General features: G+C 37.4%; 2 protein-coding genes across 2 annotated transcripts; both read left to right on the plus strand.

Moving 5' to 3' along the window:
* Window positions 1–33,199: 33,199 nt before the first annotated feature.
* LOC120365389 (syncytin-1-like) lies at window positions 33,200–41,689 on the plus strand. Its single transcript, XM_074387188.1, has 2 exons — window positions 33,200–33,703; window positions 39,368–41,689. Exon 2 carries the CDS (start codon window positions 39,373–39,375, stop codon window positions 41,098–41,100), a length of 1,728 nt encoding a protein of 575 aa, XP_074243289.1. The 5' UTR covers window positions 33,200–33,703; window positions 39,368–39,372; the 3' UTR covers window positions 41,101–41,689.
* Window positions 41,690–42,982: 1,293 nt separating this feature from the next.
* LOC141581504 (syncytin-1-like) lies at window positions 42,983–50,806 on the plus strand. The gene is made up of 2 exons (XM_074387180.1): window positions 42,983–43,217; window positions 48,899–50,806. Exon 2 carries the CDS (start codon window positions 48,904–48,906, stop codon window positions 50,629–50,631), a length of 1,728 nt encoding a protein of 575 aa, XP_074243281.1. The 5' UTR covers window positions 42,983–43,217; window positions 48,899–48,903; the 3' UTR covers window positions 50,632–50,806.
* The last annotated feature ends 21,283 nt before the right edge of the window (window positions 50,807–72,089 follow it).

Genomic DNA, 72,089 nt, shown 5'->3' on the forward strand with positions numbered 1-72,089 from the left:
AAATATTTATAACTTTAATGTAAACACAGGCATTGAACATATTCATAGGTTTCACTGTAAAATAAAATTGCTTTAATTCTTAACTATGTCACTTAATGACATCACATATCAGACTTCTATAGAAGGAAAATGCGCTTGTGAATGACTAATCATGATAAAATGGTAAAAACATATTCAATTAAATTCCTCTTTGTTTATATTGTATATTTTTTATTATAAAAAAATATTAACTTTTAATACAAGGAAGAAATGTATAACTGCGAGAAAAATATCCAACTCATGACAGTACTCACAGTTTTTACTTTCTGTTTTTATCATAGGTGGGGAACTAATGGCAGTATTACCTTAACTTGATTAGTTCCAGTATGTTTTACACATTTTCTAATTTCAACCCTTCTTTTCTTTCCAGCTTTATCATTATATACTTTTATTTTAGTCTTATGGTCCATTTGCCTTCTCTAACACTCATTAAAGTTTTGCTAAAATTTCTTTAGTATTCTTAACATGTGTCTTCACCTTCATCTTAATTTTTGGTGATTTGAACATCTTTGTTAATAATCCTTCAAATAGGAAGTAATCTGAAGTTCTTGGTCATTTCTTTTGTGATAAATCTGTTTTTCATATTTCACTGCCCAATCACAATCAATTAGTCTCACTATAGATAACTATAACTGCTGTATTACCTCAATATTAATTATTACACAAGCTATCACTTCTTATGCTTCATATCATGCATCCAATATTCCAAAATCATTTAACTTCTTCAGAACAGGATTGTCAGATGCAGAAAAAATAAGCAAAAGAACAACTTATCCAAAAACAAAATAATGAGATAAATTTGAATTTCAAATATATATCATATATATTTTTAGTATAAATATACCCTGTGCGATATTTGAGGCATATTTGTTTTAAATGCCATTGTTTATCTTAAATTCAAATTTAAAGTCACTCCATATTTTATCTGGCAATTTTACTCCAGAATCAAGAATCCCATTAATTCACCATTTTCTTACAGTCCAAACTACTGCTGTATCTCCCTATTAATAAATTAACTTCCATGGCCTGTCATATACTCAGTCTCTGAAAAACATTTAGTTCAAGATAAAATTTGGATTCAGTAACACTATCCTCAAGTGAGCCCTGGATGCTTCACAGAGATCATACATTTCTCTTATCTAATCATGTTTACATTTTCAACATCTTCTCCCATCTTCATTATCAACTAGAGATAAATTGCCTCTTTTCTCGAGAAAACAAGAGAAATCAGAAGGAAATTTCTACAAAGTTATCTCGTTTAATATACTTACCTACCTGCACCTGTGCCTATACACTCCTCTTCTTTCATTGTTGGTCGGCTGTCCAGAGTTCCATAGCCAGTTTCTCCACATTTACTCCGTAACTCCTCTCTTCCTGTGCAGAGAGTATATTGCTGTAGGAGTTGTGTTTTCTCTCTTGATCATCTCCCACCCCCTTGTCTATTGAATCATTTCTGTCAGTACACAACATGGTTTCATTTGTTTGATCAAAAATAAACACTACAAAACTTTCCTTCTTCTTCCCCACACCACATTTCCCACTATGTTTATTTGCCCCATCTTTTAGAGCAAAAGTCCTATAAATGTTGTTTATATTTGTTGTCTTCACTGTTTCCCTTTCTCTTTCCTTAAAACTCATTTCAGGCTAGCTTCTTTTCAAATCATTACTCTGCAACAGCGTTTTTCAAAGTCACTAATGACACTCACTTTGCTAATCCAATAATCAATTACCAATACTTATCATTTTTGATCACTGAGCATCATTTAATAAAGCTGATTATTCCCTGATCCTTAAACAAACTTTCTTTATTTGCTTTCTAGGACACTATCCTTACCTGGCTTACCCTGTACCTCACAACGTATTTCTCCTCTGATTATTTCCAAGGTTCTCGTCCTCTTTCTGGGATGTTAACAATGGACAATGTTTTGGCTCATTCTTGTCTCTCTTTTTAAACTCTATATTTGGTTATTCCCTTGGCAGTGTCATTCAAGTCATTGTTGAGAACTCTTAAATTAAAATATGTGGTGTATCCCATCAAGTCCAGATGAGTTTACCCAACTGCTTAAGTGACACTGCCACTTGAATATGTATGTATTTCATACTTAACATGGCTAAAATCAAAATCTTACTGTTCCTTCCATTACCCACTACCCAGACCTTTGCTTTCTATTATCTTTATCATCTCAGTTATTTTCAACTTAATCATCATAGTTGCTTAGGATAAAATATTTAGAACTACCTTGTATCGAAATAATCAGCAACCTGTCTTGGTTGTAGCATCAAAACATATTTTCAGTCTATAGTCTGATTATTTCACTATCTCTGGTACTACCATTCTAGAAAATAACACAAACACCTCTATAACCAATTTACTCCAATAGCATCCCAACTGGTTTCCCTGTGCCTATCCTTGCCGGTGAAACTAATGCTACCTTGCTAAAACAAAAGGCAGAGCATAATCATAGCTGTTAGCCCAAAACCGTAAATGGCTTTTCCTCTTTATCAGAGCAAAAGGTAATGGCATTACAATAGCCTATAGGATGAAAAAAAAATACGTCTACTTGACTCTAGCATCGTACTATTGCTTATATTCACTTTATTTTAATCATTTCTGATTATTATTTTTTAAGATTATTACCTATTACCCCTCCTCAAAAGTCGGCACTAGCTAGAATGATGATCTTCTTACAGATGTTTCCTTGTTTTCTTTAAAAATCATCTTAGTATGGCCTTCCCTAACCACCCTATTTAAAATTGCACCCCATTTTTCTTGGCACATTTATTTTTCTTTATATAGAACTAACCAACAACCACACAACCCAACTGATGATAGTCATTCTAGTTTATTTCTTTTAAATCACCAAATGATGTTACTTTCTAGAGGGAAAAAAAGGAGTGGGCAATTCTTAAATAACAATGCTTCAGATATTTTAATACAAATGTTAATCTTCTTCATTTATTCCCATCCCCTGACAAAAATAAGTACTTTTCTTATTTGGATAGGGCAGAAAAAGTTTATTTTTCCCCAACTTTTTATTATTTTCTCATATACATTCTGTTTTTTCACAACTACATTATTTTAAACAAATGGGAAATAATAAAAATTGAAAACATTATAAGTCAATTATTTGCTCAGTAACATATAAGGGACCATATACATCCAGAAAATATTGTGTGTTATCAAAGAATATAAAACATCTTTGATAATACAGATATTTGTAGATATTAAGAATGCTTCATTCCAGCATTTCTAGGTATTTCAGGACCATCAGATAAAAACAGCATAGTAAATCATTTTTGAAAACTACAAAGACCTTTGTAAGTAAAGACAAATTGTGCGTAGATTGTTCCACATTAGTCCTAAATGAGATTGCTAATCTTGAGATCAGTACAAAACAGCTATTTAAATTAGCATTTTTATTCATTTTTCCAGGTATGTTATGCCTATTAACAGCATATTTCATTAAGGTTTTAATGTTACCACAATGTCAAATAGCCAGGAAAGATTTTATAAGATCAAAATTTCATACAAATAAAGATTCACCTATTAATGTTGTACATCCATTAACCCAGTGACTCACTTTATAAAATGGAGAGTCTTAAATGAGAAGTGTGTAATTCTTGTCCATTTCAAATACCTCAAAAAGGGGAAGCTGAAGATAGGCTCATAAATTAATGGAAGTAAAACCACCTTTCTTCACTAAGAAAGACAAACTTTTTAAATTTTGAAAGGTTTAATTTCTCAGACTCTATTTTCCAAATATCCTTTATGTGTAACTATAGCACAGATTTAAAACTTTGGAGAAACTATTCATGTAGAGTTGTCATGTTCTATTAATTATGTCTATGTTCTATGTCATTTATACAAGTACCAAGTTTTAAAGACATAAAATTGGCCAAACATAATAAATGTGAGAAGAAAATTCATCTCTTTATATTTATAAAGATATAAATATAAAGATAAAATAAAGATATAAAATACTTCTAAATACAATGCTGAATTACGTATTCCAGTCCAGACTAATGCAGACCACAGTGAGCCAGACTCCATAATGACTTTTCTACTCCGGAGACTTTCTTTATGAGTGCTTTTGTCCAGAAAGCAAATGCATTAGCAGCTGAAAACAAAAATTTTCCCCAGGTTACTGTGAAAGTGTAAATATGGAGATTGCTAGAAGCAGCTTTGTCCTACTCACACATTATTGAGGCATTAGTGTGAAAAAAATACTTAAAAGTATACTTAATTTTATGCAGAAAAGAATTTATTTAGCAATATGAACAATATATAGTGATTTTTCTCTTTTCGTCTTACTGTCTCCCTCTCTTGCTCTCCCTCTTATGCAACTTTTTGTTATTTCATGTAGAGATACCTATAAAAATCTGATGGAAGCCCTGATTCTACTCAGAAATAAAGATATAAAATATGTAATTGTTTTAGGAGATTAATAAGTATATCAAATACAAATTTAATACCTATTGATTGATTCCTAGAACTCTCATGGTCAAAACTTAGAACCTGAAGTTATGTATTGAATGTTACCCAGTTAACAAATTATAATCAATTAATAGGCAATCAATGAATAATAAGGAGAATAAAGTATATACTTTTAGAAAACAAGCACAGTGTAGAAGAATAGTCATCATAACTTTTCAGAATTCAAAAGTATATTCTGCTCTGTAAAATGTGGAAATTTCCCCATTTTGTGTAAATACATACACACAATACATTTTGTGTAAATACATACACACAAACACATACACACACATTAGCAGCTACCTGACATAGCTGCTAATGAAGTCAACGATGAGAGGTTAAAGTTATCTTGTTAATATATGAATACCGTATTTCTACATATCATTTTTATCACTCCAAATTTGCTTGAAAACTTAAATCAAAAAAAATCTTTATAACCAATATATGTCCATTTCTTGATTGAGATATCTTTATTTCTACATTCATAATTGAGACAAATATAAGGTTTTAGAATCTAAAAATTATGTTTCTGAATAATGTAATTTAACACAAATGTATTTAAAAAATGGAGATAATTCAATTAAAATATTTAAAATCATATGTTGAAAAAGCATGTTTGTAATAATATTCTTGGAATTTTTAATATGCTAAAACTTGATTACCTAAAAAAATTCTCTCATATTAAAATTATAAAAAAAGACGTTATATTACATTTACCAAAAATATATTATTCTATCTATTAAATGGAAGCCTAGGATATTTCAAGACAAATTAAGATGATTAAAAAAATGGGAATGTTCTAAAATTAGAAAAGTCTTGGCTTTCCATGTTGCTTATGAAAGTATGTTCGGATGTGACATTTGTCCAATGTATTTATCCTAAAGAATAGATTGTGTTGATTTGGATCTTTATTCTTGAATTTGGAAATAATAAAGCAGGTGAACTAGCAAATAAGTCATAATTTCTAGTTAAGGGGACTAGATGGTTCAGCCAAAGTGATTTCTGTTTTTTAAAACAATAATTTTTATGTTTAAATAATAACTTATTCTTGAAGTATAGCTAAACATCTTCAAGAAGTAGCCCAATACCCCATTCAATGAAAATGTATATCCAATGACTTCTACTACTATGCTAAAAAATGCCAGTGGTGCTATAAATTTGGGAAAACTTACAGAAAATTGCATTAGATTAATAGAAGGGTATGGCAATATTGAAAAGGATTTTAGACTTCAATGAAAGATTTTGGTTGTGAAATAGTGAAAGCCATATATGAAACAAAATAAATAAAATAATTGTGGCAATAATTAAATTCAGAAATAAGACCAAAAAGTTGTAATGGAAAAGAAATATAAACACTGCATGGTTTAAATGACAATATAGTTTATATAATTCTAAACTTTCAAATATTTAATAATTAAATAGCTAACTGTAATCCGTACCTCTATTTATTCAGCTATCTACCTATTAATAAAGACAGAATTGTATAATATATAATCAGCTAAGAAAACTGATTATATGAAGTAGCGATTTGTGTAAGATCTACATCCTAAATTTTTTAGCCAATATATAGTACAAATTTGATGTTTGTATAGAAATACTCATATATTCACATTATTTAAAGTATAGTTTTTTTATAATATACATGTTTGTTTATATATTTATACATTTTAATATATCTAGTATCATAAACTCTGATAATTTGAAGGATGGGGGATAGAGAGTACAGTTTTAATGGTATATCTATGAAATTACTTGATTTGTAAGTGAATAAAATGATCATGATACAAGTAGTATTGAAAAAAATTAAAATTTTTGTAAAGGAAAATTGAATAATTAAAACTACAGGTTTTTAAGTGAAATAATGCTCACCTCTATAAATATCAGGTAATTTTGTCACATATTTGTTTTTATCCTTGATTTCTTATAGTGATTTTCAGTCTATAGCAGTATTATCTATACAGTAAAATTTGTAAAAGGAGCCAAATAAAATACAAAATGTTATAAAACAAATTTTTACAGAGGCTCAGAGTCAGCTATATAGAAGTATTGCAATCCTCTATAAAACAGCATCAGGAGTTATAAAACAATTGTCTATGGGTACAGAGACAGTAACAATACACAAAAAAAGGATAAATTTTCTTTGAAAAGAAAAACAAATCATATTTATGAATAAAACCCAAAGAGCCTAAAAACAAACAAGCAGAAAGCAGAATCCTATAGCAGCCAAAATGGATGCAAACCAGAGGGGAAATCACAGAGGCAGAGCCGCCCTGGCGAGACGGGCACCAAGGTCCAGAGCACATCACCTCCAGGCATAGCCCAGCTGTCAGAAACCAATATGAGACCGCAACTACCTGGGGAAAGTGGAACTTAAATAACAAATTCGCTTGAAAAGGAAAAAGTTATCCAAATAAAGTGGTGAATATGTACACATAGAAACACAAATGCAGCAGGAGCAGCGAATACTAAAACACAGAGAACATAAAAATATAATACACCAAATTTGAATGCAAAAGAAAATTGCCACAGAGATAAGGACCAGCCATAGTAGGAAATCTGTAGAAGACAATTGAAAAATAATATTACCTTTCCATATCTTTCACAACCTTTATCAGACAAGAATGAAACCCAATATAGACAAATTTAGAAGTTCTTAGGGCATATAATATATATTACTGGACAGGCTGAGTATATTTTTTAAAAATATGTCTGGAAAATATATGTTTAAATTTATCAACTCTAGCTAAACTCTTTCATATATTAATCTCCAAATTGATTTAAAGATCCATGTTGACTATAATTTGTAAGTTTACAGAATAATATTCACCAAGGTATCAGCAACACTTTGGCACGTAATGGTATATATTAAGCATCATATGTTTCCTATAAGAGTTATTTCTTTATCACCACATGGATCCATGACAAGCAGTATACTATACCACTATATATTAGATGTATCTAAGAGGAAAGTCAGCCAGTGTGATAGCTCACATCTCTAATCCCAGGACTTTGGGAGGCCAAGGCGGGTGGATAGCTTGAGCGCAGAAGTTTGAGACCAGCCTAGACACAATGGCAAGACCTCTCCACTAAAAATACAAAAGTATTAGCCAAGTGTGGTGGCACATGTCTGTACTCCCAGCTACTCTGGGAAGCTGAGTTGGGAGGATTGCTTGAGCTGGGGAGGCAGAGGTTACAGTGAGCCAAGTTACTGCCACTACACTCCAACCTGAGTGACACAGTGAGACCCTGCCTCAAAAAAAAAAAAAAAAAAAAAAAAAAACAAGTCAGATGAGGATAAGAGCAAGGTTCTTTGGTATTAAGTAAATTAATTACAAACTCTTTTTTTTTATTGTACTTTAGGTTCTAGGGTACATGTGCAGATCATGCAGGATTGTTGCATAGGTACACACATGGCAATGTGGTTTGCTGCCTCCATCCTCCTGTTACCTACATCTGGCATTTCTCCCCATGTTATCCCTCCCCGACCTCCCTGCCCCACCACTGTCCCTCCCTTGGCCCCTGCCAACAGACCCCAGTGTGTGATGCTCCCCTCCCTGTGTCCATGTGTTCTCATTGTTCAACACCTGCCTATGAGTGAGAACATGTGGTATTTGATTTTCTGCTATTGTGTCAGTTTGTTGAGAATGATGGTTTCCAGATTCATCCATGTCTCTATGAAGGACACAAACTCATTGATTTTTATGGCTGCATAGTATTCCATGGTGTATGTGTGCCACGTTTTCCTTGTGCAGGCTATCATGAATGGGCATTTGGGTTGGTTCCAGGTCTTTGCTATTGTAAACAGTGCCACTATGAACATACATGTGCATGTGTCTTTGTAATAGAGGAATGATTTATAATTCTTTGAGTATTTATCCAGTAATGGGATTGCTGGGTCAAATGGACTTCTATTTCTAGGTCCTTGAGGATACTGTCTTCCACAATGGTTGAACTAGTTTACACTCCTATCAACAGTGTAAAAGTGTTCCTTTTCCTCCACATCCTCTCCAGCATGTTGTCTCCAGATTTTTTAATTTTCACCATTCTAACTGGTGTGAAGTGGTATCTCAATGTGATTTTGATTTGCATTTCTCTAATGACCAGTGATGATGAACATTTTTTCATGCCTTTGTTAGCCTCATAGATGACTTGTTTTCTGAAGTGTCTATTCATATCCTTCTCCCACTTTTGGATGGGTTTGTTTGTTTTGTTTTTTTTTTTTCTGGTAATTCCGTTTTAGCTCTTTGTAGATTCTGGATATTAGCCCTTTGTCAGATGGGTAGATAGCAAAAATTTTTTTCCATTCTATTGGTTGCTGATTCACTGTAATGATTGTTTCTTTTGCTGTACAGAAGCTCTGGAGTTTAATTAGGTCCAGTTTGATCTATTTTGGCTTTTGTTGCTAGTGCTTTTGGTGTTTTAGTCATGAAGTCCTTGCCTATGCCTATGTCCTGAATGGTTTTGCCTAGATTTTCTTCTAGAGTTTTTATGGTGTTAGGTCTTATGTTTAAGTTTTTAATCCATCTGGAGTTAATATTCTCTAGCTAGTCACTTGAACCACAACTGGCCATTTATTTTCTATGTGGGCCATTTGCTGTAGATAGAGTCAGGGTTGTATTCTGTTAAACACATTACAACACAGGAGATGTGACTGTGAGCAGAATTTCCAGACACTTGGACATAATAGATACTGTGTCCACTGCATTAAAGGTCAGTGTTTTGATTGACTGTTGCACTACATGTTTGTTGAAAATGTCATTCTTTTAAATGATAAAGTTACGTGAAGCTAACATTGAGAAGGGAGACAGGAGAAACTAAATAAAGTATATAATAAAAGCAATAAATTATTAAGATTAAAAATAAAATAAATCAATTTAATGAGCTCAGCAAACTAAAGAAAATGATCCAATAGTTGAAAACATATAATATGTTTAAAAAAGTTGAAATTAAAAAAAAAGATACACAAATGCTTTTAAATAACATGATCTTCTACATAGGAACTGTAAAAGAATCAAGATGGTAAGATCTAAAATATGCAGAACTATACTACAGTCAATTCTGGAACTACTTCATATTCAGACCCCAAATTCATCTATAAATTAGATACAATCCAAATTTTAAGGTAGTTGAAATCTTCTACTAAAGCAAGAATATATGAAAGAATAAAGAGCCCCAAATAGTTAAGCTGTATATAAAAAGGTGAATGAATCAAGAAAATGTACTCTTTGAAGTATTAAAATACAGTCCTTTAGTAGAAAGACAAAAATGCCACAGTAGAGAAAAATAGAAAGCTCAGAAATAGATCCATGTGTATATGATAGAAATGACTTTACAAATCAATGAGCAGAGGACTCTTTGCTAAATAAATTAGATTTTTAAAAAGTGGCTCTGAATATGGAGAAAATTCACTATAGATTCATTTCCATTATTAGGCGGCTAAGAGGATGTCAGGGAGGCTGCCAGATGAATTTAAAGCCTATTTAAGATTAAAAAAAAAAAAAGCTGGCAAGGCACAGTGGCTAAGATCTATATAATCCCAGCACTTTTGGAGGCCTAGGCAGGAAGATCACAAGGTCAGGAGTTCGAGACCAGCCTGGCCAACATAGAGAAACCCCATCTCTACTAAAAATACAAAAATTAGCTGGGCATGGTGGCATGCACCTGTAGTCCCAGCTGCTTGGGAGGCTAAGACAGCAGAGTCTCTTCAACCGGGAGGCCCACGTTGCAGTGAGCCAAGATTGTGCCACTGCACTTCAGCCTGGGCGATAGAGCCAGACTCTGTCTCAAATAAATAAATGAAATCTAATGGGGGGACAAAGTAGAAAAAATACATTGTGGCCTTTTGGTGATAATGACTTCTTTAAGTAATGCTGGCCAGCATTACTTCTCTATGTTGGCCAGGCTGGTCTCGAACTCCTGACCTTGTGATCTTCCTGCCTAGGCCTCCCAAAGTGCTGGGATTATATAGATAGCCACTGTGCCTTGCCAGCCTTTTTTTTTTTTTATCTTAAATAGGCTTTAAATTCATCTGGCAGCCTCCCTGACATCCTCTTAGGACCAAGATTATAAGCAAAGTAATGCCACAAATTACAACTCTTTTGAATTAATAGAAAAATTACATACTTGAAGCAGAGATTTGTAAAATCAAAAACTAAGAAGGACTTAATGAATAATGCAGATGAGAAATGTAACCAAATCAATAAGAAAAATAATGAAGTACAAGGAAAAAGCATAGAAAAAGCAAAGCATAGAATGGACTAAACAGAGAACTCAAAAAGCAACATGTGTAGGAGAGGCTTTAGACTTACTTGTAGTTAAATGAGACCATAGCAAAACAAAATAATGATATTGTTTGCTACTATCAGATTGGAGAAATAAAAATTAAAACTAGATAAAGTGTTGATGTACATGTTGGGATTTGGTGATTCTAATTTTATGTTAATGGATATAAATATATATATACATGTTATGACACAGTAATTTTACTTCTGAAGCTATATCATTTTCCAGAATGGTAACACAGAGCTATACTCCTGTGCACAGGAACAATTCCCTTAGTGTCTGTCTAGCCATCAATTGGATTCAATATGAGACCAAGCACACCCGTAGTCCCAGTTGTTAGGGAGGCTGAGACAGGTTGATTGCTTAAGCCCAAGAGCCTAAGTCCAGCCTGGCAACACAGAGAAATCCCTTTTCAAAAATAATAAATTTTTAAATACTGACAAAAACTAGGAGAAAAAACAGGCAAAACACCATGGATCATTCTGTTGGTATGGTGTCCATCAGAAAGAAACAAATGTCTATAGCTATACAATTATGAAAAGATTTTACAAACATACAGCTCAGGGAAGATTATATGACCTAGAATGAGATCTTTGTGACAAAGAGATCTCATTCTAGGTCATGTAATTTTTTTTTTTTTCTAAGACAGGCTGGAGGGTAGTGGTGCAGTCTCAGCTCACCGCAATCTTCACCTCATGGGTTCATGCGATTCTCCTGCCTCAGCTTCCCGAGTAGCTGGGACTACAGGTGCACACCACCACCTCCATCTCTACTAAAAATACAAAATGTTTTTGTATTATATATATATATATATATATATATATATATATATATATATCTCCAAAGGCATATGCTCCAAACACTAATAATAAATGCATTTTTATTGGAACAAGAGGTACAGTAAGGTCTTGTCATGATTGCAGTTTGAGAAATTAATGACAATGAAAGTTTGATAAATAAAATATGTTTGTCATACAGTCAAGCCTATGTTTACAATAAGTTTATAGGCGTATTTGTTAGAAAATTCCACTTTTGGCCAGGTATGGGGGCTTACACCTGTAATCCCAGCACTTTGAGAGGTCCAAGTAGGAGCATCATTTGAGCCCAGGAATTTGAAATCAGCCTGGACAACCAAAGGAGATAGTATCTCTACAAGAAAATGTTAAAAATTACCCAAGCATGGTGGCATGCACCTGTGGTCCTAGCTACTCGGGCGGCTGAGGTAGGAGGATTGATTGAGCCTGGAATTTCAAGGCTGCAGTGACCTATGGCCTCACCACTGCACACCAGCATGGGTGACATAGCAAGATCTTGTCTGGAAAGAATGAGAATAGGAAGGAAGGATTCCACATATTAAAGATATAGAGAAAAACAAAACTCAGAAAAGCAAGTAAATTTTAACTGTGGTATTCAAAATGGAGAATCTACAAGTGGGAAATGGAAGCAGATAGGAAAGCTCATGTCCAGAATACTGCATTCTTTTTTCCAGTAGTGTGAGGAAAAAATTATACTGTGTTGCTTAATGAGTTTTCTTACAAGCTTGGCAGAATTTTACTACTGAAGAACTTCTTTAAACAGTATTATGCTAAAGAAATGTAGAATGTCCCATAAAATACATATTTTTTTAATTTTCAAATATACATGTTCATAGACTTTTTTTTTTTGCTCTTATTTTAAAAGTTATATAACAGAACATAGTTCCTTGAGTTATGCTTTGACAAATTATGGTCTACAAAAATATGTTTGAATGAATTTTGTTGGTAACTATAGACTTTATAACTTGATATTTTAATAATTTGCAAGACAAAAATTAGTAACTCCAGAAGGATCTTATTTATCAAAATAACATAAATGCGAAAATGTTCATGGCTACCTTCAACATTTGCTGACTCCTTTTTTAATGATCCTGTACACCAGTCACTACACATACTAATTTTTCAGCTTACTCATTTTTTCCATATATGCATCATTCAAATACCTGCAGAGTGATTTTCACTTTTACAGATTATATCTCACATTATATCATATTATCCTTGCATACTTCTCTTTATGATGGAAGTTAAACTTCTTCCTTCATTGCCTTTCTTAACATATTGCTAGCAAAATTAATAAACCTTTGAACTTAATTTAAATAAATATATAAACATATATACAGAAATTCATAATTTAATAAAAGCAGTAATAAATAGCTTTTTATGTGATCATGTTTTTTTCACTTCATCAACATGGGATGTTTCTTTTTTTCAACCTGCCTACATTCATTTTTTCTTCTTATGAGTACCAAAAATTATTCCCACTTTAATGACATTTAAAAAAAAAAATTTTTATTGTACTTGGGCTCTGGAGTGCATGTGCACATCCTGCATTCTGCAGGATTGTTGCCTAGGTACATTTTTAAAATGTGCAAAAATTTCTGTTTCTTTTTCTGAGGGAGCCATTTTTCAAAAACAGGTTATCTGAAAAGTTAATTTAATCTCTAATGATAGTGATAAAATGACAATATTTTTATATGGTTACATATGAATATTACATTTTAAACAATATTTTTATATTAATGATGCTTATAGACTCTCAATGACTTAGAAACTCTTGAATATTCAGTTGTTAATCACTTCCCAAAAAGAAAGGAGTTGTTGAAATTTCTATGTTTTAACTAGTAACAAAATTACCTTTACATTTCAAAAGCTTCAGTTATTTCTGTAGCAAAAGAGAGTATATTTAGCAACATAATCCCAAACAGTGATTATTGTTCAATTATTACCACTTGTGGGATGGGAAGGTGGCCACAGCAGGGTTTCCTCTGTATGTATATGCTCAGCTTTGCAGCCTGACTGGCTGTGATTTATGACACAGGTGAGAGCTTTGCCACCTGTGAGCTGTAGGTGTTCGATAATCACTTACCCTCTATGAGTTTCCTTAGCAGTAAATGGGTAAAAGAGTAATGCAGATAGCGTAGGACAGTATGAAGATTAAAAGAAACCATGAAAAGGCAGCACTTACCAGAGATTGGCTTCATGGAAGGTTTGCTATTTACAAGCTGTAAAAATGGTCATCTACTAATCTACACTTACAAAGCCAAGATAATCTATTCATCAAGTATAACTTTTATACCAGATGATAACTTTATGATACCTAACAATACACCTTTAGATAAAGGGAAAATAGTAAAATAAGAAAAGGCTTGGAAAATAATTATTTCATTAAAACTTACTTAGGTCAGGCATGGAGGCTCATGTCTGCAATCTGTTTTGGAAGGCTAAGGCAGGAGGATTGCTTTAAGGCAGAAGTTGGAGATGAGCCTGGGCAACATAGTGACACCCCATCTCTACAAATACTGTTTTTAAAAATTAGCCAGGCATGGTGGTGTGAGTCTGTAATTCTAGCTACTTGGGAGGCAGAAGCAGTAGGATCACTTAAGCCCAAGTGTTTGAAGCAGCAGTGAGCTATGGTCATACCATTGCACTCTAGCACAGAGGGAGACCCTGTCTCTAAAGATAAAAGAAAAATAAATTTTAAAAAACATATTTTAATTCAGACAGTTAAAAATGTATTTGAGACCAAGTCTAGTCAGTTTTTTCACCAGCATCTTAGGAACTGCCATTTCTCATCATAAACGACTGTCAGACGGCAATTTGTCATACGAAACATGGGAAGAGAAGTTAAGAGTCAACAGAAGATATTTCTAAATTAATGCACATCAAAACCATCACCAAACACAATTATAATTATAGGTTATTCATCTTTGTCAAGTGCTTCACAATATATATTAAGGTTCTTTAAAGAAATAGAACTAATAGAATATATAGAGAGAGATTCATTATGGAAATTGGCTCAACAATTGAGGGCTGAGAAGTCCTACGATTTGCTTTCTGCAAGCTGGAGAAGCAGCTAAGCCAGTGCTGCAATTCAGTTTTCATTCAAAACCCTGAGAACCAGGAGAGTCAATGATATACGTCTCAGTTTGAGGTTGGACTTCTGAGAAGCTGGGGGTCACAAGTGTAAGCCCTGGCGTCCTAAAGTCTGAGGACTAGGAGCTCTGATGTCCAAGGGCAGGAGAAGATGGATGTTCCAGCTCAAGGAGAAATAATTCACCCTTCTTCCTCTTATTTCCTACCAGACACTCAAGAGATTGGATGATTCCTGTCTACATTGGTTGGGGTTATCTTCTCTACTCAGTCTACTGCTTCAAATTCCAGTGTCTTCTGGAAACACCTCCACAGACAGACCAGAAAATAATGTTTTACCAGCTATCTGGACATCCTTTAGCCCAGACAAGTTGCCAATAAAATTAACCATCACGCAATATGTATAATAATACATTTAATTCTTCTTTTAAAAGTTACAAGGAAGATACTGAATTTTTGTAATATAAAAAAAGGGTAAATATTTGAGAAAATGATTATGCTAATTGCACTGATCTGATCATTACACATTATATTTTTGAAACATCACTATGTATCCCATAAATATGTATAATTGTTATATGTCAATTAAAAGCATAACATAAAAAGTTGTTAAGACGAGCTGAGTTTAGGAATCCATGTTACATTCAGTTGTCCCTGTCTTCACCCAGAGAAAGCTATGAAGAAACTGTTAACACTCACGAGCAAATTCAGACTGTTTTGAAACCAGAATTAGTGTTTTTTTTTTTCTTACCAGTTATTCACATAATACCCTTAACAAAGATGACTTTATCAAAGGTAACAGTCTCTTTTTTACTTAACCAGTTATTCACATAATGCCTTTAACAAAGGTGACCAGTTATTCACATAATACCTTTAACAAAGATGTTTATTGAATAACTTGTTATTAATCAGTCTCCTAATATAATCTATCGAGATTATTTTTAAGGCACTGGAACACAAGTGATGAAAACTTGAACAGTTCAAGATGAACCTTTTATAAGAAAAAATCAGTGGAATGAACATAAAAAGTGGAAAAGTTGGGAAATGACATAATTAAAGGGTGGTTAAACCGAAAAGATTTTATATATCAGGTGTCAGGGTTTCTGGTCTTTTAAGGAGAGGATCTGTCCTGTAGAGAGAATAAAGATAGGTATAACAGGCAAACACATGAACTAGTAAAGTAGGGGCTCACCTTTGAGCTTGTGGAACACAGTGTAGACCTAATAGGAAGAGATTTTGACCCTAAAACTTAGATTAGTGGATACTAAAGAGTGTAGACCTAATAGGAAGAGATTTTGACTCTAAAACTTAGATTAGTGGGTGCTAAAGAGTAACTTTATTATGTAACAATAAAAATGGCAGGAGTATATAAATCAGGCTTTGTAACACGTATTCTGTAAAGGCTGAGTAGTTATTCCATGGTTATAAAATGTTTCAAAATAACTTTTATATGTTCTTTACATTATTTAAATATCTTTTATTTTACATTTTGCACACAAAAAGTAGTGCTTATTCATAGCACTCTACATTATCCTTTAGACCAGTGATTGGCAAACTTCTTTGTAAAGTGGCAGATAGAAAATATTTTAGATTTTGGGAAACGTGCATTCTTTCTTACAACTACCCAGCTCTCTCATTGCAATGTAAAAGTAACTATAGGCAACATGAGAGTAGACGGATGTGACTGTTTCAATAAAACTTTATGTACAGAAGAATTTGACACAGAGGCCACAGTTTGCTAATCCCTGCTTTACACACTTAAGATACATGTAACATAAATTTCCTGACCCCAGTATTTACATGTCTCTCATTTTTATTTCAATTGCAATAATATGGATGACACTTCATTACTTTCTAAGGTTTATGTAATTTAGATGATTGTTATTTCTGTCATGGAAATTGATTAAGATGCCTTTATATTTTTCTTTCTCTTCTCTCGTGTTGCTATTTGAGTAAAACTGGTATGATATGTGGAAAACACCATGAAATGGAATCCTTATTACTATCTCTATCCATATATCCATGAAAAGTTAGGACTTAAAAAGGAGGAATATTGAAGACATGCCTGAGTCAATATTTGCAACATGTATTCTGAGTAAGTGAGATGATGGTGCAGTAAGGGTGGTAAAAGATCTTAGAAATCAGTAGGTAAAATACAAGAACATCAAAATGAGTAAAGACAGATAACCCCCACCCCTGCCAAAAAAAGAAAGGAAGATACTTAAAAATCTCATTATTAATAATAGAATAGTGAATTCAATCCACAGTGAGATGCTATATTAGTCAGGATTCTCCAGAGGGATGGAAATAATAGATACATATAGGAGTTTATTAAAGAGAACTGACTCACATGATCACAAGGTGAATTTCCATGAGAGACCATCTCCAAGCTAAGAAGCAAGAAAGCTAGCAGTGGCTCAGCCCAAGTCCCAAAACCTCAAAAGTAGGAAATCTGATTGTGCAGTCTTCAGTCTGTGGCCAAAGGCTCAAGATCCTCTGGCAAACCACTGGTGTAAGTCCAATAGTTCAAAAGCTAAGAACCTGGAGTCTGATGTTCAAAGGCAGGAAGCATCCAGCACCAGAGAAAGATGAAAGCCAGAAGACTCAGCAAGCCAGCTTATCCCACCTTCCTCCTCCTGCTTCTTCTAGCTGCACCATCAACCAGTGTGATGGTGCCAACCCACACTGAGAGTGGGTCTGCCTCTCTCAGTCCACTGACTCAAATGTTAATCTCTTCTGGCAACACCCTCACAGACATACCCAGGCACAACATGTTGCATCCTTGCATCCTTCAATCCAGTCAAGTTGATACATAATGTTGACCATTACAGATACATTTACATATTCACCTAACTAGCAAACACATTTTTCTTTGAAGGGCCACCACACCCACATGCTGGCTGTTAACATTCAAAGTCCCAAAGGTCAAGGATAAAGGATCATAAAAGAAGCAGGAGAAAATAAACAAATAACATACAATGGAGTTCCACTACTTCTGGTGGCAGATTTCTTAGTGGAAATCTTACAGGCCATCAGAGACTGGCATGATATATTTAAAGTGCCGAAGGCAAAAAATAGTTTACCCAGAATAGTATACCCTATAAAAATATTCTTCAAACATAAAGGATACTTTCCAAGACAAACAAAAGCTGAGGGATTTCATCAAAATTATACCTGTCCTATAAGACATGCTAAAGTGAGTACTTAAAGAAAAGGACATTAGTAAGCAATAAGCAATCACTGAAGGTACAAAACTAATTGGTAATAGTAAGTACACAGAAAAACACAGAGTATTGTAACACTATAACTGTCATGTGTAAATACTCTGATCCTAGGTAGATAGAATCAATGACGAACCAATAAAAAATAATAGCAACTTTCAAGACATAGATATTATAATAAGATATAAATAGAAACAACAAAAAGCTAAAAAAAATCGGGGGGTGAAATTAAGGCATAGAATTATTATTAGTTTTTCCTTTGCATGTTTGTTTGGTTACATAATAGCGTTAAGGTGTTATCACATCAAAATAATGTCTTATAAGATAGTATTTGCAAGCTTCATGAAAACTTCAAGTCAAAATACATTCAATGGATATGCAAAAACAAAAAGAAAAGTGAAATTGTATCACCAGAGAAAAATCGCCTTCACTAAAGGCATTGTAAAGTGATTTGTTCAGCTAGTTTTGGGGCAAGGTGAAATTGTTTAATTTTTCCAATTTTTGGTGGAAAAATTGATGTGACTGGTGGCTTGGTCAGGCAGTAATGTCATAACTCGCAGGTCTGCTTGATCATTGCCATAAGCCAGTGGGGCAAGTAGCAAGCTGTGGACTCAAATATATGTAGTGAAAACAGGATGTGTTCATTGATCTAGCAATTTCTGGAGTCCAAGAAAAAGTGCATACAGGGTGGGCTCCAGAGTGGACTTAACGAGGGCTATTTCAAGGTTCTGTGATAAATAAACAGAGTAAGCAGAGTCACTAACAATATTGATGGACTGAGCAGAAAAAGTTTCCAGGGCTAATATTAAGTCTCCAAGCTTGGCTCTTTGAGTGCTAGTAAATCTAGAATGAGTGCAGGAGTTATGTGGTTCCCACCAAATAGCTGCTTTTCCATTTTTTACCAGAGCCATCAGTGAAACACGTTAAAGCGTTAGGCATGGGGGACTGCACTACGTTTGTAGGCATAACTACAGGAATATGAGATAAGAACTGAAATAGTTTGTCAGCAGGAAGGGTATGTTTTATATGGCCCGTGTAATTAGAGAATGTTATCTGAAGGTCTAGAGATAGGGGCAGGACTGCTTCGAATTGTTTTATACTTAAGGGTATTCTTTTGACATCAGGGTCATAACCTTACAATTGACTGCATCATTTGCGACCCACATAGATGACTTTGCTAACCAGCTGGACATAGGGAGATAGTATTTCACTCCCTGCATATGAGAAAAAAAAAAAAAAAAAAACCTATTTTAGGAAGCGCAGCCCTGGGTCCATCTGTCCTATTAATCCTGTTGGGTAATGTTTAGTAGGAAATACAGATAATTGGACTGAATATCATGGGTCTATGTGATCTAGCTGCCTATGAGAAATAGCTTGCTTTATTTCCTCAATTTCCTTTTTCTGCAGCTGGGGTTAAATACTTGGGGGAGTCTAGGGTTGCATTGCCCTTTAGGACAGAGAATAGGTCCTGAAATTTGTCAGTAGTTATGCCCAAGGTGGGCCAAGCCAGTTAATATCACACAGTAATGTATGATCATCATTTAAGGTATGTAAGTTTTCAGTATTCAATTTAAGCTTTTGAGGTCTTACTGACCAGGAAGTTAGTATGTATCTAAGATATTTCCAAGGAGAGGACATCTGTACCTTTTCAGGTGCTGTGATTAAGCATCTTCACTGTGTATTCCTTTTGACAGAGACATATAAACTCAAAAGTATTGGTTCCATTGGGGCTGCCAGTATGATGTCATCCATGGAATAGATGATCTTGTAGTTAGGAAATTCTTTTCAACTGGGAAGCAAAGCCTGATTTACATGATATTGACACATGGTAGGACTATTTAGCATTCTTTTTTTTTAAATTGTACTTTAGGTTTTGGGGTACATGTAAAGAACATGCAAGATTGTTGCATAGGTACACATGTGGCAGTGTGATTAGCTGCCTTCCTCCCCTTCACCCATATCTGGCATTTCTCCCCTTGCTGTCTCTCCCCAACTCCCCACCCCCTGCTGTCCCTTCCCTATTTCCCCCCAACAGACCCCAGTGTGTAGCGCTCCCCTCCCTGTGTCCATGTGTTCTCATTGTTCAACACCCACCTATGAGTGAGAACATGCGGTGTTTGATTTTCTGCTCTTGTGTCAGTTTGCTGAGAATGATGGTTTCCAGGTTCATCCATGTCCCTACAAAGGACACGAACTCATTGTTTTTGATGGCTGTGTAATATTCCATGGTGTATATGTGCCACATTTTCCCTGTCCAGTCTATCATCAAAGGGCATTTGGTTTGGTTCCAGGTCTTTGCTATTATAAACAGTGCTGCAGTGAACATTTGTGTGCGTGTGTCCTTATAGTAGAACGATTTATAATCCTTTGGATATATACCCAGTACTGGGATAGCATTCTTTGAGTAAGTACTTTCTAATGAAATCCAGGAACTGGCCTTTCATTATTGATAGCTGGTATTGTAAATGCAAATTTTTCTCCATCTTGTTTTGAAAGGGGAATGATATAAAAGCAGTCTTTTAAGTCAATAATGACTATAGGCCAATTTGCAGGAATCACCAAGGGGGAAAAGAGCCCCTGTTGAAGGGGGCCCCCGTAGGTTCCAATTTAGCATTGATAGCAAGTAAGTGATACAAAAGTCTCCATTTACCAGACTTTTTGGGAATGATGAAAATGGGCAAATTCCAAGGGCTATTTGATGGTTCTGTATGGCCAGCTTTTAATTTTTCCTCAACTAATTCATGGGCTCATTGTAATTTCTCTCCCTTTAAAGTCCACTGGTTTACCCAAATAGGATTTTGAGAGAGCTAGATCAGGAGTGGGGTGGGAATGACAACAGTGGTCATTATTGGAAAGGGGTCTGCTGTTAACATAATTCACCAAATTCTGCTCTCCAGAGGAGGTATTGACCAGTCTCTAAAGTTGCTTTAGCTAGCACTGAACAGTCCCATGGGGTCATATGTAAGTTATCTGCTATGGCTTCAATTCATCCTTTTGTAAATGGGCTAGCAGCTCTGTTTTCTCTAATGCCTTTTCTTACTTGTTTCTAAGTGTTTAAAGTAATTTGTTCATATACCTGATTGCATTGTTGGGCAGGCCAAGAGCTCCCCTTCTAATGCCGCTTGCCTAAGACAGGATCACATAACTGTAGTGTATCCCTTATCTTTTTTCCAATTTGTTGGGCTAGGGGGCTCAGGGAAAATCTCTGTCTCCTCTGTGACACGTTTACCTGATAATGGCAGTGCTGAGGGAAGAGGAGGAAGTGGTAAGGTAGGTGACAGTTCCTCTTCCCTTCCCTTTTTGGCCTCTTCTGTATAGAGCAGGGCTCAAGCAGCCCTGACTAAGGCCCATAACATTAATGATGTTAGTCGGACCTGTTGCCCTTGAGCATGATGTTGTTTAAGACTTTCCACTCACTCCCAGAGCTCTAGATCTAACATACCTTCTTCTGGGAAGCATGGGTTATTAGAAACAACAGTTCGCATTAGGTCCCTTAACTGGGCCTCCAAAACCAAGGCTCTGCTAGCTTTAAGCAGTTGTTTCAATACTTTTATATACTGTTTCTGTTGGGAGGATACCTGTTGTCCCATGATGAAACAGTAACTCTAAAATTCCCTTGAACTTGGATATCACAAGTGGGCACCAATTACTTACTGATTGCACAGTTTCTTCACCTTTGTTTTTGAGGGTTGCATTGGAATTCATTGCAGCAGCCCTCACGTGGGCATCAGCGGCCGGGTCCATCCTGCAGGCCCTGGCTGAGCAACAGATGAAAGGCATACTCAGACACAGGTATGCAGTGTAAGTGCAGCCAGAGGGCTGCTGGCACTAGCGGCCAAAGAAGACAGTGGCCTGGAACAGCTGGAGCTGCTTTCTTTTATTCAGTGCAGACATAATGCTGAAAGTCTGGAGCCAGCACAATCTGTGTGTAATTAGCATTATGTTCCCCCTTTCAGGGAGCAGTCACAGAAGATCAAGGTTCAGTTTACAAGTAAACAACCTATTTAAGATAAATTCCCTTATACACCCTTGTACCTACCCCTTGCCCTCTGCCTCAGTGTAAGAGAACAGCTGCCTTCAGCTGATTCTCCTCCAAAGCTACGCAGAGACTTCCAACCTTTCAGAAGACCTGCTCCTTTCCCTACAGTTTCTCCGACCACTCTGAGAGATCTCCTACACCATGTTTGCTGTAACACTGTTTATTATAATCAAGATTTGAAAGGAAGTGTCCATCAACAGATGAATGGATAAAGAAAATGTGATACATATACACAATGGAGTACAGTTTAGCCATTAAAAAATGAAATCCTGTCATTTGCAATAATGTGGATAGCACTGGGAGACCATTATGTTAAGTGAAATAAGCCAGACACAGACAGATAAACATCACATGTTCTCACTTATTTGTGTAATCTAAAAATCAAAACAGCTGAATTCATGGAGATAGCTAGTAGAAGGATAGTCACCAGAGGCGAGGAAGTGTAGTGGGGGTCTGTGGTGGTGTTAGGTAGGATGATTAATGAATAAAAGATAATAGAAAGAATGACCTATTATTTGACAGCATCACAGGGTGACTATAGTCAATAATAATTTAATTGTGACTTTTAAAATAACTGTAAGAGTGTAATTGAATTCTTTGTAACATAAAAGATAAATTGTGCTTGAGGAGATGGACACCTCTGCCCCTGAAAGACAATTCAAGATGATTTTTCAAAGCTTAATTCCATTTGAAAATCTTTTGATGGAATTTATCCACTCATTAGGATATGTTTATGCATTAGTTTATGCATATGTATATGTTTATATATAGAAGCATTTGTATATACATTTTAGTTTTTTTATTGTATGATGTAATGTATAGCTTATAAATGCAAAATCATATATTTATAGAAGATGATGAATAGTTTTAAATGTAATACTTAAACACACTTAAATATTGTTTTTTGAAATAAAGCATAGTACAGTCAGTACATGGTGATAGAACAAAAAATATTAAGAATCCAAGATACTTATCCATACAATATATATCATGAGATCACCCCGCAAATCAAATCATGCAAACCATACTATACTTTTCTAAGTACAACATCAATAACTTCTACAGGGGGTGTTTTGTTTGCATTTCCGTTACCTCAAAAGTTTACAGTGAATAATAAATATATAATGCTTGGATAAAATAAGTTATGATTTTCTCTATTAGAGAAAAGTATTCACTTGTAAGTAAGGTCACAATCAAAATTCTTCATATGCTTTGGAAAACTAATACAACCATTTGTTCAAGCTTGAACTATAAGGAATAATTAAGCTTCTTATTAAGTGAAAATCACATCAGCTCTTTTTTTCTGTCTTCTAATGTCATTTCTGCATAGTTAGTAATGCCTGAATTCCCGAGAGCTATTCTAAAAATAGCTAGCAAGGTGCTTTATATGTACTTCAAATCAGAAGAAATTTAACTCTTTATGCATGCTAGCCTACTATACTTATTTATTATATATATATATATTTATATTATCTCTTATAATCTAAATTTATGAATAATTATTTTGCTCCAATAAATTTGCCATTTTGAACTAATTAAATATTTATTTATTGTACCATTAAATAACTGTTTGAATCTCTGTCATAATATATCAATATAAAACCATGTTATTTTGTCAAATATTCAAATACTTTCAAATCTTTATTTCTATAACAATGAATATTTGACACTTACTAAAATTCCAGCTTGCTTTAGGTATCCAAATACCAGACACACTTCAAATTATGCTACAGGTATTGTCTTTGTTTTATAAGTTGCTTCAGATGTGTTATTAAAATCTGATCTTTCTGATCTTCTTTCATGAATATTATAAAATATCCAATACAATAATAAGATAATGTGATAATCAATTTATGTATTTTATTTAATCATGCACAAATAGACTAACATAGAGGTAAATATAACTTTCCATAACTTTTCTAAACATTTGACCACAACTCCAGACTTTGTACCTCACAGTATGTGGTCACTCTCCATACATGAATACAGTATTGAATCCATTGTACATTGATAATAAATATTGATATATTATTTCAGATGCTTTTTCCAAGACTTCATGATAAACAGAACCCAATATACCATATCCTAAGCTTTGAATTTTACATTTTAGGTAAGCCAGAAAGATATTTTTATTTGACATATTGAAATATTTATCAGTTATCAAATTTATGTCCTCTAAGTTATTTTCTCATTTAGTAGATGTATATTTTGCCACAAATTTTATCATAAGTCTATGACCATAGAAATAGTTTTTCTTATAGTATCTTCTTGGTAGTTAAATTACATATTGAATATTTTCAAAATTCTTGATTGCTTTTTAACTCATCAGCAGAGACTATTAGAATCCTGTTAGAACTTTTAAATATGCTTCATTTTATATCAATGATCTTTAAATATTTTTGAATTATTTAATTATAAATATTTATTGTATAAAATGATTCAGAATGTTCTTTAACTGAAGAGTACAAATTGTCTTTATTTGTATCTTGCTCTTATTATACCATGACTGCTTTTCTTATGAGGCTAGGAAAAATTTCCTTAAGATTGGAGAGGGAGCATGGCCATGCTGAGTCCCTAATCTGGGACTTCCAGTCTCCAGAACCAAAAGCCAATTAATGTCTGTTCTTCATGTCCTTCAGATTATGTTATTTTATGACAGCAGCTCTAAAAAGCTAAAATTTCAAAATTAAGTATAAATGTTACCCTTTAGTCATAAAAAATAATTTGGACATTTTTCTTAATTCTGTATGCTCTGGAATAATTTATTGAATATTAAGCCTATGTGGTTTTTGAACATTAAACTAACCACGATAATTGCTTTCATGCAGTATAATCTGTTAATAATGACTTCTCATCATCTACAGAAATTGATATATTTCAAGTGTTAGTCCTTATGGCCTCAAATTTGATACATTATATACTTCTATTTGTTTTTTATTTTCAATTTATTTACATAAATATTGCAAAATCTCTTATTTGCTAACATAATTTGTTGTAATAGTTATTTCTTTTTGTCATACCTTAATTTTTCTAGACTTGTACTTTATTAGGTTAGATAGTAGTTTGGTTATTTATTTAATCAAAAAGAGGACTTATAATTATTAATTACAGCTCTCTGTTTTAAATCTCATAAATTCTGATTTTATATCTATAATTTCTATCCTTGTACTTTTTTGTTGGGTTGAGATTGGATTTGATATTTTTAAATATTCTTCAGGCATAAAATATGTGTTTCACTGTTTTAAATATACTACATATGTAGTAATATGGTGTGTACTATAATTTTTAATTACATATTTTTATGTATCAATTCTAAACAAGTTATTAAATATAATATTTTTATTTAATTTTCAGTTAAAATGGCCTTTGGTTTTGCAATTTCTGTCAGATATCTGGGTTTAATGTATTATTTTTAGAAACTTTAAAAAGTATTTCTACTCTATGGCGTATATTGCTGTTCTCTTCATAACATTTAAAAGATAAATGTTCTAAGTGCATGAAAAGAAGGTATATATTCTCTATTATTAGGGTACATAGTTTGATATCGTATTTACCAATGACTTCATTCATGATGCAGTTAGGTCTTGCACATTGTCAGTTTTATCAGTATTGTCCTGAAGTGGTGGCTTTTTATTTATTTAAATTAGTTTATTTCTATCTATGGTTCCTTGAATCCACTATTGTTTCTATTTTATAAAGTCTTACCTGGTGTTTGTGTATACTGGTTTTATATCTTTACTGTGACTCATTATTTAACATTGAAACGTGTCTTTCCTTGGCTCCTCCAGTTATTTTGACATGCATTTTAAGCCATTTATTATTAAGAACACAAACTCTGCTTTCTTTTTATTTTCATTTATCTGATATTCTTTTGTCAATCTCTTTATTTTTAGACACTTGAATTATCTTGTGTTAGATGCATTGTGTCTTATATGCAGTAAACAGATATTCGTAAGTTGAATTGAAAATAAAAATATTCATATTTTTGTTCTAGTGGTTACCTTTGTGCTTACATGTTTTCAGAATGCTTACTCTCCTGTTTTCTTATTTACCCTTTTGTTATCCCTGTGTTGGTGGCAATGATCTTTTTGATTCCATCTACTGCCTCTTCCATTAATGTTCTGTTTCTCTTTCCCACATTGTTTCACTCCCATGGTTTTAGTTGCATTATTTCTTTTGTGACAGTATGTTAAATATTTACACCTTAGTTTTCACCCTTTTTCCTGTTTTATTGGAATCTTAGATCTAGAATGAAGTGAATTTAAGTTTCACTGTATTCCCTTGGCTCAAGTCTTACTTCTCAGGATCCTGTGCTCTCCTTTTCTGTTTCTTTTTTCCTTTGCCACCTGCTTTCAAAATTCAACTCAAGCTTCCCTTTCGCCTGCTTCTCCTTCAGAAGCATCTTCTTCCCCAGACTACCTCGCTTGTGTCTGTGCACACTCTATGCCTTCAGTGTCACCTTCTCTCTTCCATACGTTTTGTTTTTGATTTTGTTGCTGTGTTGTTTTCCTTGTTTGCTTCTTTTGTTTCAGTGCTTTGTTTTGATCTTCTTGCTCCCCACAAAGACTTGCAGCATGATCTCAACTGTTTTCTCTGCTAGAAATAGATTTTTATTTTTCAATTCACTGGTACATTAAAGTATATAAGGTTCCATTCCTTGAAGTTTTCTTGAAACCATGACCTTTGGTATAGTTTAATATGATCTTCAAAATGTGTCAAAAGACTTGACAAGATTCATGGAGATCTTCACAATGAGGTGACTACCACTAATTTGGATATCCAAAAATATGATTGGTTTTATAATTTTTGAAATATTTTATATTAATGCATATGAATGATACTCTTTAATATTTCAAGTTAAAATTTCTAATAATAACAGCATCTCATAAGTGTAGCAAATGTTTTATGCCAGATGCATTATTTAAACAAGTTAATATTTTTTTGTTGTTTTGCACTGTGTAATATTTTGGCAGCTTCTCCAAAACCAACTCTTCTCTTTCATTCCTTGAAACAGAACCCTGATTTACTCAAATATCCACTCTTTCCTCATGCACTACATGAGTTGTAGGATTACATAGTTCCACATTCATTTAATGACTAAGGTATTATGAAACTGGAACAATTTCAGAAACATCCCTATAAATTTTATAAAATTAATCAGGAAAAAAGAGAGGGGAGAAATGAAAATAAACCAAGCTTGCAACACATTAAGGATTAATCATTGAGTAATATTCCTCTCTGATATGTTTTGGCTCTGTGTCCCCACTCAAATCTCATCTTGAATTGTAATCCCCACATGACAGGAGAGGGACCTGATAGGAAGTGATTGGATCATGGTGGAGCCCATTCCCCATGCTGTTATCAGTCATAACAGTAAGTGAGTTCTTGTGAGATCTGATGGCTTACAGGTATGTGGCAGTTCCCTCCTTGTTCTCCCTCTCCTGCTCTGCTGTAAGATATACTTGCCTCCCCTTGCCTTCTTCCATGATTGTAAGTTTCCTGAGGCCTCTTAGACATGCTTTCTGTACAGCCTATAGAACTGAGTCAATTAAATCTCTTTCTTCATAAATTGCCCAGTCTCAGATAGAGTTTTTATAGCAGTGTGAGAATAGACTAATACATTCTCTGACTTACTCCCTCTTAGTTGCTTATTGCCTCAAAATCACGTAGACCTTGTTACAAGATTATAATTCCTCTTAACTGCTCTATAGATAACAACTTGAACTTGAAGAAATCTTTAACTTTTCCTTTTGAGATGTTCTTTCAGGCTCTGCATACCAATGAAACTACTCATGCTAGCTGGTCTGAAAGATCCTACAAATAGCTGACTCACCAAAGAATGCAGTTTTCACATCCCAATAGCCATACCAATCAATGACCCCAGATTTCCACTTCCTTGCCCTCCATGATCTCCTCAAAAACCCGAAACCAGATGACGAGATGGATTTGAAGGTCTTTTCCCATGTCCTCACTCAGTGCCCTGTGATCATTAAACACTTTCTCTGCCACAATTTCTGCTGTCTCAGTGTAGTGATCTGTTTGTATGCAGCAGTCCTACAGATGTGCTGGTCTTAGTTTCATAACTCTTGCCGCATTTTTCTGCTGGGAAAGACTGCTGTCCATTCAGGCCAGTGATATATAAAGATAGGCATATTTGCATCTTTTGGGGAAGAAGTTTCCTTATTATTACTTTTCTTTGGAAGAACATCAGGAAGCATCATTAAAATCTGGCTGGACTTTTATGGGGAAACATATTGGGTTGAATATCACTATGATATTCCCACTCCTGGCAGGACACCAACCATAGTAAGAAACCATCTCTTAATACTATGAAGTAGAATCAGAAAGGCCCTTTGGCCACTTTTCAATCTTTCTAATATCTATTTTATATTAAAAAAAATTCATTTAATGAAACAATCAATTATCCTTGCAACAATTTGAGTTGACTTATTTGTTCCACAATTCTAAACTAGTTAAATCACACTTTATTATATTTTGAATACAAATTATATATATACTACCTAGTGAGAAGTCATTAGCATAGGCATAAAATCACAAAATTATATCTTCAAATGAGAGTTTAGACATTTTTAGGACTCATTTCCCCAACAGCACAAGTCAATAAGAATTTAAGCTCTTTATGAGTACTCCAACAATTATGAGCTTTCTAGTTTATAAAGTATGTCTTCCATTCTCACATAGTTTTTAACTTGTCATAATATATCTGACAGATGTGAAGCACAGATGTTTTATATATTGCAACATCTCCAACTGTAAAAAAAATTAAGAATCTTATCCTCATGACAAAAAGTTTTATCTATTTTTTCAATTATTTTAGAATAGATTTTTCTTACCAAAATAGAACTCTTCATATTCATTTTTGCATGCCATCTTCAGAATAATGATAACCATAGATTATATATAATAAGTTTGCTCTATCAAAAATGCCAAAGAACTTTATAAATTTTTTATTTTCTCTTTATTGGATGACTTACCTTTTAAACATAGGCTATAAACATGTCTAATCCTACAATGTTTTAATTATTCTAAATGCCACATGAATCTTGAGTCTGCTGTTTTAAAATTATTTGTACAAATATGAATCATATATTTCAGTTTATATTATTTAACAAGTTGATCTTACATATATTTATTTTCATAACTTGATTTGCTTTCTGATGTAGTTTGGATGTGTGTCCCTACCAAAACCCCGTACTGAATTGTAATCCATGTAGTAGAGATGGCCCTGGTGGGAGATCATTGGTTCATGGGGTTGGATTTCTCATGAATGGTTTAGCACCATCACCTTGATACTATCCTCATGATAGTGAGTGAATTCTCATGAGATCTGGTTATTTAAAAGGATGGGGCACCTTGTTCTGTCTCTCTTGCTCCTGCTCTCTTTATGTGACACCTCTCTGTTCCCCTTTCACCTTCTGTCATGACTATAAACTTCCTGAAGCCTCCCCAGAAGCAAAGGAAATGCTGAAACTATGCTTCCTCTAAGGTCTGCAGAACTGTAAGCCAATTAAACCTCTTTTCTTTATAAATTACCCAGTCTCAGGTATTCTTTTACAGCAATGCGAGGACGGCCTGATATGCTTTCTTTGATACATACTTCATTGCCTATTTATAAAATATCCTTTCAACAGTGACACAGTTTCATCCTTGCATCTCTTAGTTACTTTATGGGTAAGGGAAAGAATCCAGGATAGATTTTTTTAACATCCTTTTCACCCAAGATGTTACCTTTTTTATTGATTTGGTTTTATGTTCCTAGAATATTTTATAAGTAAAATAGAAAGTTCTCAGTGTTTATTTGAAAAGTTTAAATGATTATTTATTATAGATGTCTATCCACTTAATTTTGTTCAGAGTGAGAATTTTCCTAAACTTACTTTTATTAGAAACGGTAATAAAATAATCATGATATTCATAAGTTATTATTATAAAATAGAAATATTAAGCTGCATTATGACCTGTTATGTTCACATGATGACTTTGACTTGAATATTATATATGTCTTTATTTTATATTGCAGATACTGGGGCTTAGAGATATTAATTAACAGTCAATGCAAGGCAGAATTAAGACCAGAATTTAGGAGTATTTTCTCTTCAATCATAAATTCTAAACCAATATTTTATTCTGTCTCAGAATAAAAGAGAGTTTTCTAAAAATTTGTTTACATGCTTTTATAAATCAAATGAAAAATTATGAAGTTTTTTACTTGAAAATTATTCTTTCTCTTTCTCTATCTCCAAAGAAAAAAGGAATTAATCTCAGGTAGATTTATTTAACTGAGTTTGTAAATAGAAATGTCAAAAAAAAAGCAAATATGATTTTTTAAACAAAATGGAACTGTGGTGACATGCCCAAAGAGATGTCATAACATCTGAATATACAGAGATTTGTGTGTATATAATATTTTTAAAAAGTCTAAAATAGCTGTATTGGTACATAGCCAATGGATGACAATTATCACCTCCATAGAAAGAAGTAGAATTTGTTTAGCATCAAACAAAATTTTATTTTCACTTATTTTGATTTTTTTAAAATGATTACATCATATTATTTGTTATGCCATAAAGACTGGAATATTTCAGAAAAAAAAATATACCTTGGTACAGAGAAAGGTTTTTGAACAATGTCTGTCCCATACAAACATTTAATGCATTTTGGCTATGATTACTTACTATTAATTTTAATACGCAACTCTGAGCAGATAGATGCTTTACAATTCAACTTGACCTGTCAGTAAGTGTTACTCCTTAGAATCCAAAGACACTGTTAATGCTTCCACTGTGTGGCCATATTTCTTTAACTTATATTTTGAAACTTAAAACCATCAGTGTAATTCTTTTGTATATTTAATTCTATAAAATAAATTCTGAAATTTCTTTTACAATTTTGAAAAAGGAAAATAGAAAATTTTATCTATGTAAATAGAATTGCTACTGCAGTGAATTTTTTTCTGGAAGAAAACAGACACAAGTTAAAATATTTGATATTAAGAAGAAGTATACTGAGGTTTAGAAAAAATAGTTTGGTTTATCTGCACCTCATGAAGAGGCTATTTCTATCTGTAGAAGGTCATTCTGATCTGCCTCAGGAAAATTTAGACTTCAGAATGATTAATAGAGTTACTCATATACATGTGGACCTCCCACAGCCTAACTGTGCACTGATATCCACAAATTGCTGAGAACTCTCATAAAGGGTGGTGTGTGTTGTGAGAAGATGATTTGATCAAATGTTGCCTCTTTGTTCATGTCTTTTTCACATTCCTGCCTTTTCTTTTAATTGCCAATCGTAATATCTTCTCAACAATCACTCTCCTTACACATTTTATATCTATGAATTACAATCTATATGAGAAATTGAGTCAAGTATTTTATGTACTTGCCATTGATAATTAAAATACTTCATTATAATTTCAACTAACTCATAACACTTTAACAATTTTAATAAATTTTCTGAGTAATCTCACTTCCTACCTTCAAAATTTAAGAAAAATTTGGCCATGATCTTTTATTTTTATTGTTGTTTTTATATTTTTGAGACAGGATCTCACTGTTGTACTCTCAGGCTGAAGTACAGTGATGTAATCACAGCTTACTGCTGCCTCAAACTCCCAGGCTCAAGTGATCCTCCCACCTCAGCCTCCTGAGTAGCTGGAGCAATAGGTGTGAATCAAGAAGCCTGACTACATTTTTGTATCTTTTGTACAGATGGGGTTTCATCGCATGTTGCCCAGACTGGTCTCCAACTCCTGGGCTCAAGCATCTGCCTGTGTTGGCCACCCAACATGTTCTTATTATTCATGTAAAGTAGCTCTTGACACATGGATTCTGATTGTGATCTATGTAGTCGTAGTCGAAAAAAAATATAAAATGGCCTCTTTTTCTAAGCTCCAGCCTCTCATGTTGCCACTGGCACTCAGGAATCCAGTGGATGTAGTTGTCTTTTGCTGATTTTTTTTTTTTAAGTTAACACATTGAACTATGCTTGCAACTAAAACCAAAATAGTCATTATGTTAATAACTATTAAAGTGAGGGATCATTTTGCATTGTAAATTTTATTAATAAACTACAAAGTAAAACTTACTACTATTGTATCATTATTGGTTTAATGGAACTCATCCAGGGATACCGCTTCACTTCTTTCCCATATTTCTGCCTTCCTGCATTATTTAAATCTCTCAAGAAAATTGTAGAAGTCACATTCCAGGCATTGTCCCAGAGTTATCTCTCCAGAAGTAGAATCCAAGTTTATATGGTATATAATGGTATTAAATTCTGTCAGTATGGTGGTAGGAATTGGCCTGATTCTCTCACAACACTATACACAGAAATACACACACATACATAGAGACATGCACCACCCCTGCACCATCCCCCCACCCACACACATGAGAGCAGAGGAGGCGAGAAAGAGATAGAGAAAAATGCTTGATCAGATAAAACCAAATCAGGAACAAATGCCTTTCTGTATTGATAGATTACAGTCATTAGGAATTAACAGGATTCTAAACTTTATTCTCTGACTGATAATCAGTCACAATCTAAGGAGAAAACAGCATAGTCAGATTAAGACACTGTGAGATTTTACTAAACAGGCAGATTTTATACATATATAGGAAGGAGACTGGGAAATCACATGAGAAGGGGGTGATTCTTGGGCTATGAGATGGGCTGATAGTAACCCTATGCCCAATGGACAGAAGAAAGGCTGTGCTATCTGAACTAGAAATACAGAGGGCTGTGGGGAGGCCCACCTTATAGGAGCTGAGCTACTCTGCCGCAGATGCAACCAGCAGGAGGTAGGTGACCAAGCAGAGAGAACCCCAGGCTCCGACCAACCACACTGACCTCCCTTCTACCTCCTTTCAGTGTCTTGATAGGGCTTCCTGTTGCCCAGACACAAAAAGGAGACAGAAGGTGAGGAAGAGCCCAGATGGCATCCAAACAGGTTTATTTTTGAAGTCCAGAGAGCAGGGCAGAGAAGTGGGAAGAGTTTCTCATCAGAGGTGTGAGGCAAAAAGTAAAGATGATGAGGAAAATTAGCCTTAGCTTTTGAAAGATAGAAGTTTTGAAAGAAGTGATCCTTTTTCTTAAAGAGGACTAGAAAACACTATTTCTGACATAGGGAAGTACCCAGAAAGTTTACTTCTCTGTTACTCAAAGCACTGGGTTGGGATGTTGGGAACCCAGGCTAAGCTGATGCAATTGAAACAAGAAGTTGCATCAGCCCTCCCCGCCAAAGGCAAGTTGCATCAGCCCTCCCCGCCAAAAGTATGCCCCGGGCGTGGTGGCGGGCCACCAATAAAGGACCTGATCACGCACAGAACATGCATGGCTGCACCAATGGGGTAGCTGATCATGAGCTAAACACTCGTCTCCTAGCCTATCAGAACTACTTCCCCTTTCCCCTCTCTACCCTCTCCCCTCCCTATATAAGGAACCCATTTTGAAATAAACTTTGCAGCTTGATCAGAACTTTTGTCTTGCTGCCATTCTTCGCGCCTCTTGTCCCTTCTTTTCTCATCCACGATAGGCTCGCCCGGGTTCCTGTCTGTTGCTCTGCGGGACAGAGCAAGTGGCGCCCAGACGTGGGGCTCGATGCCGGCCTCCGTGGACCGCCGTCCCCATTAACCGGTTCCCCGCACGGAGCACCGCGGACCGCCCGACCGCGAGCCGACTCCTGGAGTTCGTCCCTCGTTTCGACGGCGGCATTACTCAGGTAAGACCCAATCATGGGACAAGCATCTTCACACAGTGAAAATGATCTCTTTATAAGTCAGTTAAAGGAATCTCTCAAGGTGCGCAGAATTCGGGTTCGCAAGAAAGACCTTGTCTCCTTTTTTAGTTTCATTTTTAAAACATGTCCATGGTTCCCCCAGGAAGGGTCTATTGACTCCCGTGTTTGGGGACGTGTTGGTGATTGTCTGAACGACTATTACCGTGTCTTTGGTCCTGAGACTATTCCGATCACCACTTTTAATTATTATAATTTAATAAGGGACGTCCTTACTAATCAGGGCGACTCCCCTGACATTCAACGCCTCTGCAAGGAGGGTCAGAAAATTCTTATTAGCCACTCCCGACCTCCATCTAGACAGACCCCTGTAACAATTACCACCTCTGAAAAGGCCCCCTCTCGCCCTCCCTCTAGGGCCCCTTCTACCTGCCCCTCGGTTGCAATTGACATTGGTTCAGATGATACAGGGCAGTCTTCACTGTACCCCAACCTTGCAACCCTTACGGACCCCCCCATTCAAAGTCCTCATTCTCGGGCGCATACTCCGCCCCAACATTTGCCCTTGCTTGCTAATTCTAAAACCTTGCATAACTCGGGTAGTCAGGATGATCAACTAAATCCCGCCGATCAAGCAGATCTGGAAGAGGCAGCTGCCCAATATAACAACCCTGATTGGCCCCAACTAACTAACACCCCGGCATTGCCACCTTTCCGGCCGCCGCCCTATGTTCCTACAGCAGTGCCCCCAGTGGCAGTCGCGGCTCCGGTCTTGCATGCCCCCACACCAGATGCTTTCGCCCCCTCCACAGCTCAAAATCTATCCAATAAAACCTCCATTCAAGAAGCTGTAGTCATCCTCAGAGAAATTAAAACCCTAGCTTCAGTATTGTCCGATTTGGCCCTTCTACCTCCCGCGGGAGTTATGGCTTTTCCCGTTACCAGAAGTCAGGGACAGGTTAGTTCCAATACCATGGGCCGAGGGTCTCCTCACCCTGACACGCACACCATCCCTGAGGAGGAGGAAGCAGACTCCGGAGAATCTAACTCAGAGGATGAGGAGGAGAAAAGCTCAGAGTCCACCGAGCCTACATACACCCATACCTATAAGCGGCTAAATTTAAAGACAATAGAAAAAATTAAAACTGCTGTTGCTAATTATGGTCCTACCGCCCCATTTACCGTGGCCCTAGTAGAAAATCTCAGTGAAAGATGGCTTACTCCTAGCGATTGGTTTTTCCTGTCCCGTGCTGCGCTAAGCGGAGGTGATTTCATCCTTTGGAAGTCTGAATATGAGGAAACCGCAAAACACTTTGCAGAGCGTAACGCGCGCAAAGCCTCCTCCAAAGGATGGACCCTTAAAAAAATTCCTAGGCACCAGCCCTTACCAAAGCAATGACAAACAGGCCCAATTCCCCCCAGGGCTTTTAACCCAGATTCAGTCCGCAGGCCTAAAAGCCTGGAAGCGACTCCCCCAGAAAGGAGCGGCCACTACTTCCCTTGCAAAAATCAGACAAGGCCCAGACGAGTCATACAGTGATTTTGTAAGCCGCCTCCAGGAGGCGGCAGATCGCCTTTTTGGCTCCGGGGAAAGTGAGAGCTCCTTTGTAAAGCACCTAGCCTATGAAAACGCTAACCCCGCTTGCCAAAGTGCAATTCGGCCTTTTAGGCAGAAGGAGCTTTGCGACTATGTTCGCCTCTGCTCTGGTATTGGCTCTGCCCACGCTGTTGGCCTAGCCATAGGAGCTGCCCTCCAAAATCTTGCCCCCGCACAACTGCCTGGAGCCCAGGCCCGCCTTTGCTATAATTGTCACCAACCCGGCCATCTTTCAAGGAACTGCCCCCAAAAAATACAACCGCCTGCCCAACTGCCAACTCAACCTAATGCCCCACAGGCCAGCCTTATAAAAAATTTAGGTCCCACAACAAAATGTCCCCGCTGCAAAAAAGGATTTCACTGGGCTTCAGAATGCCGTTCTCGATTAGACATTAATGGACAACCCATTATTAGGCAGGGAAACTTGAACAGGGGCCAGCCCCAGGGCCCCACTACCGGGATGAACTCCGGGGCTTCACAGTTCACCCCCCAATACCGCCAGCCAACCCCTGCCCTCCCAGTAATCAACCACGCCGCTACGTCGCAGACCTCTGGCGAGCAACAGCGGGCAGTACAGGACTGGACCTCTGTACCACCACCGACACAATACTAACCACCCAAAATAGCCCTCTAACACTTCCAGTTGGAATATATGGGCCCTTACCACCCCAGACATTCGGCCTCATATTAGGCAGAGCCAGCTCTACCCTCCAAGGGATCCAAGTTCTGCCCGGCATATTAGACAATGATTTTGAGGGAGAAATCCATATCATTCTCTCTACAACTAAAGATTTAGTCACCATCCCAAAGGGCACCAGACTAGCTCAAATAGTCATTCTCCCCCTCCAACAAATTAACTCCAATTTCCATAAGCCCTTCCGCGGGGCTAGCGCCCCTGGGTCTTCTCATGTCTACTGGGTTCAACAAATTTCTCAACAGCGGCCTACCCTGAAACTTAAATTAAATGGTAAGCCCTTTTCTGGCATTCTTGATACAGGGGCCGATGCCACCGTTATATCTTACACTCACTGGCCGAGAAACTGGCCGTTAACAACCGTTGCTACTCACCTGCGCGGTATTGGCCAGGCCACCAACCCCCAACAAAGTGCTCAAATGCTTAAGTGGGAGGACTCTGAAGGCAACAATGGTCACATTACCCCTTATGTCCTCCCCAATCTGCCAGTCAATCTCTGGGGAAGGGACATCCTCTCTCAAATGAAACTTGTCATGTGCAGTCCCAACGATACTGTCATGACTCAAATGCTAAGCCAGGGGTATCTCCCCGGCCAAGGGTTGGGAAAAAATAATCAGGGAATCACCCAGCCCATTTCTATTACCCCCAAAAAAGACAAAACAGGCCTGGGATTCCACCAAAATTTACCGTAGCGGCCATTGACATTCCTGTACCCCACGCTGATAAAATTTCCTGGAAAATTACAGACCCTGTGTGGGTTGATCAGTGGCCACTTACATATGAAAAAACCCTCACTGCCATTGCGTTAGTACAGGAACAGCTCGCAGCAGGGCATGTTGAGCCTACAAATTCTCCATGGAACACTCCTATATTTATCATTAAGAAAAAATCAGGTAGCTGGCGCCTTTTACAGGATCTAAGAGCCGTTAATAAGGTAATGGTCCCCATGGGAGCCCTTCAGCCTGGTCTTCCTTCTCCTGTAGCCATTCCCCTAAACTATCACAAAATTGTTATTGACCTTAAGGATTGTTTCTTTACCATCCCCTTACACCCTGAAGACAGACCTTACTTTGCTTTTAGCGTCCCTCAAATCAACTTCCAGAGTCCTATGCCTCGTTATCAGTGGAAGGTTTTGCCACAGGGCATGGCCAACAGTCCCACACTGTGCCAAAAATTTGTTGCTGCCGCCATTGCCCCAGCAAGATCCCAGTGGCCAGAGGCCTATATCCTCCATTATATGGATGACATCCTTCTTGCTTGTGACAGCGCCGAGGCAGCCAAGGCCTGCTATGCTCACATTATATCCTGTCTTACCTCATATGGACTAAAAATTGCTCCAGACAAGGTACAAGTGTCTGAGCCATTTTCTTATTTAGGATTTGAGTTACACCATCAGCAAGTATTTACTCCCCGAGTCTGCTTAAAAACTAATCACTTAAAAACCCTTAACGATTTCCAAAAATTACTCGGGGACATTCAGTGGCTTCGACCCTATTTAAAATTGCCCACCAGTGCCCTTGTTCCCCTTAACAATATTCTAAAAGGCGATCCGAATCCTTTATCAGCTCGAGCACTAACCCCAGAAGCAAAGCAATCCCTAGCCCTCATCAACAAGGCCATCCAAAATCAAAGTGTTCAACAGATTTCGTATAACCTTCCCCTAGTACTCCTTTTGCTCCCAACTCCCCATACACCCACCGCGGTGTTTTGGCAACCAAACAGTGCAGACCCTACTAAATACGGAAGCCCCCTCCTTTGGCTCCATCTACCTGCCTCCCCATCAAAAGTCTTACTCACCTACCCTTCGCTCCTCGCCATGTTAATTATTAAGGGTCGGTACACTGGCCGCCAACTGTTTGGCAGGGACCCCCACTCTATAATCATTCCATACACCCAGGATCAATTAACCTGGCTCCTGCAAACCTCTGACGAATGGGCCATTGCTTTATCCTCCTTTACAGGAGACATAGACAATCATTACCCCAGTGACCCTGTTATCCAATTTGCCAAGCTTCACCAGTTCATATTCCCCAAGATCACAAAATCTGCCCCAATTCCTCAAGCCGCGCTAGTTTTCACTGATGGATCCTCAAACGGAATTGCTGCATACGTTATTGATAACCAACCCATCTCAATAAAATCCCCCTACCTGTCAGCTCAACTTGTTGAACTCTATGCTATTCTCCAGGTGTTCACAGTTCTAGCCCACCAACCGTTTAACCTGTACACTGACAGTGCGTATATTGCTCAATCAGTCCCTCTTTTGGAGACAGTCCCCTTTATCAAATCCTCAACCAATGCTACCCCCTTATTTTCTAAACTACAACAGCTAATTTTAAACAGACAACACCCTTTCTTTATCGGGCATCTTCGGGCCCATCTAAATCTTCCAGGACCCCTAGCTGAAGGCAATGCCTTAGCCGATGCTGCCACACAGGTTTTTCCCATTCTGAGTGACTCAATACATGACGCTACCCAGGCTCACACCCTACATCACCTCAACGCACACACCCTTCGCCTACTCTATAAAATCACCAGAGAACAGGCTAGAGATATTGTAAAAACCTGCAAACAGTGTGTCATAGCCACCCCTGTACCCCGTCTAGGGGTAAACCCTCGTGGTTTAGTCCCCAATGCCATTTGGCAAATGGATGTCACTCATTTTGCCCCTTTTGGAAAACAAAAATTTGTTCATGTTACTGTTGACACCTTCAGCGGTTTCATCTTAGCCACCCCTCAAACAGGTGAAGCATCAAAAAATGTTATATCTCATGTTATCCACTGTCTTGCTACCATAGGAAAACCACACACCATTAAAACTGACAATGGCCCGGGATATACTGGAAAAAACTTCCAAGACTTTTGCCAAAAACTCCAAATCAAACATGTTACTGGTATACCGTACAACCCCCAGGGTCAAGGAGTAGTTGAACGAGCTCATCAAACATTAAAAAATGCCCTAAATCGCTTAGCCCGCTCTCCCCTTGGGTTTTCCATGCAACAACCCAGAAACCTTCTTAGTCATGCCCTATTTCAACTAAATTTTCTACAGCTTGACAGTCAAGGTCGCTCGGCAGCTGACCGTCTATGGCATCCCCAAACTTCTCAGCAGCATGCTACGGTTATGTGGCGTGACCCTCTCACCAGTGTTTGGAAGGGCCCTGACCCTGTCCTCATATGGGGGCGAGGCTCAGCCTGCATATACGATCAAAAGGAGGATGGCCCCCGCTGGCTCCCTGAGCGACTAATTAGACACGTCAATGATCAGACAGCCCCCTTGTGTGACAGGCCAAGTAATCCAAATACAGCCCCAGGGCCAGAAGGCTCGCCCTGAGGAGCTCCTTTTCTCTTCTTCCAGAAAGAATGCTTTGCATCCTCATCCTCCTTCTGCACCCACGCCTCTGCCCAGTCACAAAGGGAGGACTTGGAAAGTCATCCGGAGACGTCTACACTGCCCTCTTTGGAGCGCCATGTGACTGTAAAGGGGGGACTCAGACCAATAATTACGCCACCCCAACTTACACTCAGGTAACAGATTGCGGGGACAAAAATGCCTATCTTACCCATGACACCAATTGGAATGGAGTATCTTCACCTAAGTGGCTTTGTGTGCGCAAGCCCCCTAGTATACCGGTCATTAATGGCCGCCCAGGCCCGTGCCCAAGCGAGTGCACAAACAACATTAAATCCCAGATGCACTCCTCCTGCTATTCTAGTTTCTCACAGTGTACTCAAGGCAATAATACTTATTTTACTGCCATCCTACAAAGAACAAAGAGCACCTCAGAAACCAATCCTGTCACCAGCGGCCTACAACCTCATGGGGTCCTCCAGGCCGGATGCGATGGCACGATTGGAAAATCTGTTTGTTGGAATCAGCAAGCCCCTATTCACGTCTCCGACGGTGGCGGACCCCAAGATGCTGTGAGAGAGCTTTATGTACAAAAACAAATAGAGCTTATTATTCAAAGCCAATTCCCTAAGTTATCCTACCACCCCCTAGCTCGCTCAAAACCAAGAGGACCTGACATTGATGCGCAAATGCTTGATATTTTGTCAGCCACCCACCAGGCCCTCAATATCTCCAACCCCAGCCTAGCCCAGAATTGCTGGTTATGCTTAAATCAAGGTACCTCCATGCCCCTAGCCTTCCCTGTCAATATATCTAGTTTTAATGCCTCACAAAATAATTGCACCCCCAGCTTACCCTTTAGAGTCCAGCCCATGCCTTCCCAAGTATACCCTTGCTTCTTTAAAGGTGCACAAAACAACAGCTTTGATATTCCGGTTGGCGTTGCCAACTTTGTAAACTGCGCCAGTAGTTCCAACCACAGTGAGGCCCTTTGCCCTGGCCCAGGCCAAGCTTTTGTTTGCGGCAACAACCTCGCCTTTACTGCTCTGCCTGCAAACTGGACAGGGTCATGTGTGTTAGCCGCCCTCCTACCAGATATAGACATTATTTCTGGTGATGACCCTGTCCCTATCCCTACCTTTGACTATATTGCAGGGCGGCAAAAACGAGCCGTTACACTGATCCCCCCGCTAGTAGGATTGGGTGTCTCTGCAGCAGTCACCACCGGTACAGCAGGACTCGGGGTAGCTGTTCAATCTTACACAAAACTTTCCCATCAACTTATTAACGACATCCAAGCCTTCTCTAGCACCATCAATGACTTACAGGACCAACTAGATTCCCTAGCCGAAGTAGTCCTACAAAACAGAAGAGGCTTAGACCTACTCACTGCAGAACAGGGAGGTATCTGTTTGGCTCTACAGGAACGTTGCTGCTTTTATGCCAACAAGTCAGGAATTGTCCGAGATAAAATAAAAAATCTACAAGAAGACCTCGAACGAAGACGCAAGGCACTTGCAGATAATCCCTTCCTCACCGGCCTCAATGGACTTCTCCCTTACCTCCTCCCCTTCCTTGGACCCTTATTCGCTATCATCCTGTTCTTCTCTTTTGCCCCCTGGATCCTAAAGCGAGTAACAGCGTTAATCAGGGATCAGCTTAATTCCCTACTGGAAAAGCCCATACAAATCCACTATCACCAACTAGCAACGCGTGATCTAGAATATGGCAGACTGTAGCCGGTTCCCCTCCTACGGGAGCAGCATACCGCTCGACACTATGCTTTACGAAGGTAATGGACACTGCTAGGTGCAAGGCAAAGCACTGCAAGGAGAGGCCTTACTAAGGCTACTGTCGAGTCTCCTGAGAGGTAAGCTGGCTTGCATAGAGGTTGGTACTCGAAAAATCCTCTCCTCCCAAAAAGGTACCTACAAGCCTGAAAATTAAGGCTCAGGAGGAGCACAGCCTCTACCTCCCCTAGCTGGTTAAGGTCCGCCTCCTTCTTTTTTTTAAAGAAAAAGGGAGGAGATGTTGGGAACCCAGGCTAAGCTGATGCAATTGAAACAAGAAGTTGCATCAGCCCTCCCCGCCAAAGGCAAGTTGCATCAGCCCTCCCCGCCAAAAGTATGCCCCGGGCGTGGTGGCGGGCCACCAATAAAGGACCTGATCACGCACAGAACATGCATGGCTGCACCAATGGGGTAGCTGATCATGAGCTAAACACTCGTCTCCTAGCCTATCAGAACTACTTCCCCTTTCCCCTCTCTACCCTCTCCCCTCCCTATATAAGGAACCCATTTTGAAATAAACTTTGCAGCTTGATCAGAACTTTTGTCTTGCTGCCATTCTTCGCGCCTCTTGTCCCTTCTTTTCTCATCCACGATAGGCTCGCCCGGGTTCCTGTCTGTTGCTCTGCGGGACAGAGCATTGGTAAAAATTATCTTCAAGTAAATGAACAAGTAGATGAAAATAAGTATTATAAATGGAGTTAATAAAGCTCTGGTACATTATAATGTGGTGCCTAAATTCATAGATGTGGCATAAATACACTAACAGCTCTACAACAGTAAAACCCCAGGGATTTTGAACCATTTATTAAAAACTTTCACAAATTGGAAGGCACAAGACTCCTGCCTAAAAAAAGACAAATGGTTCCAGTGGAAAATGAGGCCACAATAAAAATAAGTGAAATCCACTTCTATTTCATTATTACACAAAATATGTGTTCTGGAAGATACTGTCACATAATTTAATGACTAAATATTGCCTATGGACTCTCAAGTTCTTTCTCATCTTGACCATATACTAGGGGCTGAGACTTTATTAAAGAAACAAGGTTTTAAAATAAATAAATCAAAAATAATATCTCAATCATATGTAATGGAAATAAAAGAAAATGTTACCTTTAAAGAAGTATGTGTTAAAATGGAATAAGCTACAGGTTTCAGAAATCTTCTATACTACTACACACTTTGAAGGGCTATCATGCAGCTTTAAGTATCACTAGAAAAACTCAGCCCTGTGATTTTGAAAAACAGGAAGTTCTGCAAGTATCACTTACTAAATATTAAAGAAAATAATATCCTCATTTTCTTAAAGGTACTGGAAGTTTTCCCAGACTATATTTATGAAGGAATTTTTTTAAAATGTCTAACTTTGGATAAATTGATCATGAGTCATAGAATAGATTTGCACTATTAATTGTGAAAACTATCCACTAAATTGTTGTTGGGAACCCAGGCTAAGCTGATGCTATTGGAACAAAAGGTTGCATCAGCCCTCCCCGCCAAAAGCATGCCCCGGGCGTGGTGGCGGGCCACCAATGGAGGACCTGATCACGGGCAAGACATGCCTCAGGGCCACCAATGGAGGACCTGATCACGGGCAAGACATGCCTCAGGGCCACCAATGAAGGACCTGATCACGCACAGAACATGCATGGCTGCACCAATGGGGTAGCTGATCATGAGCTAAACACTCGTCTCCCAGCCTATCAGAACTACTTCCCCTTTCCCCTCTCTACCCTCTCCCCTCCCTATATAAGGAACCCATTTTGAAATAAACTTTGCAGCTTGATCAGAACTTTTGTCTTGCTGCCATTCTTCGCGCCTCTTGTCCCATCCCTTTCTCATCCACGACAGGCTTGCTCGGGTTCCTGTTTGTTGCTCTGCGGGACAGAGCAAGTGGCGCCCAGACGTGGGGCTCGATGCCGGCCTCCGTGGACCGCCGTCCCCTGTAACCGGTTCCCTGCACGGCCGTCCCGATTAACCGATTCCCCGCACGGAGCACCGCGGACCACCCGACCGCGAGCCGACTCCTGGAGTTCGTTCCTCATTTCGACGGCGGCATTACTCAGGTAAGACCCAATCATGGGACAAGCATCTTCACACAGTGAAAATGATCTCTTTATAAGTCAGTTAAAGGAATCTCTCAAGGTGCGTAGAATTCGGGTTCGCAAGAAAGACCTTGTCTCCTTTTTTAGTTTCATTTTTAAAACATGTCCATGGTTCCCCCAGGAAGGGTCTATTGACTCCCGTGTTTGGGGACGTGTTGGTGATTGTCTGAACGACTATTACCGTGTTTTTGGTCCTGAGACTATTCCGATCACCACTTTTAATTATTATAATTTAATAAGGGACGTCCTTACTAATCAGGGCGACTCCCCTGACATTCAACGCCTCTGCAAGGAGGGTCACAAAATTCTTATTAGCCACTCCCGACCTCCATCTAGACAAGCCCCTGTAACAATTACCACCTCTGAAAAGGCCTCCTCTCGCCCTCCCTCTAGGGCCCCTTCTACCTGCCCCTCGGTTGCAATTGACATTGGTTCAGATGATACAGGGCAGTCTTCACTGTACCCCAACCTTGCAACCCTTACGGACCCCCCCATTCAAAGTCCTCATTCTCGGGCGCATACTCCGCCCCAACATTTGCCCTTGCTTGCTAATTCTAAAACCTTGCATAACTCGGGTAGTCAGGATGATCAACTAGATCCCGCCGATCAAGCAGATCTGGAAGAGGCAGCTGCCCAATATAACAACCCTGATTGGCCCCAATTAACTAACACCCCGGCATTGCCACCTTTCCGGCCACCGCCCTATGTTCCTACAGCAGTGCCCCCAGTGGCAGTTGCGGCTCCTGTTTTGCATGCCCCTACTTCAGGCGTTCCTGGTTCCCCCACGGCCCCAAACTTGCCCGGTGTAGCCCTAGCCAAACCCTCCGGTCCCATTGATGAGACTGTTTCTCTTCTTGATGGGGTTAAAACCTTAGTCACAAAACTGTCCGATTTGGCCCTTCTACCTCCCGCGGGAGTTATGGCTTTTCCCGTTACCAGAAGTCAGGGACAGGTTAGCTCCAATACCACGGGCCGAGCGTCTCCTCACCCTGACACACACACCATCCCTGAGGAGGAGGAAGCAGACTCCGGAGAATCTGACTCAGAGGATGAGGAGGAGGAAAGCTCAGAGCCCACCGAGCCTACCTACACCCATTCCTATAAGCGGCTAAATCTAAAGACCATAGAAAAAATTAAAACTGCTGTTGCTAACTATGGTCCTACTGCCCCCTTTACCGTGGCCCTTGTAGAGAGTCTTAGTGAAAGATGGCTTACCCCTAGTGATTGGTTTTTCTTGTCTCGTGCTGCGCTGAGCGGAGGGGACAATATCCTTTGGAAGTCTGAGTATGAGGATATTTCCAAACAGTTTGCAGAGCGCAACGCGCGTAAGGCCTCCTCCAAAGGATGGACCCTTAAAAAATTCCTGGGCGCCAGCCCTTATCAGAGCAATGACAAACAGGCCCAATTCCCCCCAGGGCTTTTAACCCAGATTCAGTCCGCAGGCCTAAAAGCCTGGAAGCGACTCCCTCAAAAGGGAGCGGCTACTACTTCCCTTGCAAAGATTAGACAAGGCCCCGATGAGTCATACAGTGATTTTGTAAGCCGCCTCCAGGAGACGGCAGATCGCCTTTTTGGCTCCGGGGAAAGTGAGAGCTCCTTTGTAAAACACCTAGCCTATGAAAACGCTAACCCCGCTTGCCAAAGTGCAATTCGGCCTTTTAGGCAGAAGGAGCTTTGCGACTATGTTCGCCTCTGCTCTGGTATTGGCTCTGCCCATGCTGTTGGCCTAGCCATAGGAGCTGCCCTCCAAAATCTTGCCCCCGCGCAACTGCCTGGAGCCCAGGCCCGCCTTTGCTATAATTGTCACCAACCCGGCCATCTTTCAAGAAACTGCCCCCAAAAAATACAACCACCTACTCAACTCCCAACTCAACCTAATGCCCCACAGGCTAGCCTTATAAAAAATTTAGGTCCCACAACAAAATGTCCTCGCTGCAAAAAAGGATTTCACTGGGCTTCAGAATGCCGTTCTCGATTAGACATTAATGGACAACCCATTATTAGGCAGGGAAACTTGAACAGGGGCCAGCCCCAGGGCCCCACTACCGGGATGAACTCCGGGGCTTCACAGTTCACCCCCCAATACCGCCAGCCAACCCCTGCCCTCCCAGTAATCAACCACGCCGCTACGTCACAGACCTCTGGCGAGCAACAGCGGGCAGTGCAGGACTGGACCTCTGTACCACCACCGACACAATACTAACCACCCAAAATAGCCCTCTGATACTTCCAGTTGGAATATATGGACCCTTACCACCCCAGACATTCGGCCTCATATTAGGCAGAGCCAGCTCTACCCTCCAAGGGATCCAAGTTCTGCCCGGCATATTAGACAATGATTTTGAGGGAGAAATCCATATCATTCTCTCTACAACTAAAGATTTAGTCACCATCCCAAAGGGCACCAGACTAGCTCAAATAGTCATTCTCCCCCTCCAACAAATTAACTCCAATTTCCATAAGCCCTACCGCGGGGCTAGTGCCCCTGGGTCTTCTGATGTCTACTGGGTTCAACAAATTTCTCAACAGCGGCCTACCCTGAAACTTAAATTAAATGGTAAGCTCTTTTCTGGCATTCTCGATACAGGGGCCGATGCCACCGTTATATCTTACACTCACTGGCCGAGGAACTGGCCGTTAACAACCGTTGCTACTCACCTGCGCGGTATTGGCCAGGCCACCAACCCCCAACAAAGTGCTCAAATGCTTAAGTGGGAGGACTCTGAAGGCAATAATGGTCACATTACCCCTTATGTCCTCCCCAATCTGCCAGTCAATCTCTGGGGAAGGGACATCCTCTCTCAAATGAAACTTGTCATGTGCAGTCCCAACGATACTGTCATGACCCAAATGCTAAGCCAGGGGTATCTCCCCGGCCAAGGGTTGGGAAAAAATAATCAAGGAATCACCCAGCCCATTACTATTACCCCCAAAAAAGACAAAACAGGCCTAGGATTCCACCAAAATTTACCGTAGCGGCCATTGACATTCCTGTACCCCACGCTGACAAAATTTCCTGGAAAATTACAGACCCTGTGTGGGTTGATCAGTGGCCACTTACATATGAGAAAACCCTCGCTGCCATTGCGTTAGTACAGGAACAGCTCGCAGCAGGACATATTAAGCCCACAAATTCTCCATGGAACACTCCTATATTTATCATTAAGAAAAAATCAGGTAGCTGGCGTCTTTTACAAGATCTGAGAGCCGTTAATAAGGTAATGGTCCCCATGGGAGCCCTTCAGCCTGGTCTCCCTTCTCCTGTAGCCATTCCCCTAAACTATCACAAAATTGTTATTGACCTTAAGGATTGTTTCTTTACCATCCCCTTACACCCTGAAGACAGACCTTACTTTGCCTTTAGCGTCCCTCAAATCAACTTCCAAAGTCCTATGCCTCGTTATCAGTGGAAGGTTCTGCCACAGGGCATGGCCAACAGTCCCACACTGTGCCAAAAATTTGTTGCTGCCGCCATTGCCCCAGTAAGATCCCAGTGGCCAGAGGCCTATATCCTCCATTATATGGATGACATCCTTCTTGCTTGTGATAGCGCCGAGGCAGCCAAGGCCTGCTATGCTCACATTATATCCTGTCTTACCTCATATGGACTAAAAATTGCTCCAGACAAGGTACAAGTGTCTGAGCCATTTTCTTATTTAGGATTTGAGTTACACCATCAGCAAGTATTTACTCCCCGAGTCTGCTTAAAAACTGATCACTTAAAAACCCTTAACGATTTCCAAAAATTACTCAGGGACATTCAGTGGCTTCGACCCTATTTAAAATTGCCCACCAGTGCCCTTGTTCCCCTTAACAATATTCTAAAAGGCGATCCAAATCCTTTATCGGCTCGAGCACTAACCCCAGAAGCAAAGCAATCTCTAGCCCTCATCAACAAGGCTATCCAAAATCAAAGTGTTCACCAAATTTCGTATAACCTTCCCCTAGTACTCCTCTTGCTCCCAACTCCCCATACACCCACCGCGGTGTTTTGGCAACCAAACGGTACAGACCCTACTAAATACGGAAGCCCCCTCCTTTGGCTCCATCTACCTGCCTCCCCATCAAAGGTCTTACTCACCTACCCTTCGCTCCTCGCCATGTTAATTATTAAGGGTCGGTACACTGGCCGCCAACTGTTTGGCAGGGACCCCCACTCGATAATCATTCCATACACCCAGGATCAATTAACCTGGCTCCTGCAAACCTCTGACGAATGGGCCATTGCATTATCCTCCTTCACAGGAGACATAGACAATCATTACCCCAGTGACCCTGTTATCCAATTTGCCAAGCTTCACCAGTTCATATTTCCCAAGATCACAAAATCTGCCCCAATTCCTCAAGCCACGCTAGTTTTCACTGATGGATCCTCAAACGGAATTGCTGCATATATTATTGATAATCAACCCATCTCAATAAAATCCCCCTACCTGTCAGCTCAACTTGTTGAGCTCTATGCTATTCTCCAGGTGTTCACAGTTCTAGCTCACCAACCGTTTAACTTGTACACTGACAGTGCGTATATTGCTCAATCAGTCCCTCTTTTGGAGACAGTCCCCTTTATCAAATCCTCAACCAATGCTACCCCCTTATTTTCTAAACTGCAACAGCTAATTTTAAACAGACAACACCCTTTCTTTATCGGACATCTTCGGGCCCACCTAAATCTTCCAGGACCCCTAGCTGAAGGCAATGCCTTAGCTGATGCTGCCACACAGATTTTCCCCATTATAAGTGACCCAATATATGAGGCTACTCAAGCTCACACCCTACATCACCTCAATGCACACACCCTACGATTACTCTATAAAATTACTAGAGAACAAGCCAGAGATATTGTAAAAGCTTGCAAACAATGTGTCGTAGCCACCCCTGTACCCCATCTTGGCGTGAACCCCCGTGGTTTAGTCCCCAATGCCATTTGGCAAATGAATGTCACTCATTTTACTCCTTTTGGAAAACAGAGGTTTGTTCATGTTACTGTTGACACATTTAGTGGTTTTATCTTAGCCACTCCCCAAACAGGTGAAGCATCAAAAAATGTTATATCTCATGTTATCCACTGTCTTGCTACCATAGGAAAACCACACACCATTAAAACAGACAATGGCCCGGGATATACTGGAAAAAACTTCCAAGACTTTTGCCAAAAACTCCAAATCAAACATGTTACTGGTATACCGTACAACCCCCAGGGTCAAGGAGTAGTTGAACGAGCTCATCAAACATTAAAAAATGCCCTAAGTCGCTTAGCCCGCTCCCCCCTTGGGTTTTCTATGCAACAACCCAGAAACCTTCTTAGTCATGCCCTATTTCAACTAAATTTTCTACAGCTTGACAGTCAAGGTCGCTCGGCAGCTGACCGTCTATGGCATCCCCAAACTTCTCAGCAGCATGCTACGGTTATGTGGCGTGACCCTCTCACCAGTGTTTGGAAGGGCCCTGACCCTGTTCTCATATGGGGGCGAGGCTCAGCCTGCATATACGATCAAAAGGAGGATGGCCCCCGCTGGCTCCCTGAGCGACTAATTAGACACATCAATAATCAGACAGCCCCCTTGTGTGACAGGCCAAGTAACCCAAATACAGCCCCAGGGCCAAAAGGCTCGCCCTGAGGAGCTCTTTTTCTCTTCTTCCAGAAAGAATGCTCTGCATCCTCATCCTCCTACTGCACCCACGCCTCTGCCCAGTCACAAAGGGAGGACTTGGAAAGCCATCCGGAGACATTTACACTGCCCTCTTTGAAGCGCCATGTGACTGTAAAGGGGGGACTCAGACCAATAATTACGCCACCCCAACTTACACTCAGGTAACAGATTGTGGGGACAAAAATGCCTATCTTACCTATGACACCAATTGGAATGGAGTATCTTCACCTAAGTGGCTTTGTGTGCGCAAGCCCCCTAGTATACCGGTCATTAATGGCCGCCCAGGCCCGTGCCCAAGCGAGTGCAGAGGCAACATTGAACCCCAGATGCACTCCTCCTGCTATTCTAGTTTCTCACAGTGTACTCTTGACAATAATACTTATTTTACTGCCATTCTACAAAGAACAATGAGCACCTCAGAAACCAATCCTGTCACCAGCGGCCTACAACCTCATGGGGTCCTCCAGGCCGGATGCGATGGCACGATTGGAAAATCGGTTTGTTGGAATCAGCAAGCCCCTATTCACGTCTCCGACGGTGGCGGACCCCAAGATGCTGTGAGAGAGCTTTATGTACAAAAACAAATAGAGCTTGTTATTCAAAGCCAATTCCCTAAGTTATCCTACCACCCCCTAGCTCGCTCAAAACCAAGAGGACCTGACATTGATGCGCAAATGCTTGACATTCTGTCAGCCACCCACCAGGCCCTCAATATCTCCAACCCCAGCCTAGCCCAAAATTGCTGGTTATGCTTAAATCAAGGTACCTCCATGCCCCTAGCCTTCCCTGTCAATATATCTAGTTTTAATGCCTCACAAAATAATTGCACCCCCAGCTTACCCTTTAGAGTCCAGCCCATGCCTTCCCAAGTATACCCTTGCTTCTTTAAAGGTGCACAAAACAACAGCTTTGATATTCCGGTTGGCGTTGCCAACTTTGTAAACTGCTCCAGTAGTTCCAACCACAGTGAGGCCCTTTGCCCTGGCCCAGGCCAAGCTTTTGTTTGCGGCAACAACCTCGCCTTTACTGCTCTGCCTGCAAACTGGACAGGGTCATGTGTGTTAGCCGCCCTCTTGCCAGATATAGACATTATTTCTGGTGATGACCCTGTCCCTATCCCTACCTTTGACTATATTGCAGGGCGGCAGAAACGAGCCGTTACACTGATTCCCCTACTAGTAGGATTGGGTGTCTCTACAGCAGTCGCTACCGGTACAGCAGGACTCGGGGTGGCTGTTCAATCTTACACAAAACTTTCCCATCAACTTATTAACGACGTCCAAGCCTTGTCTAGCACCATTAATGACTTACAGGACCAACTAGATTCCCTAGCCGAAGTAGTCCTACAAAACAGAAGAGGCTTAGACCTACTCACTGCAGAACAGGGAGGTATCTGTTTAGCTCTACAGGAACGTTGCTGCTTTTATGCCAACAAGTCAGGAATTGTCCGAGATAAAATAAAAAATCTACAAGAAGACCTCGAACAAAGACGCAAGGCACTTGCAGACAATCCCTTCCTCACCGGCCTCAATGGACTTCTCCCTTACCTCCTCCCCTTCCTTAGACCCTTATTCGCTATCATCCTGTTCTTCTCTTTTGCCCCTTGGATCCTAAGACGAGTAACAGCGTTAATCAGGGATCAGCTCAATTCCCTACTGGGAAAGCCCATACAAATCCACTATCACCAACTAGCAACGCGTGATCTAGAATATGGCAGACTGTAGCCGGTTCCCCTCCTACGGGAGCAGCATACCGCTCGACACTATGCTTTACGAAGGTAATGGACACCGCTAGGTGCAAGGCAAGGCACTGCAAGGAGAGGCCTTACTAAGGCTACTGTCGAGTCTCCTGAGAGGTAAGCTGGCTTGCATAGAGGTTGGTACTCGAAAAATCCTCTCCTCCCAAAAAGGTACCTGTAAGCCTGAAAATTAAGGCTCAGGAGGAGCACAGCCTCTACCTCCCCTAGCTGGTTAAGGTCCGCCTCCTCTTTTTTAAAGAAAAAGGGAGGAGATGTTGGGAACCCAGGCTAAGCTGATGCTATTGGAACAAAAGGTTGCATCAGCCCTCCCCGCCAAAAGCATGCCCCGGGCGTGGTGGCGGGCCACCAATGGAGGACCTGATCACGGGCAAGACATGCCTCAGGGCCACCAATGGAGGACCTGATCACGGGCAAGACATGCCTCAGGGCCACCAATGAAGGACCTGATCACGCACAGAACATGCATGGCTGCACCAATGGGGTAGCTGATCATGAGCTAAACACTCGTCTCCCAGCCTATCAGAACTACTTCCCCTTTCCCCTCTCTACCCTCTCCCCTCCCTATATAAGGAACCCATTTTGAAATAAACTTTGCAGCTTGATCAGAACTTTTGTCTTGCTGCCATTCTTCGCGCCTCTTGTCCCATCCCTTTCTCATCCACGACAGGCTTGCTCGGGTTCCTGTTTGTTGCTCTGCGGGACAGAGCAAATTGTGAACATGTTTTAGCATGTTCCCAATTACTGAGAATAATCAATAAATGACAGTGAAATTCACAGTAAAAAAAAGGTTTTTGACTTTGTCTAAAATAATCTACTCACCCATCAGGTTTCAAATTAGGTAAACTCTGATGCAGCTTTGAGGATTTCTAAGTATTGGAAAGATTATGCTATTGAGGAGTTACAAATGTCACATAAAAGGCTTTTGGCATTCTTATACATAGTTAGATAATAGAATTGAATTCTTTCATCAATAAGGACATGACTTCCACTACTTTTAGAGGGACACATGACATTGCAGGATTCTGGGGAAATTCCTGGAGACACACTCAGTAGCCTGAATAAAGGCTGGATATTAGGTACATTCGCAATGTGGAGATATTTCCTAGGAAAATTGATGGCCACTGACCTTCCCATTCAGATTCCAGGCAAGATATGTTGGTGAAACAAGTGATTACATGAACAGTCCTGGCATTTAGAGACATGTTCATCATGAAAGGCAAGGTCTAATCAGATCAACACATGTCATCTTACTGAAACTGCATATCAATGACCTTTTAAAACTCATAAAATAGGGAAGCAGTGACAGACTATCACTGATGCAGTATGTGTAAGGGAAAATGTCCTCAGCTGTTAAATTCTGGTATTAGAAAACAGACATAAAGAAATAGACTGAGTGTGGTATGTGTTGTGTGTTGCCCATGAGAGACTGGGTGTCCTCAGCAGCATGATCAGAGAGACAAGCTAATGTCATTCTCTGCATATGGCATTGAAGGAGGAGGGCTATGCATGAAAGGAATTAGGGAAATAAAATCATCAAAATAAAGGTTAGTTCTGATTAGTGTCAAGACGCCGATGGCGTCAAATGAACTTCACTGAGGTGGAGTATAGCTTTATCAGTATTGCAGTTTTCCCGAATATTTCCCCTCCTTCACTTTGACCAAAGAAATGTGCATGAAAATAAGGTGTGCTACTTTTTTTTACCCTAGCTTTAAAAGCCAATGTGAGGTTGGCCACATCCTCTTCCCATTTCTAATGCTGTGGAGAAAGGGAAGCCTGTTGAAAAAGCAGCCTGGGTCTCTGATTGTCTGCAATTAGCAGAACCCCTTGCTCTCTGTTGTAAAGGCAGCCTCAGTTAAAAAGGGTCTCTTCTTTGTTAAGCCTGTGAGATTCAAAGACTAACATCTGACCCTACCATACCCTATCTACATTGGTTTTTTTCTAATAATATGATGTTAACCATCTTGTCATATGCTCATTTTTTATCTGTATACCTTTTTGATGAGATGTCTGTAAAGATTTCTATCCCATTTTATACTTGGACGACTCCTTTTCTTACTGTTGGATTTTATGAGTTCTTACTGTTGGGTTTTATGAATTCTTTGTATATTTTTAATAACAGTCATTTGTCAGATATTTCTTTTCCAGATATTTTCTCCTACTTTGTAACATGCCTTTTCATTCTCTTGACAGTTTCTTTTACAGAGCAGAAAATTTCAATTTTAATAAAGTCCAACTTATTAATTTTTTGTGTGAATTATACCTATGATATTGGATCTAAAAGGTCATGATTCATCTCAGAGTCATCTGGGTTATCTCCCGTTATTTCCTAGGAGTTTTAGTATTGAATTTTAAATTTAGACCTGATCCACTTTGAGCTAATTTTTAGGAAAAGTATAAAATCAGCATCTATACTCATATTTTTGCATATGGATGTCCAGTTAGTACAGCATCATTTGTTGATAAGACTCTCTTTGCTCCACTGTTTTGTGTTAGCTCTTCTGTCAAAGATCAGTTGACCGTATATAGGTAAGTCTGTTTCTGGGCTTTCTATTCCTTTCCATTGATAAATGTAAGCTTTTTTTTTTCTTTAGTTTTCTTTCTTTTCTAAATGACACACTGTCTTGACTACTGAATCATCTATACTACTATGTAACTTGGCCCGACATAGCTGGTATTCAGTACTTTTTTTATGCACAACCACAGCCAGCAGGAAGCTACCAAAGAATATGCACCAGTGAAATAAGGCTGTAAATAAAAAAGATATGCCATCCATGAAACAGAGCATCCAGCCAAGGATCATAACAGCAAATGCCAGCTCTAGTGAGCATGTCATATTAAAAAGGGTGTGACTGTGGTGAAAGAGTTGCCGCAAATCATGAAACAAAACCAACCAGCACTGATGGATCATTTAAAGTATTTAAATTTTTGTAATACAGGGGTTATTAAGAAATACTTTTTAGGCAGCTAGAAAGGGTGAAAGTTCTCATGGAATTTTCCTTTAATAAAAATCACCCCCTAAAACCATTTCTTCCCTAACAGAAAGCAGCCTGAAAAGTCAGGCACAGATATGCAAACTAGGAGCCTTTATATGTAAATGCAGGCAGCTATACCTGGAAGCCAGGTACATTCAATTCGGCAGCCCCGCCCTCTCTTCCTTGTCACAACATTTACTGGTTTCAAGGCAGCTCCAGGTAAAACCACATGTATGTGCATCATTGCTACATTGGCATAATAAAAGACTAGGATGGGAGGGCCAATCTTTTCCCCTGCTATGTAAATGATACACCTGGTCAAACCAATCCTCTGGACCCTGTGTAAATCAGTAACCACCTTCTCAAGCCTCTGTACAAAACAGATTGCCTTCCTCGGCAATCTGGAGAGACCCACTTTTGGGCAACCAGCTTTCTTAGCATGGGCAAACTTTTTGTCTCTCTCTTATTCTTTTTCTATTAAACTTTCTGCTGCTAAATCCACTCCTCATGTGTGTCTGTGTCTTGAATTATTTCTCTATCCAGACCAAGAACCAGCATATATACCCCAGACAACAGAGTCGTTTCATTTGGACAATAATTTCTTCTAAGTGATTGACTGTTCTCTCAAAATATTTTAGCTGTGGATAAATGTTAAACTAACAAAAAAAAAATTAAAAATCAAAGTTATGAATTTATAAAAAAAATAAGTTGTATAAAGGAAACAATCACAGTAGACCACATGGTTAAACATAGAGCATGATTGCATGCAATAATAATGTGAAACCAAATATTGTGATAGGGCTGAATTTTAGATGGATGAGGAAAGTAAAGGTGACAAATGGCTGTGTAAACAATATGGATCCTTCCACAACTAAAGGCCAATAAATAAATGTACATCATCTAAAATGGGTACTATAAGGAATTACATTATAAAATATTTTTTAAAATATAAGGGTAAAAATAAAGCAGTGAAAGTCACTAACTCTGGGGAACAGACTGTGGTCTGAGAACATGGGTTTCAAAAGGAACTTGGTTTTGATATAAGACATTTAGTACTATATGATTTTTAAAAAATCAATGCACTCATGACAGAACTTTGACATTTAAATTGTTAGTCACGTTTCTGCAATTTTATCGCCTGCAAATATGTTCACTGCAAAATTTTGGCATAACCAAAAGCACATCTGGAAGTTACATTTCTCAATACACTAAAAATAGAACATAGGGTTAACATGAAGTGTGTTAGCAGTTCTCTGTGAAGGGTGTATTAGAGTGCTCCTAAATAATGCTGAAGTGTTTACAATTCAAACACACCTGAGGCATCTCTTCACATCCTGTTTTTCTGTAACTCTTGAGATCTCCTGGGTCCTTTTGTGTCACATGGATTGGAGGATTAGCCATCCGCTATTTCTAAAAGATGCTCTAAAAAATGTCTTTGGAAAAACACTATCCAAAGTCATTTATAAGTTATTCAAATGTTTAGTAAAATATCAGTGCGAAGACTTTCTAAATGCCTGTCACATGACACCTAAGTCTGTAGGAATCTATCAAAATTGTATCTTAAAGTCATTTTTTGTTTTCACCTACAGGACCATGTTTCTCTTGCAGTTCAATAGTTTACAATGCCAGATGTAGGGATGTCAATATTTAATGGATAAAAATATATTTTATAAATGAGCCCATTGGGATCACTTCTAAAGGCTAACCAGGATCTACTGAGTTCTTTGTCATTCTCATGCCAAAATTAAAGAAATGACTTATTCTTATGCATGTACAATGTTTTTAGGGGTTTTGAAAATATGCAACTAGCAAGGTCCATTAAACCACAGTTTTAGTGTTGTTCAAGCAAAGGATTAGGGGGTCCGGAGATGGTAATAACTACTCCAAATTGGGAAGGCTATGAGCACTTCTTCTGATGCTATTAAAAAGATCAAAGCAGGAGTGAAGACAGAAAATAATAGGTGAAAAAGCATGAAACTGTTAAAAGGGATACCCTTCAGTTATATTCAGATAATTATGAAGAGCTCACCATGGTTGGAACAAATGACAAATGAGATGGAGTGGCAGGGAATAAAGTTGTTTAAGTAGATGTATTAAGCACCTATTATGGTTAGATTCACCCAGTGCACTTGGTATTGAGGAAGGAGATCCAAGCATCTAGGATCACCTCCCCCTTGACTACCACACTGCATTTCAATAGAAAAGGCTGGCTGACTGGCACCTCCTAAATTGCCTTCCTGTAGATAGCAGACATAACATGAGGGAATCTCTCAGGAAGGCATTGTTTTTGCTTAAACAAGATCAAACCCCCACCCACTCCTCCTCCATTGACAAAGACCCTTTCACATGTAATTTCTAAGACTGTAAACCCAAGACCCTTTCACATGTAATATCTAGAGCTGTAAGTCTATATAAAGGCAGATCTTCTCTTTGTTAGGAGAGCTTGGCTATTAGACAAACATGTCACCTTGCTCCTGGCCAAAATAAATAACCTTTTGCTTCTGACTTCGGTTTCCAAAAGGTCTGTTTTTTGCAGCCACTCCTGCTTCAGTAAGACAACTCATGAGTTGGGATCAGACTGTAATACTTAGAAAAAAAGATTCCAAAAAACTTTCGATGGGGAAAAGTAACGTAAAAAGATTCATTTTAGAAAAAATACTGTTAGTGATAGTGTTGAGAAAAGAGTACATGTGAGAAATATGGGCAATATGTGCCTCAAAGAAAAAAATTGCAAATCAGTGTTATCACAGTTGACTTAGGAAACTTTTAATTAGTGAAGAAAAAATGATTTAATATAGAAGAGATCAAGAAGGCAGTTAGAATGAAAACTAAAATGCCTTACAGTGTTGCAGTGAACATACACATGTGTGTATCTTTATGACAGAATGATTTACATTCCTTTGGTTGTATACCCAGTAATGAAATTGTGTCAAATGCTATTTTTGATTCTAGATCTTTGAGGAATAGTCACACTGCTTTCCACAATTGTTAATTCAATTTACATTCCAACCAATGGTGTATAAGTGTTCCTTTTTTTCTGCAGCCTCATGAGGATCTGTTGTTTTTTGATTTTTCATAATAGCCATTCTAACTGGTGTAAGATGGTATCTCATTGTGGTTTTGGTTGCATTTCTCTAATGATCAGCAGCAGTATTAACAGTAGCAAAGACATGGAATCAACCTAAATGCGCATCAGTGGTACACTGGGATAAAGAAAATGTGGTACATGTATACCGTGGAATATTATGCAGTTATGAAAAAGAACAAGACTATGTGTTTGCAGCAACATGGATGAAGCTGGAGGCCATTATTCTTAGAAAACTAACTCAGCAACAAAAAACCAAATACTGCATGTTCTCACTTACGAATGGGAGCTAAATAATGAGAACAGATAGCCACAAAGAGAATAATAATAGACAGTAGGACATGCCTGAGAGTAGAGTGTGGGAGGATAGAGGGGATCCAAAAAATTAAATCTTGGCTACTAGGCTTAGTTCCAGGGTGACAAAAAAAATCTGTAGGACAAACTCCCATGCACAAGTTTATCTGTATAACACACCTGCACATATACCCCTGAATTTAAAATAAAAGCTTAAAAAAATGCCTTACAGTAAAATAAAAGATAAATGTAAACATAATCTTTTGGTAAATGAGTTAAATTACTGATTGGTTAACCAAAATTTACAAAAACTATATTTTCAACTTTGAATTAAGGATAATTTAGGAAACTACATATATTGCATATTACTGATATCAAGAGAGATTACTGTTCTGAAATTCTAATCTTTAAGCATTCTTATTTGTAGAAAAGCATTAAAGGTAATAGTAAAATAAATATTTATTTAAAGGAAGTTTTAATATTTATTTGCAAAGAAGTTTTTCTTTACCAGTAGCTACTGTACTAAGTTGCATATCTCTCTGTTTACATTTATTGCTCTTCTTTTTCAAAGGCTATGAGTATAATTAATAAATATTATTATTTTTGCTTGAAAAGTAAGTTAAGTTGTAAAGATACAAATGTTTGGAAAACATTCTTATGCATGTATCCACATTGTTCCCTTTTCCTGTACTCTTCATTTATTTATGAAAATCTGAGTTTATCCTGTATCATTTGCCTTCCACTTGAAGAGCTTCCCTCAACATTTCCCATACTGTGGGTCTGCAGGTGTTTTTGTCAGACCAAAGTTTTGTAAACCTGAACGAGTCTTTTATTTTGTCCTTATTTTATAAGGTAATATTTGTTAGATACAGATATCAAAAATAGACATTTTTTCTTTTTTGTATGAGTTGAAAATGTTACCTTACTTTCTTCTCACTTCCATTGCTTTTGCTGCATAATCTGCTAACATTCTTGTTTTTATTTCACAGTATGTTACAAATGTGTCTTCTATCATCAATTTTCCTTTATTATTATTATTACTGGATTTGAAAAATTGTATCATTCCCCTTGGTGTAATTGTCACCCTGCCCTTTTCACTGTCCTCCTCCTCCTCCTCCTCTTCCTACTCCTTTTGTGCTTACGGTTCATTGAATTGCTTGGATCTCAGCATTTATAATATTCTTCAAATTGGAGAGATTTTCAGTTGTCATTTATCCAATTGTTTTTTCTTCTCCCTTTAAGTATATCAATTTGTTTTTCATTATGCTTAAAAAGCTTTCCCCTGATTCTCTACCTTTTCGTCTTGTGTTATTTCCCCTTGGCTTCTCCTGTGTGTTCGTATTCATTAATTTTCTTTTTTTCTGCAATGTTGAATCTTCATTTGCCCTATCAGGTTTACTTATTTCAAATATTGTAACTCTTTTCTACAAGTTTTGTTCTTGTTTATTTCTAATGAAGACATCTCTATATAATTTGAGGACATGAAAAAAGGAATTATAATAACTTTTAAATTCCTTGTTTTCTGCTTCTCACATCTGCGTCATTTGGGGGACTGTTTCAATGAATTGTTATTGATTCATTGGCATAGAAGATATTTTTCTGCTTCTTTGCCTGCCTTGCAAAGTTTGATTGGATGTCACATGTAGTGCATTTTATCTTTTTGAGTAATAAATATGTTTGTATGCATATGTGTGTGTGTTTGTGTGTGTGTGTGTGTGTGTGTGTGTGTGTTTGTGTAGGTAGATAGGTAAATAGATATTAGATAGAGAAAATGATAGATACAAGCTTTTTTCTGGCATGAAGTTAAGTTACTTGATCACTGTTCATCTTGCTTTTAAAATATTTAGGTGGGATTTGATCTGTACTTTGTCTAAGGCTTACTTATTGCTCACTACTGCAGTTGGAATTTTCCATTCTACAAGTGGTACACAATTTAAGAGGGTTTCTAACCTTGATGTTGGAAACAAGAAGTATTCCATGCCCTATATAGCCCTGGATGTTACTACCTTTAATTCTCCCAGGTGCTTTTATCACATGAATATATCAATCATCAATCTTTCAAATACCATCGGAGAGGAAACAGTATATCCCACAAGTTATGTGATACTCTGTTCTAGATTGAGTTGCCATGGTCTTCTTGGAATCTATCTTCATCTCCTCAACCCAGGAGTCTTCAGAGCTCTAAATGCTCTTCCCAGTGCTGCAGTCTGGAAACTTGCCCAAAGGCAGTAAGTTGAAGAAGCCTTTGCACATTCGTCCTTGTTCTCCGTCTATCAGGAATCACTCCCCCTCAATGCCTGATGTCTTGTGGCTGTTGAAAGCAATTGACATTTATGTTACTCAAACTTTTCTTTGTTTATTTCTATCAGAAGGGAAATTCTGGCCCCTCATACTTTATCATGGCAAGCAAAGGGATTTTGAAAATATCCGTTTATTCCTCTGTTTATTTATAAAATGACACAATGAATGGAAAATAGTACTTTATTGTGGAGATTGTATCTCATAAATGTAACAATATAAGACAATACTATCACAGAAGGTGAGGTTCCTGCAAATGAAATTGTGCTAGTGAAATGTTTTTACTTACTGGATAAAGTAGTACCATTAACTCTAAATAGATTTTAAAGATGATTTTTATATCCCAGAGCAATCACTAAAATAAAAAAAAAATTCAAGAAATTTAGCCAATAAAAGAAATGTAATAAAATACTAAAAATATCAGTCAATCTAAGATAAGGCAAGACATCTAAAACAAACAAAAAATAACTGGGACAAAACAGTAAAGCTGGATATTAAGTCTCAGAATAACGGTTAAATTAAATATATATATGGATTAAATATGTCAGTTATGAAACAGAGATTGTCACTTGACTTATAGTAAAACAAGACTACCTGTAAACTATCTACAGGAGATATATTTTAAAAATAAAGACATTGAAAATAAAACGGTGAAAAAGTGTTGAACATAAAAAGATGTTAGTGGTTACATTAAAAACCAGTCGAAATAGATACCCAAGTTAGAACTGTCAGCAGAAGTGAAAACAAATATTTCAAAATGATAAAAGTACTAATTCATAAGACATGGTGATACATATGTCTTCATAGCCTAGAAAAGCTTCTTAATACATGGAAGAAATACTAACAGGTAAGCAAATGAATATATATTTGTAGACAGTATTAGTTCAACTCACTGGACTGGGGAAAATGGGAAAGAAAAGTTGGGCAATTTCAGGTTGAATGATATATTCTTATTTTACTAGAGCACGTATTACTTGGTGTACATAATTTGAAAGTAAATGAACAATATATAATCTAATTGAATTTTGATATATCCAGCAATTGAACAACTCAACTCCAGTTTAATGGCATTAGGACATATTCAGAGATTTTTATTGCAGCACTCTTTTGCAGTAGATTTCAGAAATAACAAAAATAGCCATCCCTAGGAGAATGAATGAAAAAATCATATTATCACGTTTTGGTTTAATATCATACAACAGTTGAAATTAATGAACTGGCAATTTTATATGGATAGATTTCAATGTCAAGTGTGAAAGAAGAAACCAGTCACTAGATTGTGCTTTAAATATCACAGTTTTATTATAAATTTAATAAAAACAATTGTATGTAAGATATACACATCTATCATTAATGAATATATAAAAAATAGAAATTGAAATTAACAACATTTAGAAATAAACATCCCAAATTAAGAATAGTGATGCGTAGGAGAGTGTGAAAGGGTGTGGAACAGATTGTGGGAAGAATTTTTTAAAGTATTTTGACCATATCTGTAAAATTTGCAATTTTTATTAAATAAAGCAGATTTAGTTAAACATGTTATATTGTAATATTTTTAATTCTAGGTAGAATATACATGAGTGTTTGTTATAATCTCACCCTAACTATGGGTAATTAAAACTTTTTTCAAATTAACATGAAAAAGAACAAATGCACACATCTCAGCAGAATCAGAAAGAAAAAAAAAAACAACTAAAGATAAAAGAAAGATATCATCCTTATGATCAAAAGCAACAACTTTGCAAATGTGCACAGAATGAAATAGGCTGCCATTATTCATCACATCTCTTTCGCACCGTAACAACTATTCAAGAAGAATGGTTTAGCTATTTAAAAAGAATGCTTTTTGTTTTTTTGTTTTCCCCAGAAAAAAAAAGTACTATTACCTTCTTTATTATATCTTTTATTCCTGGGTTTCCTTAAGTTATTGGAGTGCAGGTGGTATTTGGCTACGTGCGTAACTTCTTTACTGGAGATTTGTGAGATTCTGATGCACTCATCACCCGAGCAGTACACACTGCACCATACTTGTTGTCTTTTAGGCTTTGCCCACCTCCCACTCTTCCCCCCAAGTCCCAAAGGTATATTGTATCATTCTTATGCATTTGCATCCTCATAGGCTAGGCCCCATATATCAGTGAGACCATACAATGTTTGATTTTCCATTCCTGAGTTATTTCACTTAGAATAATCATTTGTAACTTCATCCATGGTCATTGCAATTGCTGTTAATTCATACCTTTTTATGGCTGAGTAGTAGTCCATTGTACTTATATACCACAGTTTCTTTACCCACTCATTGATCAATGGACATTTGAGTTGGCTCCATGATTTTGCTATTGTGAATTGTGCGGCTATAAATGTGTATGGAAGAATCTTATGTGAATAATGACTAATAGAATGATTTAACTATTTAAAAACAATGGTTATCATCAAAGAATCTGATGATAATACATGATGTGATAATTATAATGATAATAATTTTAAACTAAATCAGTCAATGTTTTCAGAGAATGTTCAAATGTAATTTAGACTATAACAGTCTAGACATATCTTAGAGCATGTTAACATGTGGGGGAAAATGGTCTTTTGTGTGGTTATTTAGAAATTGAAACCTTTAAAGAAGAAAACATAAATGTGGGCATATTCTCATCATTTCCGTAATGTAATTAAATTGAACATATTGAAACCATATACTAGAAATTTATTTTATTTTTTAATTTTTATAAGATACACAATCTCACCATGTTGCCCAAGCTGATCATGAACTCCTGAGCTCAAGCAATGTTCCCACCTCGGCATTTCAAAGTGCTGAGATTACATTTGTGAGCCACCATGGCTAGTCAAGAATTTTGAAAGTAAATTTGTTTTAAATAAAAGTTGAAGAAATAAGATATGGCTTCAAAATATACAGGTGCAGAAAATTTTGTGGATGAATGCTTTCAAAACTCCAGAAATAGAAATTCTTTTTGGAATATGTTCTCAATAATAAACAAAGATTTCTCTAACTTTATGAAAGATGGCAGATTAATTTCAAAATCTGGCATAGGTCATAAGAAAGAGAATAAATTTTAAACATCTTTTTTAAGAGGGTAGTATTGTATTTTATATGAATTTATTTTTGCAACCATAGTGGTCTATACTGAATACTGCTTCTATTTAACACAGCTTCTATTGTTTAGCTAGAGAGGACTCAAAGGTTTGTTGCCATCTGTGAGCTCTGGGAATTGTCTGAATTATAGCGCCTTCATAATTATTTTCCAGGAACATTTTCTTAGTCCTCTCTTGTGGAATTTCACTCTGTGCATGCCAGAGGCTCAAAGCCAAACTTATGAAGATTCTTGGAACACTTCTTCTCCGCATTTTCTTCTTTTCTCTTAACTTTGTGCTCGGTCTGTTCCACTCAGCAAGATTGCTGGTTTTTATTCCAGTCCCTCCTCCTTTAGCCACTGTGTAGAAACGTCCTTGGCCAAAACATCTGGGAAAATGTTGAACTTACTTTTTTAGCTCCCATCTCTTAAGAATCAGAGCTCTACATTGCCTATTCTCTGATATAAGAAAAATGTTTGCAATATTTTATTCAATTTTGAAGATATTTCAATAGAAATGTCATACTGAATTCTATGCACACTCAAAGCCAGAAACTAAATTTGTCTCTCATTTTTATAAGGTAGATATACCAGCAATGCAATCATGTTGAAAACACTGATGATTCTATGTTTACTCTCTGTCCTCCCCTTAGACAGAAATACTAGCAATACTAAAAATTACCAAGTAAGAAGGAAAACAGTTTTGTAGATTATATGCCGAAAAACACTTTAAGCCTCTCATTGAAAAATTTTTCTATAATCGCAGATGAAAATGAGGCTTATACTACAAGCATGCACACACACATATGTGCACACATGCAAACACACACAGTCTTGTAAACAGTATGTCCATAAGATCCAAACTTTGTTTCAATCTTAGATGATGAACTTGCAGTACAAAAAATATTTGGTAATTTCCAATAACTCATGTAGAATCAAGTATAAAAATAAGAAAAGTAACATATAAAAAGGTATTTGAAGACTTTGAAGGATTCAAATGTAGTATCTTCTATAATGATATGACTCTTACATAAATTATTTTAAGGATCCGAAAGGATTTAGGGGAATGTTTGTCTTTACATTATGCCATTTATTAGACAGACTACAAATCGTAAGAAAAAGTATGATTTTATGGTGGAAAAGTATTCAAGTTGTTACAAATGATAAAATATCAGTGTCTAAAATTTGTGGAATTAAATGTGTTAATATAATAACCAGCAAGAAAAATGAGCATAGAATTTGGTAAGTGGGTAAAATGAAAAGGCACTGAAAGATAAAAAGCTAAAGAACACTTTCCAAGAGAGAAAACCCTCTAAGGAGTAAAATACAGAATTCTAATACAAAATTTTCAAGAATAAATACAAATGAATCTAAAGAAATATAAAACTTAGTAGATAACCAGCAATTACAATGATCTAGAAAGATTATTGAAATATCCAAAATGGTATATCAAAATAATAAATTTACAAGAATGTCATAAAGATAAATTAGATTCCTATCTAGGAAAAAATATTAGTGAATTTTTGGAAGACAGAAAGTCAAATACTCTGCTCATTCTTCTATTCCAGCATTGACCAACTGCCTTGGCTAAGTCTCACTTCTCAGTGTCACAGATGACAAATACCATAGGGAAAAGAAAGCTTCAAATCATCAAGGCTTCCTGTGGTTTTCAACCTTTAGAATCTTAGTCCATTAGTCTTGTGTGATTTTCTTACTTTATAAAGTATTTAATTGAATGATAATTTTCCGTAAATGATTTATTGATACACAACGTATATGAAAAACAAAGCTTAAATCATAAATATATTGCAGTAGAAATTTTTCACAGCATGGTAATTACTGCGTATTTATCACTGAGATCAATAACATGAAACTTTCTAATTATTTTTTGACATTCTTGTTTAATAAAATTTATGTTTCCTGTCATAGGCCTAGAAATGAAATGATTTCCATGCTTGTCATGGGCATAAGGGAAGAGGAAGTAGCCACAGTGTAAAAAATAATTTTAAAAGGTGAAGATTTGGAAGCACAAATAAGGTTATATAATCCGCCATCAGTTTGATGTTAGATTAGTATTGGTTTTGTAACATAATGAAATGATGACAAGACTTTTCACTTGAAAAGTAAATAAACTTGTGTTACGGAGTGACATTTCACCAGTCAAGGAGATTGCCGCTATTATTATACCTCCCTGATGCATACTAACTAAAGCATTTCTAAATATGCCCCTGATGTAAAATAGTATATTTCTCCTTTTCTGCTTTTCTCCTTCTTTCAATTCTTTTCAGTGAATTTAAATTTTCCTTAAAAATATAATGTAATTACTGGTACCTACAAATTACTGGTACCTATAATCAGGTAAGGTAGGTACTAGGATACAGAGCTAGGCAGACAAACATCAGACAGAATTTTACAGCACATGTAAGAAAGAAACTGATTTTGATACTATGAATTTAACCCCAATGCAATATACTATATTAAGTAAATTAAATCACCATATGTATTAACTCTTACTCATACTAAATGTCACACATCATATTTCTGGTTACATGAGTATACTTCAAAATAATAAAAGCTATTACAAGACAGTTCCTATTTGAATTTCAAACAAAACTGGAGGGAGGAGGCCATTTTAGAGTCTTTGGAATGTTTATAGATTTATGTAAATATTTCTGAAAATCAAGGGTTAATAGCAATGGTAATAGTGTTAAGAATTGAATGTTGTAGCACTCAAAATTTGAGGGATATATACACAAAAACATCTAAAAACTTTACTGCAAATTTAACTAGAAAATTCAAAAAGTTTTATAGGTTTTCTGATACAAGGCTCTAGGGAACTAAATATTCTTTATACAAAACTTGGCTGGTTTGCTCTTTGTTGCCTGAACTGAAGCCAAGTGCTTTAGAAAATTTTGTATCAGGAAATGAAACTTTCACAGCAACTCAGTAGTCACAGGTGTGTACTCCTCTTTTTTGCCAAACTTCCCAATTTTTATGAATATTTAAACTGTACTTTTTTTGGTCTTATTTTAGCAAGTGAGATATTTTTCGATGAGGAGACTAACTCCTGAATTAACTTCCCCACACTTTTGTGAAATGATTTATCTAAAATGAATTATAATATATTTATATTTTTATTTGCTAAATCAAAATCAATCACGTAGTATAATTTTACTGAATTGATAAATATACAGAATTGAACTCTTTAGGATTAAACCCTAAAGTAGATGATCATTTGTTATAAAAATAACAAAATAAGTATTTGTTCATTATTACAAGCATAATACATGTATACACCACTTAATATGCCAACAAAATAAAGAAATGTGTAAATGTAAATTTCAAAGGCCTCTCTTTTTTTTTAATCCAATTCCTGATTAATACTCAGAAGAAAGCATTGTTAAGATTTTCTAATGACATTCTATAATTAAAATACACATGTATATAAATGTTATATTTTAAGGCCAGTTTTTTTTTTCTTTTATTAGCTAGTAACTAATACAGAATATATACTGTGTTCATGCCATCACATGTAGGACATTTTGTTCTTTTCAAAGAATGCACAATATTCACTAGTTGAACAACATACTAATAAATTTACTCTTCCATGGATAGACATCTCTATGAATAATCACATTATGCTAAAGACTATGAAGTAAATAACATAATTATATATGCATAGGTACACATGTTACTATTCCTTAATTTCCATATTCTCTTTCTCTTAATCTCCTTAAAGAAAGTTCTTTGAATTTCATATCTTAACTTTGTCCTCTTTTCTACACTTCTACCATCTACCTTATTTTATTTTCTCCAATTCTATCATTTACTTCAGAAGTAATCTAGGTGGTGTCTTTTTATTTCAATCTAGCTTTTCTATTCCAGTTCAATACAATTCAGCTCTAAATAAATCATATAAATATTTGAAAATTACTTTCTGACTTAAAATTCATGTGGGATCTCCCATTGAATGTTGTCTCCAAAACGATATGTTGGAATTTAGGTTTGTATAGATGTAATCAGGTATTGGTTATGTGCAATATGGGTCTTAATCCAATGAGTGACGTCCTTGTAAGAGATAAATTTGTACAGAGGGACACACAGAGTAGCCATGTGAAGAGAGAGAAAGAGTTTTGAGCCAGGCATCTATGTGGCAAAGATTGACTGCAATCTCCAGAAGCCAAGTGTGGGCGGCCATAGAACAGATTTTCCTCAAAGTCTCCAGTAGGAACAAATGCTGCAAGCACCTTGATTTCAGAAATCTAGCACACAGAACCACGAAAGAATGAATTTCTGCTGATGTAAGCTAACCAGTTTGTGAGATTTTGCTTTAGCAGCCCTAGGAAATGAGTAGAGTCCTTTCTTGTTACAGTGACCATGCACTGCTCACCTTTCCTTGTCTGCTGTCCAGCGTCAGCTTCCACTATTCTCTGTATTAGTCCGTTTTCACGTTGCTAATATAGAAATACCCGAGACTGGGTAACTATTTTAAAGAAAAAGAGGTTTAATGAATTTACAGTTCCACATAACTGGAAAGGCCTCAGGGAAACCGCCCTCATAATTCAGTTATCTCCCACTAGGTCTCTCCCACAATGTGTGGGAATTAAGGGAGCTACAATTCAAGATGAGATTTGGGTGGAGATACAGCCAAAGCATATCATTCTCTCTCTCTTAGCCCCTCACACCCAGCCACACTGCTTTTGGCTGGGCCTGAGATAAGCCATCCATGCTTTCTTCTCACACCCTGTCACCACGCATTAACACACTATTACTACATGGCCAAAATGACTCTTTAATTTAGGTCTCCACTTAAGACTATTGCTTTGGTTAAATCTCTATTACTTCCTAGTTCTGTTAGTTTCTTCTTATTTACTACTACTTAATATTACAAAATAGCTTTTATTTTCCCTGTACTTGTTAATACAAGATACACAACGCCATCCAAAACCATGTCTGTATTTTCACTGTGGAATCAAATATTGATGGCATGTTTCTTAATACAGTTATAAATGAGTAGTTTATGAAATTATTGAACATACAACTATTTCAATAAGATAAATTTCTAAGCAAATAGAACTTGGAAAAAAGGTATAAACATACATAATATATTTATATTTCCGAATGTATTTTTATCTATTTCTAAATATAATTTTATGTATTAATAAATATATATTAGGTTAGGGTTATAAATATTCTATAAATATAAAATATAGTTAATATATATGATACAATATATAATATAATACAAAAATATGTTTATAAATATAAATTTATATATACTTATATAAAAATTTGTATTTATAAATGCATAAGAATATATATAATTATAAAAATTTATTTAGAAATATATAAATTTATTTATATGTATAAATTATCATATATTCATATGTTTATATTTTATATTTATAAATATATTTATGTTTATATATTTATATTTATTTATATTTATAAATATATATTTAACAATTTGTATTTTTCAAATGCTCCCGAGTTGGAATTTCCTGATTTCAACTCACCCTTATCAACATAGATTATTACGATGTGTTCAAATTTTGTTAATCAAATACATTAAAGACTACAATTGCCATCTTTATGCACTGTTATTTAATGTGTGTCTGTGTGTCTGAGAGGGTATGTATTTAATTTTGACAAGTCCAAATTTGACCAGGTCCGCAAAACGTTGAATAATATGCTAATCTGTTTCTCTCTTTCTCTTCAACCCCATTTTCACTCTGTCTCTCACACACATGCAGACATGTATTGTGTGTGTATTTTTGGTATAAATAGAATTAGATGTTTAATAAAGATGTTGAAAGTTTGGCTTGTGTTCCTGCAGGCAGCCATGATTTTTGATAAGAAGTATGCTGCCAATTTTAACTTTTATCTTATTAATAATCATCTACTTTGTTTTGCTTTATAACAAAAGGTTTTTATATTTTCTCCCTATCAATTTTATCTTGGAATTTCATAGAAAAAATATTTTAATTTTTGAGACTTGTGTCTTTATATCTGAGAAGGACTTCTTCTTTTTACTACAAGTAAAAAGAGGCCACAGGGCATTCACATTTTAGCGTTATCATAGATAGGATTTAAAAGTCAGTATAATTAATATGTACAAAAGTAGTAATTCCAGGTTTCTGAGAAGACTTGTACTACTTTTTCTGTTTTCTTAAACACATTTTATTCAATTTGAATTGGTATGATTTAAATTTAACTTTCTAATTTTTATTGCTTGTAACTAGGTGTAAAATTGACTTTTACATAAGTATCTTGTATCCAAAGATTTTTAACAAATTCAGTTATTATATCTAAAAGATAATCAGTATTTTCTTTTGAATTTTCTTGGTAGAAAATTTAAGAGTCTGCAAATGATGAAAATTTTATGTTCTTTCCAAAAATGTTTACCTTTTATTTCTACTCATTTCTTATTACACCGGTTAGGACATTTAATACAATGTTTATTATAATTCAGAAATCTTTGTTATTTCCTTGAACTAACAGGGTAAAAGCTTACAATATTAATGATAATGCTGACTGCTGGTATTGAGGAATCACTGTATCTAACCAAGGAAGTCATGTTTTTCCTGTTTTTTTTTTGTTTTGTGTGTGTGTGTGTGTGTGTGTGTGTGTGTGTGTGTGTGTGTGACTTTATCATGAATAAACTATTAAAATTCTTAAATCTATCTATTAATATGTCATGTGTCTTTGTTACTAACTCTGTGATATGGTTTTGAAACTGGAAAGTTCCCTGATTTCCCTCACAGGAAATGTGATATAGGTGTGGCTTTCCTGTTCCCCACTGCCACTGCTTAAACCCCTTAGGAGAAGCAGAGCATGCCACAGGACAGGTGAAGGATCCCAAATGGGCATGTGTTACAGTGTGTCCTTTAAGCCTTGTGGTCCGTGGACAGCTTCAGTGTTAATCAGCTCAGTGGATCCCCCATCTTTCTGCAAGGGCAGAGGGCCAGTGTGACAGCTTTATGTATCTCAAGCTCTTGTTCAGTGTCCAAGGAAAATTAGCTTACACAGGGACTCAGATGAATGCGGGAGTTTTATTCAGTGGTGGAGGTGGCTCTCAGTGCGATGAATGGGGAACCAGAAGGTTGGGGTGCCCGGAGTGGGGAGATGATTTTCCCCTGGAGCCTGGTTGCGCAGTGGCAGAGCTACTCTGACAACCCCCGCCAAACTCCGCTCTGTGTTCAGACGTTCTTCCTCTTCTCTCCTCTGCTGCATCGTCCTGCCTTTATCTTCTTGTCTCCTCATCTCCTAGCCTGCTCGTCTTTGTCTGGGGCCTGTGATTCAGGGTTTACATGAGTACAGGGTAGGGGGCATGGTGGGCCAAAAGGTAACATTTCAGACATGAAAACAGGAATGTCTGTCCTCATTTAGGACCACGAGTATCCAGGCTTGAGGTGGGAAGCCTTTCCTGGGGAACTACCCTTTTCCACTCAGTATTTCCCTGCCTCCTGTTCTTAGTTTGGCTGTGTTCTCACCCAAATCTCATCCTGAATTGTAGTCCCCGTAATCGCCACAGGTTGTGGAAAGGATCTGGTGGAAGGTAATTGAATCATGGGGCGATTTCTCCCATTCTATTTTTCTGATGGTGACAAACCTCTCATGAGATCTGATGGTTTTATAAAGGGCTTCCCTCTGGCTGGGCTCTCATTCTTTCTCCTGCTGCCCTGTGAAGAGGTTACTTCCACCATGATTGTAAGTTTCCTGAGACCTCCTCAGCCATGCTGAACTGTGAGTCAATTAAATCTCTTTCCTTTGTAAATTACCCAGTCTCGGGTATGTCATTATTAGCAGCATGAGAAAGAATTCTCATCCGTCATAGATGACACATAAATTTTCCATTTTTTTCTTTAGTAAACTTTGGTAAGTTGTATTTTTTAGGAAAATGTTCATTTCTCCTAATTTTTAAAATTCTAAGACTTCTTCATATTATGTTTATTTTTTAAAAATATCCTTTGTTCAGCCACTTGATAGATATTTATCAATGTTTATAATGTTTAATGAATCAATTTTGAGTCATTTTTAATTCACATTAACTCTCCATGCATTCATCTATACATAGGCATATATGAGATATAGATTTTGATATCATTATATAAATCATCTTATATGTAAATAGTGTATAAATAAATATTTACTTCCCCCATATTGATATATAGATTCAATAAAACTCCATTAAAATCTTAACTGATTTTTTTTTTCCTTTTGGAAGTTTTTGATAAGATGATACAACAGAAATGTAAGAGTTTTAAAAACTGAAAGCAGTCTTGAAGGATAACAATGTTGCAGAATGTAGTATCAGATCCCATGTCATGTAAAATAACAATACAATTTTAAAATGCTATTGATAGAAACAATTATATTTATATCAATAAAATTTAGTGGAGAATCCAGAAACACAATCATACCACACATATAGTATTATCTGATTATGGAAGTTGTGCTCCTGAAATTTAGTGGTAAGAGTGAGTAAATGCTTTAAAAACATGGTTAAATTAGATAACCACTTTGGAAAAAGTTATCTAAATTACTACCTTACGCTACACAGAGTTTTGAATTTAAAATGAACAGTAGACCTAAGTGTTAGGAGTATAACAATAAGGTTTTGAGAAGAAAATGAAGAAGAATATCTCTTCAACTTTCAATAAGACAGATATTTATTAAGCATTTAACAAAAGCATTGACATGCTAAAAGATGATTACAGTTCATTAAAATTTTTGAAAATCACAAATAATGGCTAAAATGGTATAAGAATAATACTTTTATTCACAATGAAAAGATGAATTACCCAAATATTTCTCAACATTAAAGGAAATAAATCATGCTTTTCATATTGTGCATTATTACTAAAGAATGCATATAAATGTGGTACCACAGTACTGCAACACATGGATGAATCTGGCAGTTACAATGATCTACAAGAAAATTCAGATAAAAATAATATAATCTACTATGATATGATATCAATTTCAAAAGCAGGCAAACCTACTCTGTAATAGAAGTTAGAGTGGTTTTATTTGGGGGAAATTTTTACTGGAAGGAAAATGGGGGGAGTTTTATGGTTTTATAAATGCTATATATTTTGTAATGGGTTGTATGCTTAAGCAAGTTTTACTTTATGAATATTATGCTTCAATAACAATTTATAAATATTAATATAATTAATTGTAAAATATTCCATTAGTCTTTATTTTTATATATCTATGAATCTTTTCTAACCAGAACATAATTGATTTTGACATTTTTCTTTTGTGTCTTCTTGCTGTCACATTCACTACCACCTTTTTCCTGTAGTTTTTCTTTGCAGAGGCTGATATTTTTCCAGAATTTTCTAGCTTATGGATATGTGAGGAAAGCCTTTTTTCTATAAATTTTTCTTTAAATAATGGGAAGATTGGACAAGGAATACAATGGAAGTGGCATGTTATATGCCCTCCTTTTTCTCTGCTTTGGGTAACCCATCTAATCGTGGCATCTCCTTCCCCTGTGATGCATCCTTAAGGCAGCTTCCTTTCACTGTCCTTCTTCCCACTGACAGCACTGTGCAATTCTTTCTCCAGTTGGCACCTCAAAATTCTTATGTCTGGTTTCATCAACTCCTTTATATTTCCCTCGATTGATTTTTCTTTTGCTATTATAAATAACTGGCTTGTCTCATTCTCCTCA

Source organism: Saimiri boliviensis, chromosome 1, assembly GCF_048565385.1.
Source record: "Saimiri boliviensis isolate mSaiBol1 chromosome 1, mSaiBol1.pri, whole genome shotgun sequence".
Classification (NCBI taxonomy): Eukaryota; Metazoa; Chordata; class Mammalia; order Primates; family Cebidae; genus Saimiri; species Saimiri boliviensis.

What these genes read in the sequence shown, in the direction of transcription:
- LOC120365389 (XM_074387188.1), top strand. Translation starts at nt 39,373, where the DNA reads ATGCTTTGCATCCTCATCCTCCTTCTGCACCCACGCCTCTGCCCAGTC.
- LOC141581504 (XM_074387180.1), top strand. Translation starts at nt 48,904, where the DNA reads ATGCTCTGCATCCTCATCCTCCTACTGCACCCACGCCTCTGCCCAGTC.